Consider the following 72,089-nt stretch of genomic DNA (forward strand, 5'->3'; position numbering starts at 1 on the left):
CTTATACCGAAAATAAACTACCAGAAACCCTAGCAGAAGCAACAATAACACTTATACCAAAAAAAGATAAAGATTTAGATGAACCGGGTTCTTATAGAGCTATTTCACTACTAAATACGGATCAGAAAATTTTAGCAAAGATTCTAGCTAGAAGGCTAAATATTTATATTAACAATTTAATAAATACGGATCAAACGGGATTTATACCCAAAAGACAATCATTTAATAATTTGAGAAGGCTTTTCAATATAATGTACTCTCATAATGAGGACAATGAAGATATTTCAGTTATCACGCTGGATGCAGAGAAGGCATTTGATCAAGTAGAATGGCAGTATTTATACAAGGTACTCCAAAAATTCAATATGGGAGAGAATTTTATTAGATGGGTTAAACTACTTTACGATAGACCTACGGCAAGAATATAAACTAACAATACGCTATCTCCAAAATTTTACTTATCAAGGGGTAATAGGCAAGGGTGTGCCTTATCACCATTGCTATTTGCCCTTATGATAGAACCGCTGGCCGAAAGGATTAGAAATCACCCGAATATTCACGGATATAACACTAAGGATTCAAAGAATAAAATTTCACTATATGCTGATGATATTCTTTTATATATTACTAATACACAAACGAGTATACCCACCTTATTAACACTAATTGAGGAATTCGGCTCTTTTTCAGGATATAGAATAAATTGGGATAAAAGCGAAATTATGTCTTTAAAACCACAGGATTCGAGACACTTACTAAAATTCCCCTTCAAAATTGCAACAGAAAAATTCAAGTATCTGGGTATTCAAATTACGAGAAGACACAAATCATTATTTAGTGCCAATTTTATACCACTATTAAATAAACTGAATGATATGATTAAATTTTGGAAAACACTTCCGCTCTCATTGATAGGTAGAATTAACGCTATAAAAATGACTTTTTTACCACAATTAATATATTTGTTTCAAGCAATCCCAATATATATTCCAAAATATTTTTTCAAAAAACTAGATTCCACTATCACTAATTTTATATGGGATTACAGAACACATAGAATTCAACGAAAGCATTTGTGTAAATCTAAAGAAGTTGGGGGTTTATCATTACCTAACTTTATGTATAACTACTGGGCAGTGCATATTAAGAACATAATGTACTGGCTGGATATTTCCACTCAGCAGTTGGAGTGGATAAGAATGGAGAAAGAGGAGTGCTATCCGCACGATATAGGAACGATCCTGCTCTCACCGATAAAATTGAATAGTATAATATATAAGAAGAACCCAATTATTCACAATATAATAAGAATTTGGAAACAATAAAAGTATCCTTGAAATTAAATAATTTATCAGTACTAACCCCACTATTGAACAACCCCGCATTCAAACCTTCTCTCATCGACAACACATATCAACAATGGGATAGACTGGGGATTAGGAAAGTAGGGGATATGTATGAATTGGGTAAACTGTTATCATTTCAACAATTAAAATTTAAATTTAAATTGAAGGATAATCAATATTTTAAATATATACAGGTATGTGACTTTATGAAGAAATATATACATAGATTTCAAACTATATTTTTAGACCCTTTAGAAGAAGCAATGAATATTAAGGCTGATGCACAAAAATTAATATCATACTTTTATAATAATATATTATATAGAGAATCACCCTCAACAGAAGCACTAAGGGAAGATTGGGAACATGCGCTAATGATAAAGATCTCGAAGGATAGATGGGAAAAGTATTTGATGAATACACATAACTGTTCTATTAATACAAGACATAATTTAATTCAATTCAAATTATTACATAGACTATATTATTCAAAAACGAGGTTGAATAAATTTTATCCAAACGTCTCTCCCAGATGCGATAAATGTTTGTTTCAAAACGCTAATTTAACACATTCATTTGTAGGATGTACAAAGTTGAATAAATTTTGGAGTGATATATTTGATATATTTACAAAGCTCTTCAAGTCAAGAATAGAACCCAAAATGGAATGGATTATATTTGGAATAATAGGAGAAGATACCAATTTAAATAAAGACCAAAATGTTTTTTTTAAATTATGGGTTAATAATTGGAAAGAAATTGATACTTAAATTTTGGAAAAATACAACCATACCAACTGTTAAAATGTGGATTAGGAATATGATGGACATAGCACGCCTTGAAGAAATGAGACTCCGACTAATAGATAAATATGACCAATTCTTAAGGAGTTGGTCTCCTTTCATCGACTTTTTGGAATCATGTGATGCAGCGGTACCATAAGGATTGGTGATTTCAGTTCATGACGTGGATAGATCTACATCTCCGAATATAGATTTGAAAAATTCTCTTTTAAGGGGCCTTTTCTTTTTCTTCTATTTCTACTTTCCACCTTTTCTTTTTTATTTTATTTTTTTATTTTTATTTTTTATATCCACACTTCACATTTTTCTACTCTCTACCATCTATTTTTCTACTCTTTCCCCTTTCTATTGTTTTCTTTTTCTTGTCTTGCTTCCTTCCTTCTCATAACATAAAACTAGAAGGTTGTACATAGAATGGATTACGGTATGACATAGTATTGTTTTGTATTGTATTAACTTCTAATAAAATAAACAAAAACAAAAAAAAAGAAGAATAGTATAAACAAACAAACTACATAAATACATACATGTAGTCCTCGCTCAGAGGACGTCACGAAAGGCTCGGGAGTACAGATAAGTTTTTAGTCTGGACTTAAAGGAGTCAATGGAGGGGGCAGCTCTAATGGGAAGAGGGATGCTGTTCCACAGTCTAGGAGCTGCAACCACAAAGGCGCGGTCGCCCCTGAGCTTATGCCTGGACCGCGGGATGTTCAGTAACCTCAAGTCGGCCGATCTGAGGGACCTGGAGGTGGTGTGGTGGGTGAGCTGACGTTTAATGTAGGTGGGGGCAAGCCGATTGAGGGTTTTGTAGACATAGAGGAGAAGGGCGAAAGGGAAGAAGTTGCAGACGTGAAGAGTCACCGTCTATCTGGAACGCGGGGACGCAAGAAGAATCGCTGCTTTCATTTCTTTAGGATTGGTGGCAACAATGGGACCTGCCAGACAGGTCATTTAATTGATCCTGGTCTCCTGGTCCTTTCTCACCCCCAGGACTACTTACATGGAGACAGACAGTCTGAATGCGGACCTGGGGGGAAATGCAGCTCTGCTTATAGCCCCGGCTCCAACGTCCCCCTCCCTCCCACTACCCACTTGCCAGATACAAAGGGGGTGCGGGAAGAAGAAAGGAGGAGGCGGAGACAGTGGGCGGAGGGAGAGCTGGGATGGGGAGGAGAAAGCAGGGACTACCTAAAATTGGAGGTCAATGTTTATACCGCTGGGGTGCAAACTGCCCAAGCGGAATATGAGGTGCTGCTCCTCCAATTTACGGTGGGCTCTGACCATGGAGGTTGGATGAGGTGCAGGTGAACCTCTGCCCCACCTAAAAATACTGCTTCGGTCCTTGAATGGACTCGAGGGGGGAGGTAAAGCGACAGTTGTAGCATTTGTCGCTTTACCAATGGCAGGCAATGCTACACTTGTCGCTTTACCTCCCCCTTTGACTCCATCCAAGGACCCAAGCAGTTGTTCCAGGTGCGGCAGATGTTTACCTGCACCTCCTCCAACCTCATCTATTGCATCCGCTGCTCTAGGTGTCAGCTGCTCTACATCGGTGAGACCAAGCGCAGGCTCGGCGATCGTTTCGCTGAACACCTCCGCTCGGATCACAATAACCAACCTGATCTCCCGGTGGCTGAGCACTTCAACTCCCCCTCCCATTCCCAATCCGACCTTTCTGTCCTGGGCCTCCTCCATGGTCAGAGTGAGGCCCACCGTAAATTAGAGGAGCAGCACCTCATATTTCGATTGGGTAGTTTACACCCCAGCGGTATGAACATTGACTTCTCCAATTTCAGGTAGTCCCTGCTTTCTCCTCCCCTTCTCACCTCTCCCTCAGCCCACTGTCTCCGCCTCTTCCTTTCTTCTTCCCGCACCCCGCACCCTCACATCAGTCTGAAGAAGGGTCTCGACCCGAAACGTCACCTGTTCCTTCGCTCCATAGATGCTGCCTCACCCGCTGAGTTTCTCCAGTATTTTTGTCTACCTTCGATTTTCCAGCATCTGCAGTTCCTTCTTAAACATGTTCTCCAGAGATGTTGCTAAACCCATTGAGTTATTTTAGTATTTTGTGTCAATTTACAGGGAAAGGAAGCCCTTTTTCGGAGAAGGTTTTTTTTTGGTGTAATTGTAAATATTACTGAACAAGATAACGAAACTTGTCCATTTGTCGATATGGTCATTTGCTAAATCCAATTCCGATTCTTCTCTTCCCTTTAAGTCTTTTCACCCATTCATTAAGTAGAATGTTGACCCAACGAAACCATAGTGTTGCAAGGTTACGTAGAGTAGCAACAATTGTGAAAGATAAAATATGAGCCTTGACTATAGTCCACGGAGGGAGCAGGGCTAAAGTACAAATGTGTAAGAAAGAACTGCAGATGCTGGTTTAAATCGAAGGTAGACACTAAATGCTGGAGTAACTCAGCGGGTGAGGCAGCATCTCTGGAGAGAAGGAATGGGCGATGTTTCGCGTTGAGACCCTTCTTCAGACTGATGTCAGAGGAGGGGGCGGGACAAAGATAGAATGTAGTCGGAGACAGTAAGACTGGTGGGAGAACTGGGAAGGGGAAGGGGATGGAGAGAGAAAGCAAGGTTTCGCTTGGGTAGTTTATACCCCAGCGGTATGAACATTGAATTCTCTAACTTCTGATAGCCCTTGCTTTCTCTCTCCATCCCATTCCCCTTCTCCCACTAGACTTACTGTCTCCGCCTACATTCTAGCTTGGGTGCTGTCTGTACGGGGTTTGCACGTTCTCCCCGTAACGTGCGTGGGTTTTCGCCGAGATCTTCGGTTTCCTCCCACACTCCAAAGACGTACAGGTTAATTAGTTTTGGTAAATGCAAAAATTGTCCCTAGTGGGTGTAGGATAGTATTAATGTGCGGGGATCGCTGGTCCTGCTGGGCCGAAGGGCCTGTTTCCGGGCTGTATCTCCAAACTGAACTAAACGTACAAACTCCGTACAGACAGCACCCGGCTCTCTGGCGCTATAAGCACCGTAAGGCAGCAATTATACCGCTGGTCTTTATAAAAGCTGCAACTACCACCATTTATTAATTATTAATTAAGGCATTTACATGATAGAAAGGATTTAATTTCAATCATTCATTTAAGGTGCAATGGAGACACTTGAATTTGCGTCTCTGGATGTGCCTCTGGATTCCTCGTTCAGTAACATCATCTCTGCCTCGCCACCGCACCTGTTGGTGCCACAGATAGGCCCCTGACCCGCTACGTTCGTCCAGCAGTTTGCATCTGCAGTCCCGTGTGTCTTAACTCGCAGCCGTCTCTCATTGAATACCAATTCTGCCCACCGCCGCCCTAATTCCCCTGTTCCTTATCCTATCACTTTTCCCCTGCACCTACTCCCACATCACCCATCCCCCCCCCCCCCCCCCCCCCTCCCTCCCCTCCTCCACCTCCCCCCCCCCTCCCCTCAATCACCCGCCCCTATTTCGGTTGAGGGGAGACTTGATGGAAGTCTATCGAATTATGAGAGGGGTGGGCAGGTTACACAATCAGAACCTTTTACTGAGAGGGAAATATTTAATAGTAGAGCATAGCGATAGGGTGAGAGGGCAAAGTTTAAAGGGGATGTGTGAGGCAGGTTTTCTACCCCAATGATGGTGAGTTTCTGGAACGCGCTGCCAGGGATGGTGGTGGAGGCTGATACGAGACAGGCGGTGAAGAGATGTTTGGATAGGCACGTGAGTATGCAGGTAATTGAAGGATATAGATTATGTTCAAGCAGGTAAGAGTTGGTCTTGACATCATATTCAGCACAGACACTGTGGGCCGAAGGGCTGCCCCTATGCGTACTGTTCTTTGTTCCATACGGATTGTGTCTTCGCATTGTGGATATTCCGGGATATAACCTGATACTTGAAGAAACCTCCACATCAGCGCTGTAGAATGTATCCTGACTGTTCGCATCATGGCCTGGTGCGGCATTTCCAACGCACACGAGTTGCACTACCGCCTGCACTGGCCATGGATGTGTTTATATTAAATTGTGTTTTGTATTAATGCCTTGTCTTTGGAGCAGTATTTAATTTAGTTTTTACTAACTTGCAGGATTTATGTGTAATGTGGTTGTAATTTGCGTTTAATTAATATTGTGTGAAGCACTGAGTATGTGTGCGTGTGATGCTGCTGAAACGGCGATGTGGTTTTCATCGCAGTTGTTCATCGCAGTACTTGTACAGATGACAATAAATCCGACTTGACTTCACTCTAACTTTATATTTAACCATCGTTTTACACCCCAGTTAGTTTCTTTTTTCTGTCCTGCTCTAAACTGTCCCATTACATTCCCTGCGTTGTATTTATATACCGATCAGTTTAACATCTCACTAAACCCTCCATGGGTATTTGAGGTCAGGACACGTTCACCCTGAAAACCTACAGCAAACCTGGAGACGGCAGCGTGCGCGGCAACGTGCGCGGTACAGAGGGATCACAAGGGATCAGCAACTCCCAATCAGTGAAAGCAGTTTCAAACCAGGAAGTGGCGGGAGTTAAAATGGCTTCTAAAGAGCAGGTCGTGAATTTAACCGAGGAGGCAATATGTCCCGTCTGCCTGGATTTCTTCACCGATCCTGTTATCCTGGAGTGTGGTCACAACTTCTGCCGCTCCTGTATCACACAGAGTTGGGACAGGGAGGAGAGAAACTCCTGCCCGGAATGTAGAGAGGTGTTTACACACCGCACCCTCAAAGTTAATCGGGCCTTGGCGAGAATGTCTGAGAAAGTTCGAACACTGAGCCTGAATACGGAAGAGAAGGAAAGTAAACTTCACTGCGAGGAACATCAGGAAGAACTGAAGCTGTTTTGTGAAACTGACAAGAAACTGATCTGCTTGGTTTGTCGAGATGCGCGGGAACACAAGTATCACAGTTTCATACCGATTAAAGAAGCTGTTGAAACCTACAAGGTAAAAGCAAACCGACTACGATCACTTGCTTGAATGTATAGTTGAATGTTTATTGTCTAACCCCCTTTCTCTCTGATTCCCAGGATCAGGTTAAATCATCCATACAATCTCTGACAACAAATAAATCAGCCATCCAGGAAATGGAAGAGCAACAGAAGCAGAAGATTTCCCAAGTCCGGGTGAGGCCTTGCTGTGTGGCATTTCTGATCGTGTTGTGTAGTTTTGTATTTTGGTTAATGCACTACAGCGTAGCGTGGCAGCAGTTAGTTGCGCTGTTTCACTGCTCCGGTGAATTCGGTTCGACCCTGACTTCTGGTATTGTCTACGTGACGCTTCCATGTCCCCTTCCCCCCGCTCTCTACCCCTCCCCCAGTACAACACTCCCCTTACCCCTCCCCCCTCCCCACACACACACTCCCTCCCCTGGTTCAAATCTCCCCCCTCGGTACAACTCTGACCAGGGTGGGTTCCGCCCACATCCCCCGGACATGTTGGTTTAATTGGTTGCTGTAATGAAGCTGCTGAAGGCGGGTGATCTGTGAGTCGGTGGGAGTTAATGTGGACGTGAGGGCCATTGTGTTTCAGGGAAACGGGAGGAAATTAGATTAATGGGATTATTCTCAGGAACAGCATAGATATCGATGTGCCAAATGGTCACCTTCTACTTCACAACGAAATAGAATACAGAAATATATTCGATCAATCTTCACCTTTCATTTGACAGGAGCAGTCACAAAGCCTCAAGTCTCACGTCACATCTCAGTTTGCTGAACTGCACCAGATTCTCGTGAAGAAAGAGCAGCGCATTCTCGGAGAGATCAAGGAGGATGAGGAGAAGATTCTAAGTCCAATGGAGAAAAATCTTCAAGACATTCAAGAGAATTTAAACTCTATTGAGGAGGAACTCTCAAAGCTGCAGGGGCGAATGGAACAAACAGACATCGTGTCATTTCTGAAGGTCAGGGGTTATGTTTCAATCTCGTTCAATGAAACTGCAGTCACAACATTCGGAGCGATATATTTGTGCAAATGCAACTTTTATCAATTCCTATATTTATCCAACGTGCCTCATACAAACAAGCTCTGCTATCTCATAATTCATAGTAGACGAATTAGACCATTCGGCCCATCAAGTCTACTCCGCCATTCAATCATGGCTGATCTTGCTCACATTTTCAACTCCATTCTCCTGCCTTCTCCCCAGTGCCTGATGGTCTGCATCTCAGGGTACTTTAAGACGTGGCTCTAGAAATCGTGGACGCATTGGTGATAATTTTCCAATGTTCTATAGTTTCAGCATCAGTTGCTGTAGATAGGAGGGTAGTTCATGTTATCCCACTTTTTAAGAAAGGAGGGAGAGAGAAAACAGGGAATTATAGAGCAGTTAGCCTGACATCAGTTGTGGGAAAGATGCTGGAGTCAATTATAAAAGATGAAATAGCGGCACGTTTAGATAGCAGTAACAGGATCTGTCCGAGTCAGCATGGATATTTACGAAGGGGAAATCATGCCTGACTAATCTTCTGGAATTCTTTGAGGATGTAACTAGGAAAATGGAGATGGGAGAGCCAGTGGATTGAGTGTACCTGCACTTTCAGAACGCCTTTAAGGTCCCACATGGGAGATTAGTGGGCAACATTAGAGCACATGGTAGTGGGAATAGTGTACTGACATGGACAGTGAATGTGAGTGGAGGGAGAATGAGTGGGAATTAATGGGCATGTGAAATAGAATAGGGTACAAGGAATTGGATTATGGGAATAGAATGGAGGGTAATGCAGATTACTTTCACAACATTCCAGTAGCTTTCAGACAAGCCCTGAATTGCCAGGATAATGAAAGCTACGGATTAAATGCAAGCAAATGGGAGCGGTGTAGGTAGGTACAGTGGCAAGCATGGGCATTGTGGGCCGAAGGGCCTTTGTCTACACTCCATGTCTCGAGATTGGGTTGCCTATGCGACCTTCCATTTCATGAATATATGCAGGAGAATGACATAATATATTGATCTTCACCTTTCATCTGACAGGATCAGTCACACAACAACTTTCAGTCACAGATCACAACCCAGTTTGCTGAACTGCACCAGATTCTCACTAAGAAAGAGCAGCGTTTACTCGTTCCTTCTCTCCAGAGATGCTGCCTAACCCGCTGATTTACTCCAGCATTTTGTGTCTACCTTTGATTTAAACCAGCATCTGCAGTTCTTTCCCCCACACTTATTCTCTCTCTAGTTGTCCCTTTGACCTCAGAGGGAACCATTCTCTCCCGAGTTATTCTTTAGCTATTAATATACTTGTTGTATCTCTGGGGATTCTCTTGTTTGTCGTGACACGTGACTCTGTTTTGTTCTGCTGATTTTCTTTTAATTTACTCCTGCAAGATTTTATACTGCAAAACAAATTGCTTGATGACAACAACCTGTACCCGACCAGTGCCTCACACCCTTTGTGGTTCCCTCATCCTGATACGTGATCTTATGTTACATTACCATCTGCATCGACCAGACCTGTGACCACAAATTCCACATTCTGATCACTGAATTTCTGACAGGATTTGCTCCAGGCCACTTTGAATTTTACATTTGTGTTTTGGTATCTGCAGAACCGGTGATACATTCTCCATCCACACCCAATCTAATCCATCGTTAATCTTAAATCCCTCCAACCAATCATGATTAACAGCTTATTGTTGGGTAACATATGATAAGCATTTTTCGACACTGGGCCTGTACTCGCTGGAGTTTAGAGAAATGAGCGGGGACATCATTGAAACTGACTGAAGAGTGAAAGGCTTGGATAGAGTGGATGTGGAGAGGATGTTTCCACTAGTTGGAGAGTCTAGGACAAGAGGTCATTGCCTCAGAATTAAAGGACATTCCTCGAAGAAGATAAGGAGGAATTTTAGTCAGAGGGTGGTGAATCTGTGGAATTCTTTGCAACAGATGGCTATGGAGGCCAAGTCAGTGGATATTTTTAAGGCAGATATATTTCGATTCTTGAATACTACGCGTGTCAGAGGTTAAGGGGACACGACAGGAGAATGGGGATAGGAGGAGAGAGAGAGATGGGCCAGCCATGATTGAATAGTGGAGTAGTCTTGATGGGCCGAATGGTATAATACTGTTCCTATCACTTATGACCTCATGACATTATTCAGCAGAAAATTCACAACACGTCCAGACTTTCCTGCACATTGCCTCCTCTGAGTTATAGCATAAATGTCACAAAGATTCATCATACCTCCTGCATTGGTTCCATCAGTGTAATGTCCTCTGTGTGACAACGTGAGCGCGAGTCAGAAAATGGTAATTTTCAACTATGTGAAATAACTTGCGTGAAGTTGCTGTTCCCTCAGTCAATTTCTGCTTTATTTATTTCAGGAGGAAGCTGGTCGCAAGAGGAGGTAGGACATGTTCTTCAGTTAAACTCTGCACGGATCTGTAAAGTCACATAAACATGTCGACGCGCAGGTTATAACCGGTTATTTAATATTTGCAGAATTAGTGATGAATTCCAGACATTGTCACTGAGAGATGGTGCCATACTGGATGAAAGATTCGATCACCCCTACTGGTTGAACGCAGTGTTGAAAGATATCGTTGTTGCCAATCACCAAGGTAAAACATATGGATTCCTTACTTCTTATGTGGGTGACATATTTAAGTTGTAAATAGATGCAAAGATTGACCGTAATGATGAACTGAAGGGGAACTAAAGTTTTATACCAGCACCAATCTCACCTGTTGGGAAGCTTCACAGTCAAGTGGTCAGCTGGAGATGTCAGAACCCTGAACACATCCAACACAGGAGCACAATACAACCAAGACACAGACTGCTAGATGAAATAAAACATCTTAACCCCATCCGCAGAAACATGCCACGATACGAGTTTGAATTCTACCAGGTAGCCAGCAAAGTAAACGTGACTTAATTAAATCAGAGATTTTGAAAACTTGTAGGAATTTGATGACCAAGATTGTCATAAAAACTGCGGGTTCCATCAGAGAAGGATATATGTGTCACTGGTCCTGCTTGTCCTGTCAGTGACTACTGACTTTGGTTAACTCAGGTCTGCCCCCTGCTGGAGTTACGGACTTCATTGTTATGAACTCTCCACTACATTGAGGCATTGTATGAATGAGTCGCGTCAGACAAACTAGTATTGACCTCAGCCAGGGATTTCGTCTCGGATGAAAACACCCAGTTACATGTTCAGTTTATATAAAATGGATTTAACTAAATCTAGTTAACATTTGTCCCAAAATGTTAATCTTCAAGTGGAATTGGTAGTAAAGAAAGCAAAGTCAAGAGGGCTTGTATACAAAACGGGGATGTAATGCTGAGACTCTATGAGGCGCTGGTAAGGCCACATTTGGAATATTGTGTGCAATTGCAGACACCATAACTGAGGAAGGATGTGCTGGCTCTGGAGAAGGGCCTGAGGAGGTTTACAAGAATGATCCCAGGAATGAGTAGGCTAACCTATGATGAGCTTTTGTCGGCACTGGGCCTGTTCTCGCAGGAGTTTAGAAGAATAAGGGGGGGACTGCATTGAAACATACAGCATAGTAAAAGGCTTGGATAGAGTGGATGTGGAGAGGACGTTTCCACTAGTGGGAGAGTTTAGGACTAGAGGTCACAGCCTCAGAATTAAAGAACTTTCTTTTAGGAAGGAGATGAGGATACATTTTTTAGTAAAAATATCCACTGACGTAGGCTCCACAGCCTTCTCTGACAAAGAATTTCACAGATTCACCACCATTTCAGTGGATATTTTTAAGGCAGAGATAGATAGATAGATAGATAGATAGATAGATAGATAGATAGATAGATAGATAGATAGATAGATAGATAGATAGATAGATAGATAGATAGATAGATAGATAGATAGATAGATAGATAGATAGATAGATAGATAGATAGATAGATAGATTTTTGATTAGTACAGGTGTAAGAAGTTTGGAGGAGAAGTTTGGAGAATGGATTTAGGAGGGAGAGGTTGATCAGCCATTATTGAATGGCGGAGTTCTTGATGGGCCGAATGGCCTAATTCTACTCCTATCACATGATATTATGACCTTATAAGTATTGAAATGTGGTATGAATGTGCTGACCAGGATTGTTACCAACATTTATGGGCGATCTTCAGAGGGAGATTTGTGCCATAACTCTGTCTGATTTGTCAGTGACTGAAGTTTCTGGTGATTCAGTGTTGCCGCATGTTGGAATCGTGAGGTTCACTGTTATTAACTGTCTATCATGTTGAGGCATTGCTTGAATTAGACTTGTCAGGGAAACTAGCATTCACCTTAGTCTAGGCTTTTTCTCCAGACATTTGTTTGTCCAGACAAAGATCCTCTTGCTCACATACACCTGGAAATTGAGATGTTGTGACGAATGTCCCCCTGTAACGAAAGTCCACCAACACAAGCAACATCCCGATGAATCTTTGTAGGAAGGAAGTGCAGGTGCTGGTTTTAATCGAAGATAGACACAAAATGCTGGAGTAACTCAGCGTGTCGGGCAGCATCTCTGGGGAGGAGGAATGGGTGACGTTTCGGGTCGAGATCCTACTTCATGAATCAATGAATCAGACTCAGACCCGATGAATCTCCTCTGTTCCCTCTCCAGCACAAACACATCCTTCCTTGAGCATGTCGACCTGCACACAATACACCAAGTGAGGCTGACCAGCCTTGATAGCCTTCCACGTGACCCAGAGCACCAACAATTTCCACGTCAGTACAAATGTACATCACATGCCTACGGCACGGAAAGTGGTTGTTAATATATATCATAACCAGCAACAATCCCAGGACAGATCCCTGCTGAAGACCACTGCGTACAGATAGCCACTACCATTCCACATCTTTCATTCACAAAACTATCCTGATGCCAATACCCTCTGCCTCCTTAAACCAAGTCAATCTTGGATCCAATTATCCAGCTCATATCGGATATCATATGCCTTCTCTTTCACCACTCGCCCACCATGAGGGAACATGTCCAATGCCCCATGAAAGCCCATATATTGGTTTAGCCTGAGTTGAATGAATTCTGGGTTACAGGTCCAGGATCATTTCCACCGATGAATCTCCTCTCCTTCAGCGACCCTACAATCGCGAGCCTCCACACATTCTGTGTTGCACAAGGGACATTCAATCCCGACATTTTTCAGTGGTGGAAGCCGCCCCTCCTTCAGTCTCGCCCTCTGCTGCAGAGAACATGAGCAGAAGCATCACAACTGGCATCTGAAATCGCCTCTATTCTGTGTGATGATGACGACTCTGCCCCAGGCCTCAACTCCTCCTGTGTGCCAGTTCCACACTGGCCCCAATTCTCCAATATTACATCCGATATCCTGCCTGCCTTTATAAATACTTCCTGTTACACTTATTTCAATCCGCTACTTGATAATCTGATTCCCTCTCCACCACCTAACAGCGAGATCTCACAAAACCCTGCCCAACCGCTCCAAATGCCCACCCGCAATCTCTCCATCGTCCTCTCTCTCTCTCTCTCTCTATGTACACACACAATCCCAACTCTGCTGTCCGACCCGCTCCTGCAATCCACGAGCACCCCCCCCCCCCCCCCCCTCCTTTCCTCTGAGTAAAACGCGGAGAAACGTTTGTGCTGTTGTGTTGTCCATCTCACGTAATTGGGTGATACCCCGGGCAAGGTTTCCGTTGTCCGCCCGCCTGTGCCCGAGTCTCCCCCCCGACCCCCGGGGGCTCTCTGATTCTCTGCTTCTCCCCCCAGTCTCCGTCACCCTGGATGTGGAAACAGCACATGCGCGGCTCGAGGTGTCTGAGGATCGGAAGAGGGTGAGACGGACCGAGACCCGGAGGAGTCTCCCTGACACCGGGAAGAGGTTTACAATGTATGCGTGTGTGCTGGGATCGGATGGATTCACATCGGGGAGACATTACTGGGAGGTGGAGGTGGCGGGGAGTCGGTACTGGAGTCTGGGAGTCGCCGCTGAGTCTGTGGAGAGGAAGGGAAAGGAACAGCAGTTCACGGAGACTGGAGTCTGGAGCATCGGGCGGCAGGTTGACGTGTTTAATGCACTCACCTCCCCTCAATTCCCTCTCGCCGCCCGTCCCATCCCCGGCAGGGTGGGAGTTTATCTCAGTTACGAGTCCGGGACAGTTTCATTTTACGACGCGGACACCAAGTCCCATCTCCACACCTTCACTGGGAATAAATTCACGGAGAAACTTTATCCTTTCTTTGGGCCTTGGGATGAAGACCAGTGGCTGAGAATCAGCTCCGGTTCCGCTCCGGGTGTTTAAAGGGTCGGGTCCCGGGACCGGCGTCAGGAGCGGGGCTCAGGGGCTGTGGGGCAGAAACCCGGTGGACAACAGGTCGGCGCTGAACGAAGGGCTCCCATTTAATCCCCAAATTCCGCGTCGCGAAACAAACCCCAGTGAGCGCGGAAATAAAACCAGGGGGAATGTAAATGTGGGAAGAGTGAAATAAACAGCAACTGAAATCAGAGTTGTCTGTCTATCGATCCGTTCATTTTAACGCGTTAACCGGGTCCGACAACGGAACAGAAATTACTTTTGTGAAAATATAAAAAGCCGTCTGGCAAATGAAAAAACCCCCGGTAAAAGTGACAATGTGGTGGTGCAGAAAAAGAGGGGCGGATGATTTGGAAATTACTAAAGGAGGGGTAAGCTGAATGCAGAGAACGCGAGGCAGGAGGTTCGTTAATATTGAATTTATCGTTGAGTCTTGAAGCCGTGGGGAGCCGTGTGAAGATGTAACACATTTCTATGTTCACGAACTTCACTGACCAGCAGCGCAACACACGATATTGATCGAGTACTAAAGGAACTAAAGCAACCCTGAAACTGACTGACGGTAGACACAAAATGCTGGAGTAACTCTTAGAAGGGTCTCGACCCGAAACGTCACCCATTCCTTCTCTCCAGAGATGCTGCCTGACCCGCTGAGTTACTCCAGCGTTTTGTGTCTATCTTTGGTTTAAATCAGCATCTGCACTCCCTTCCTACACATCTTCATTGTTCATTCACATAAAGCCCAGCGGTATGAATATTGATTTCTGTAATTACAAGTAACCCTTGCATTCCCTCTCTCTCCATTCCTCCTCCACCATAGACGTGTTGCTAGTTTCGCTGTTTGTATCCCTTCATTATCACCTCTTTCACGGCCAATTATGGACCATTGTGGGCTCCACCTTTCTTGACTCATCGGTGCCGGCTGTGATTTGTTCTGTACGTCTAGTTTCCCTCAACCGACTCTCATTCTGAAGAAATCCCAGTCTAATTCCACTTGTGGGCCCAGTCCAGAACAAGGGAGACCTGATCATATGTTGGAGCCTTCCACGCTGTAACTATATACTTAAGTACTCTGGTCCTGAAGTACAGGACCAGAGTACTTAACTACATAGTTACAGCGTGTTACCTAGTACTAAATATCACTGATTACAGGGGTGAAGCCAGCGAGCTTTGTCAAACAAAGGATGTGGAAATCAGAACCGCTTTCACTGGAAGGTGAAACCCTTTCCACCCTGTGTGTGAGGTGTACATTCCAGGTCTGGTTTTCTGCTGGAAAATTGCTGTAAAACGCAATGTTCTCCCCCCCGTGTAATAGAAATACAGAGCGGAAACAGGCCATTCGTCCCGCCGCACATTAACACTATCCTACACACAACACACGAGGGACAATTTTTTACATCAAACGTGTACGTCTTTGGAGTGTGGGAGGAGACCGAAGATCTCGGAGAAAACCCACGCAGGTCACGGGGAGAACATACAAACTCCGTAGTCGGGATCGAACCCGGGTCTCCGGTACAGCATTTACTGTACGGCAGCAAAGCTACCGCTGCGCTACCGTGACAGTCAGCTGCTCTCGTTATTCGTGTTTCTATCATAATCCGTTACATGAGTGGCACGGGTGGGGGACATTTTCGTGGAATGTAAAACATGTATAAACTGTATTGAAAAATGTGTATAGCCTCCGAAAATGTCGGATGAATTTATCGCACGGTTCACACGTTGTATATATTTATTACTTGGACAGGGGCCACATGAGTGGCACGGGTGGGGGACCGTTTTGGTGGAATTTGAGGAAAATTTGAAAAAATTGTATTCAGCGATTTGTATAGTGACCGAAAATGTCGGATGAAGCTTTCGCACGGTTCATGAATTGTTTATATTTATCAATTGAATAAAGTCTATTTTGAATTTTTTTTTTTTAAGTTCTCCCAGGACGAGGCTATCCCATTGCACTTCGGGTGTGCTGATGCCTGCGATGTCCCCAAATGCGGGATACTCGACTGCAAAATGTTGTGGTAGCGGGGGACTGCGTTCGCGTTCTCCCCTGATTTCCAAATAAAAAATATAATTAATACATGCGAACAATACATATGCTGGACGATCAATGAGTTTTGAGGTGGAGTTGCTCCCTTACAGACTCGTATTCCATTCCGACTACGTTGAGAATTATGTGAATTGTTCTCTTCAACTCCTACATGTGTGCATTAGAGATCATGTTGACTGGTTGCATCATGGGCTGGTTCGGCAACTTGAAATGCCCAGGAGCGAAGAAGACTACTCAATGTTGTGAACACTGCCCAGTCCATCGCGGGTTCTGACCTCCCCACCATCGAAGGGATTTTCCGTGTTCGCTCCCTCAAAAAGGCAGCCAGCATCATCAAAGATCCACACCACCCTGGTCACCCTCTCGTTTCACCCCTGCCATCGGGAAGAAGGTACAGAAGCCTGAAAACGGTAACGTCCAGGTTCAGGAACATCTTCTTTTATAGCCAAATGGCTGTTTAACAGCCATTATGCTATTAAACACTACAACCTCAAATGGGTATAAAGAGACTATTATGGTTATTATTGCACTATTATTGCTTATTTGTTTTTCTGTGTACCTGTGTGTGTGCCCACACTGAACTTTTCCCCCATTTATTATGTTGTTTAGAGTGTACTGTGTTTACTTATTCTGTTGTGCTGCTGCAAGTAAGAATTTCATTGTTCTACCTGGGACATATGACAATAAAACTCTCTTGACTATATTTCCATTCTGAATAAAGTTTATTTTGGAGGGGAAATATCTGCTGACAGACAGGCGGCTGTGTCCCTTTCTCTCCCGTCTCCTTCTCCCCTGACACTAGTCTGAAGAAGGGTCTCGACCCGAAACGTCACCCTTTCCTTCTCTCCAGAGATGCTGCCTGTCCCCGCTGAGTTTCTCCAGGAATTTGTGACTAATCTCACACACGCCATTCCTTCACTAATGATGATCCATTGAACAAATGCGCAAAGACACATACCCACACTGATATTTATACTAGTCTATTCCGACGCGAAATTTGGGGATTAAATGAAACCGGTTCAACGCCAACCTGTTTTTCACACGGTTTCTGCCCCCACAGCCACTCAGCCCCACTCATGACGCCGGTCCCGGGACCCGACCCTTTTACTGATTCGAGCCGGGAATTAAGCATATCTTCAGCCATTAATTTTCATCCCAAGCACCAAAGAAGGGATACATTTTCCCCACGAATTTATTCCCGGTGAAGGTGTGGAGGTGGCACTTGGTGTCCGCATTATAAAATGAGACTGTCCCCGAATCGTAACTGAGGTAAACTCCCACCCTCCCGGGAACGGGACCCGCTGAGAGAGGGGTCTGGGAAGAATTGCTTGTGGAAACCTCCTCGCGATATCTCTCGATGGTCCAGAATCCTTCCTCTGGTTTCAGGTCGACACGTCTCTTCCTCTCCACAGACTCTGCGGCGACTCCCAGACTCCAGCGCCGACTCCCCGCCACCTCCACCTCCCAGTAATGTCTCCCCGATGTGAATCCCTCCGATCCCAGCGCACAGAGACATTCCATAAACCTCTTCCTGTTGTTGCGGAGGCTTCTCCTGACCCCGGTCAATCTCACATTCATCAGGCTGCCGGACACCTCGAGTTACGGATGCGCGCTATCCTCATCCAGGGTCACAGAGTCTGGGGGGAGAAGCAGATAATTAGAGGGTCTGTGGTATGTGAGGATTTGTAGATTAATATGATCACTCTAATAGAGAGATCCTGGTGCGTCGCTACGTTGAGAGACTGAAACTGGAATTCTTGACCATTGGTCCCAGGTACCTCCTTCTGCTGTTAACGAGAAGATCTGCAAATGACAACAGACAATAGGTGCAGGAGTAGGCCATTCGGCCCTTCGAGCCAACAACACAATTTAACGTGATCATGGCTGATCATCCACATTCAGTACCCTGTTATGCCTCCTCACCATATCCTCTGACTCCGCTATCTTTAAGAGCTCTATCTAACTCTCTTGGAAATATCCAGAGATTTAGCCTCCACTGCCTTCTGCGGCAGAGAAATCCACAAGAATGGCTGGCGATCCTTCTTAAAGATCTCCCCAAGTTGCTCCATAACAGTTCTCATACGTTCTAGGAGCAGAAATAAGACATTCTGCCCATCAAGTCTACTCTGCCATTCGTTCATGGCTGATCTATCTTTCCCTTTCAATCCCATTCTCCTCAGATTGTAGATGATCAGGCACGATCACATTGAATGGCTGTGCTGGTTTGAAAGACAGAATGGCATATGCCTGCACCTATCGTCTAATGTCTATTGTCTAACTCTTCTCTGTACCCTTTCCAGCTTGACAACATCTTTCCCATAACATGGTGCCCAGAACTGAACACAGTAAATCTATCCGGTACACTCCTGTGCCGCTCTAAGTTAGTAAAATACCACCTTGACTTTTAGAAATCAAATTGTGACGAAATACTTACCAGATTTAACAGTGTCAATATATTCTCTCCACACTGCAAACGTTAAAGTGCAGTTGAAATGTCCCATGAAGAGGCTGCCTCCAGTCACCGACACTTTCTGACCTGTTTCGTTGAGGCTGCAAAAAAGTAAAGTGTTATAAATTGAACATCATAAACACGTGTCCAATTGGAACAAAGTTTCAGAGAAGACATTGTCCTACCTGCTTTTCCGAGAGGTTTCCTCCTGAAATGAATAAAACAGAAAGATGCATTATGTAGGAAGGAACTGGAGAAGCTGGTTTGAACAGAATATAGACACAAACAAGCTGGAGTAACTCAGTGGGACAGGCAGCATCTCTGGAGAGAAGGAATGGGTGACGTTTCGGGTCTGAAGAAGGGTCTCGACCCGAAAGGTCACCCACTCCTTCTCCCCGGAGATGCTGCCTGTCCCACTGAGTTACTCCAGCTTTTTGTGTCTATCTAGTGTACTGTTCTATATTCTGTTTAGGAGGCGGAGCCTGTGCTTGGTGACGTAAAAGGGGACGTCCTATTCACAGCAAGTGTTACTCAAGATAAACAGAAAATGCTGATGTAACTCAGCGGGACAGGCAACATCCCTGGAGGGATGAGAAGACCCTTCTTCAGCCTGGGCATCAGGGGAGAGGGAAATACAGAGCTACGGCATAAAAGGGTTCAGAAAAAGATTTACGGGAATGTCGCCAGGACTAGAGGGTGTGAGGTATATTCCATGGAGCGTAGGAGGATGCGGGGAGATGTTATAGAGGTGTACAAGATCATGAGAGGAATAGATCGGGTAGATGCAGATAGTATTTTACCCAGGGTTGGGGAAACGAGGGCCAGTGGACCCTGGTTCAAGGTAAAGGGTAAAAGATTTAATAGGAATCCGAGGAGTAACATTTTCACACCGGATGGTGGGTGTATGGAACGAGCTGCCAGATGAGGTAGTTGAGGCTGGGACTATTCCATCTTTTCAGAAACTGTTGGACAGGAAAATGGATAGGGCAGGTTTGATGGGTTGTGGACCAAGCGCAGGCAAGTGGGACAAGGGTAGCTGGGATATTGTTGGCCGGTGTGGGCGAGGTGGGCCGAAGGGCCTGTTTCCACACTGTATCCATCGATGACTCTCAAGGAAAATGTTGCATAGACCATCGTTAGTTGGGAGAAGGTGAGAACAAAGCAGACAGGGAAACTATGTAATCAGAAGGGCAGTCAAACTGGTCGGTGAACTGGGAAGGGTCGGGAATGGAGGGAGAGGGGAAGCATGGGTTACCAACAGGAAGCGGAAGTCTAACCTAGATTACGACAACAAAATCAGAGCTGATTGAATTTGAACAATAAACCTTAATTTCCCCTCTCATCTCTTCTAAATTCCATAGTATGCAAGCCGAGCCGCTCCATTCTCTCAGCATATGACATTCCCGCCATCCCGGGAATTAACCTCGTGAACCTAAACTGCACTCCCTCAATGGCAAGAATGTCCTTCATCAAATTTGGAGACCAAAACTGCACACAATACTCCAGGTGTGATCTCACTAGGGCCCTGTGCAACTGCAGAAGGACTTCTTTGCTCCTATACTTAACTCCTCTTGTTATGAAGGCCAACATGCCATTCGCTTTCTTCACTGCCTGTTGTACCAACGAGTTGATAGAGGAGCTATCTGATAGAGGAGTGCATTTGGACACTCACCTTCAGGAAGATAGCTCCATCTTTCTGCTTCATCTGTTTTCCCACGTTTGCCAGCTTCCCTTGGATGGATATTAACTTATCTTGAATGTATTTAAGATGTCTTTCCATTATGCTCACGAATTTCACCTCTTCTTCCTTGAAGCCTTTGATTAAGCTGTGTTCTTTATCGGTGAGAACCTTGTGCACTTCAGGGAATTCTGAAGCCACGCGAGTCTGTAGGTAGCGTGATTGTTTCTTTTAAATGAAGAAGTAAGAGACACGTGAGTTGTATTGTCATCTATCCTGATACAGAACGACGTAATGCCTACTTGCAGCAGCACGACAGATATGTAAACATAATGCTCTGTAAACGCTATAATAAACAACAAAAAGTGAAATATATATATACACAAATAATAGTGCAGTGACAAAAAATAATGTCCGTAGTCTGTGTAGTTCGGAGCTGTATTATTTGAAAGTTGTAGCGTTTAATAGCCTGATGGTTGAGGGGAATAAGTTATTCCTGAACGTGGATGTTACAGTTTTCAGACTCTATTTAAATATTAATATTCAGCTGAGAAGGTTATTGGCTGCAACCTCCCGCCCAATGACGAACTGTACACTGCAAGGGCCAGGATGCGAGCGGGTAAGATCATCTCTGACCCCTCTCACCCTGGCCACAAACTCTTTGAATCACTTCCCTCTGGAAGGCGACTCCGGACTGTCAAAGCTGCCACAACCAGACGTAAAACCAGCTTTTTTTTTTCCACGAGTAGTAGCTCTACTCAATAACCAAAAATCTGTAGCCTCCTTTTGCTCTGGTATTTTAATTAATTCACATGTTTAATCGATAATGTTTTATTATTAATGTTTAATGTTTCCTGTGTTATTCCTAACTGTCACTGTATGTCATGTTGTCACTCGCGGGCGGAGCACCAAGACAAATTCCTTGTATGTGAAAACTTGGCCAATAAACTTATTCATTCATTCATTCATCATTCATTCATTCATTCATTCATTCATTCATTCATTCATTCATTCATTCAGTCAGTGTGACGAAAGAAGCAAAGATAATCGCGAGCCGAGGAAATCAACCAAAAGTGGTTTGTTTTACCTTAATCTTAATAATCGTCTGTTTCTGCTGCAGTTCCATTTCCTGGAATTCTGATATCTTCTTGGAGAGAGAGATGAAGGTGGATTTCATCTGATCCTGGTATTGGGTGGAAAAAGTTCTCATGAGCCATAGAGTCATACAGTGTGGAAACCGGCCCTTTGGCCCAACATGCCCACAACAACCAACACGTTCCATCTACACTAGCCCCACCTACGTGCGTTTGGCCCATTCCCATCTACGTCTGTCCTTTCCCCCATTCAAAAGAGTTAGAACATTCAAAAGAGAGTTAGATAGGGCTCTTAGGGCTAGCGGAATCAAGGGATATGGAGAGAAGGCAGGAACGGGGTACTGATTGGGGATGATCTGCCATGATCACATTGAATGGTGGTGCTGGCTCGAAAGGCCAAATGGCCTACTCCTGCACCTGTTGTCTATGTATATATGTATCTATGTATCTATCCATGTATCTGTCCAATTGCTTCTTAAACGTTGCGATAGTCCCTGCCTCAACGGCTTCCTCTGGCAGCTCGTTCCATGCACCAACCGCCCTTTGTGTGAAAAAGCTACGCCTCAGATTCCTATAAAATTAGTCCCCCTTCACGTCAATCCTCTGTCCTGTTCTCGACGCAAGAGACTCTGTGCGTCTATCCGATCTATTCCTCTAATGGGTTTGTACACCTCCAGAAGATCATCCTGTGCTCCAGGGAATAGAGTCCCAGCCTACTCATATTCTCCCTGTCGCTCAAAGCACTGGAGTCCTGAAGCCTTTACCTTGTAGATTTCGACAGCTTCCTTAATCGGTATACAGTTGTGAGACTTGTGTTCCCGCGCGTCCCGGCAAATCACACAGATCAGTTTCTTGTCTGTGTCACAAAACAGTTTCAGCTCTTCCTCGTGTTCCTCGCAGAGGAGTTTACTTTTCTTCTCCTTCTGGCTCTGCTTTAACTTTTGTGCTTTCTCGGCCAGACTCGCCAGGGCCCAGTTGATCGCGGAAGGGATACCCGGAAATTCGCGCCTGCACTCCGGGCAGCAATTCACACTCTTCGTTTCGCAGCACCAAGTGATGCAGTGGCGGCAGAAATTGTGCCCGCACTCCAGTGAAACCGAATTGGTGAAGAATTCAAGGCAGATGGAGCAAATTGTCTCATCCGACCAATTCTCACTCTGTGCCTTGGAAACCATTTCGGCAGCTTCCTGATTCACGGTAAAGATACTGGAGGAGCAAGAAAAACCACTCCTCCGAAATCCAATAGACTGACGTGTAGTACGTAACGGAACGTCACGGCCGCAATTTGTTTATGCAAAACGCGACCCGGTATGTAATCCTCCCGCTGTGTAATCCGCTCTGTCATCCTTGGTGTAATCAGTGTTGCAGGGAACAGTGTTTGATACAGCGCATCTATACACCTCACATATGTTAGTTAATTTTGTTGTAAATGTTTTCCCCCTGTTCCCCTATTCCCCTATTCCCCCCCTTTAAAGGTTCGCGATGAGCTGGTGCTCCGGGACGGCATTATCATCAAGGAACACAAGTTGGTCGTCCCTGCCTCGCTGTACGGTTTGTACTTCAACGCTGCCCCAATGGGGCATCCCACTTCTGACACCATGTAAAGGTTTGATACCTGACACACTGTAACCTTTACTAAGTGTTTATTAAAGCACATGGCACACACGTCCCAGCACTGACTGCATCCAGCTTCAGGCGTACCGGGACCAAGTGGGAGGAAACAAAGGGAGGATATCACAGTCATACTAATATGATGGGGCGTGGTTAATGGTGATGAGGTAGCTACATTATAGGTTGCATGCATAAACCATCTACACCTCCCATCTTTCCTCCCCAGCCCCCTCCTTTGCGTAGTTTCCCTTGTGCAGATTCCCTTCTATTGCTTTAACACACACTGTACACAAAATTAAATTTTACTTATATATATATTGATATGAATGTGTGTTTGTGTGTGCCTGTGTGTGAGAGGCATGTTAGAGATAAATAAGGTTCATTCTCATGGATCAGAAGCAACTTTGATTAAAGCATCACTATTACTTTCTTTGTCTTATATGTCAGACGATGTACATAAACCATAAAGGCAATTATATATATAATTATATACATAAATATATGCATATATATATAATCTTCAATTCTTGGAGCAGAATTTGGCCATTCGGCACATCAAGTCTACTCCGCCGTTCAATCATGGCTGATCGATCTTGCCCTCTCGACCCCATTCTCCTTCGAGTCTCCTCGCATGACCCATGACGCACGGAATTTAAAAACAATATTTAAAGTTTAAAATGTGTTTATTGAAATGTACAGCACAAAACACAAAACAGTGCGCGGGTTTCTTTAGATTCGTTTGGGTCGGACGGTCTATTCATTCACATTGCGATCAATTCTCAGCGGTAGAGTTGCTGCTTTTAGCGCCAGAGAGCCGGATTCAATCCTCACCACGAACGCTGTCTGTACCGAGTTTGTACGTTCTCCCTGCGATCCGGTGCTCCGGTTTCCTTCCACATGCTAAAGACGTTAAGGTTTGTAGGTTATTTGTCTTCCTGTAAATTATCCCGAGTGTGCAGGATAGAACTAGTGGTCGGGTGATCGCTGTTCGGCCTGGTCCGAAGTGTCTGTTTCTACACTGTGTCTCTAAACGAAACTATAGATGAGCACACTCATGATATCAAGTCAAGAGTCAAGTGTGTTATATTGTCATCTGTCCCGGACGGGACAATGAAATTCTTACTTGCTGCAGCACAACATAATATGGGAATATGGAAACATTGTACATAACGGGGGGAAAAAGAAAAAGTTCAATAAATTACAAATATTGTGCAAATAACAAATAATAATATAGTCTTTTGCAGTTCAGAGCTCAGAGCTTATTTGTCGTCGTCGTGTTTAATAGTCTGATGGCTGTGGGGAAGCAGCTGTTCCTGAACCTGGACGTTACAGTTTTCAGGCTCCTAAACCTTCTTCCTGATGGCAATGGTGAGATGAGTGTGTGGCCAGGATGGTGTGGGTCTTTGATGATGTTGGTATCCTTTTTGAGGCAGCGACTGCAATAGATCCCGTCGATGGTGGGGAGGTCAGAGCCGGTGATGGACTGGGCAGTGGTCACAACTTTTTGTAGTCTTTTCCGCTCCTGGACGTTCAAGTTGCCGAACCAGGCCACGATGCAACCGGTCAGCATGCTCTCTACTGTGCACCACGTAGACGTTTAGGAGAATCCACTTCGACATGCCGAATCTCCGTAATCTTCTCAGGAAGTAGAGTCGCTGATGTGCCTTCTTTCCAACTGCATCGGTGTGCTGGGTCCAGGAAAGATCTTCTGATATATGCACGTCCAGGAATTTGAAGTTATTGACCCTTTCCACCATCGTCCCGTTGATACAAACAGGATTGTGGGTCCTCATCCTTCCCCTACCAAAGTCCACAAACAGTTCCTTGGTCTTACTGATGTTGAGAGCCAGGTTGTTGTGCTGGCACCGTTTGGTCAGTCGGCCGATCTCACTCCTGCACTCTCACTTCTATCATCAGGTGTTCTGTACATTCTATATAAAAGCACCAATTCCATTCAGGGGCATCTTTGGATAATACACCCTTTATATTTAGTTTATTCAGTTTAGTTTATTGTCACCTGAACCGAGGTACAGTGAACGGCTTTAGCTTCGTGCTAACCAGTCAGGGGAAAGACCAATCATGATTACAATCGAACCGTCCATGATCAAGGGGATAAAGTTTAGTGCAAGATAAAGTCCAGTAACGTCCGATTGAATATGGTCAGCGTGTCTCGAATAAGGTAGGTGGCAGGTCAGGGCCACTCTCTAGTTGTTGATATGATGGTTCAGTTGCCTGATAACAGCCGGAAAGACACAGTCGCTGAACTGGATGTGTGCGTTTTCACACTTCTGTACCACTTGACAGACGAGAGGGGAGAAGAGGGAGTGACCCGGGTGAGACTCGTCCTTGATTATGTTGGTGGCCTTGCCAAGGCAGCGTGAGGTGTAAGTGAGTTGGGGTTGGACAGGCTAGATAATAATAATAATAATACATTTTATTTATGGGCGCATTTCAAGAGTCTCAAGGACACCTTACAAAAATTTAGCAGGTAGAGGAAAAACATGTAAGGGGAATGAAATAAATAGGAGAGACATGACTAGTACACAAAGTAAAGACAGAATTCAATACAAAACACAGTATGAGGCAATTAATGCACAGATGAAAAGGGACGGGGACATGGGGCTAAGGATAGGCAGAGGTGAAGAGATGGGTCTTGAGGCGGGACTAGAAGATGGTGAGGGACACGGAATTGCGGATCAGTTGGGGGAGGGAGATCCAGAGCCTGGGAGCTGCCCTGGAGAAGGCTCTGTCCCCAAAACTGCGGAGGTTGGACTTGTGACTACGGAGGTTGGACTAGATGCAGGAAGATTGTTCCCGATGTTGGGGAATCCAGGACAAGTGGTCACAGCTTAAGGATAAGGGGGAAATCCTTTAAGACCGAGATGAGAAAAACATTTTTCACACAGTGAATGGTGAATCTCTGGAACTCTCTGCCACAGAAGGTAGTTGAGGCCACAGTTCATTGACTATACTTAAGAGGGAGTTAGATGTGGCCCTTGTGGCCAAATGGATCAGGGGGTATGGAGAGAAGGCAGGTACGGGATACTGAGTTGGATGATCAGCCATGATCATATTGAATGGCGGTGCAGGCTCGAAGGGCCGAATGGCCTACCCCTGCACATATTTTCTATGTATCTATGTATCTATGTTAGCCGATGGAAGGGAGAGTGGTTTGTGTGATGGTCTGGGCTGCGTCCACAATTCTCTGCAATCAGATATTCGTTAAGCTGTTACATAGAACGCATCGAGGCAGAAACTCGAATGCAGCCCTTCTTAGCAAAGCTTTTGCATTCGCGACACTAAATTTCAATGCGTCCCTTAGCCAAGCATCCTTGTAACAATCTGAAGAAGGATCTTGACCCGAAATGTCACATGTTCCTTTTCTCCAGAGATGCTGTCTGACCCGCTGAGTCACTCCAGCCGTTTGTGTCTATCCTTGTAACAACAACCTGATTCTCATGGGACAGAGAGAGACACCTGAAACAGTAAATAAGCCTGGATAACAATGAATTGGGAACACGGAGTTAGACACAAAACAGATGGACCAGGAGACAAAGGAATCTCCCGGACACATGGAAGAGGTTTACTGTCTGCCCGTGTGCACTGGGATGGGTGGGGCTCGCTTCGGGGAGACATCATTGGGAGGTGGAGGTCGCAGATAATAGAAATTTGGGTCCGGAAGTCGCCGCAGAGTCGAAGGAGAGGAAGAGACGGGTCGACCTGACGTTAGTGAATGGATTCTGGACCAACCAAAGAGCTGGTGACAACTTCAATGTAAATACCTCCCAACCATCCCCCCTTTCCGCCGTTCCAATCCCCGGGAATGTGGGAGTCTACCTCAGCTACGACCCCGGGGCGGTTTCTTTTTACGGCGCGGACACCAATTTTCACCGCCACACTTTCACGGAGATTCTCACCCATTTTATTTGGAGTTTCGATGAAAAAACCCCGCTGAAAATCTGAAATAGCATCAAATGCTCAACAGGTCAGGCAGCATCTGTGATGAGAGACGAGAGAGGCTTTAGTCTACTTGCACTTCTGCTCCCTAGTTTATGTTCCAAGGACCAACTGTGCGTATAAGTGATGTTTTGGAACCAGATTTAAGCTCCCATTTAATCCTCGAATGGCACATTATTTTTGGGCGAAGTTCTGCCTCAGCCCTCCCTGTTCTTTTCCTTCCACAGACGCTGTCCAGCCGACTGAGTTCCTCCGGCACTTCGTTTTGGAAATCTCCATTGCACTTCATTAATGCGCTGGTTTCAACCAGGAGATGGCGACAGCAAGTAATGCAAAGACCTGCGCAGTTACACGGCAACTGCAGATGTTGGAAAAATCGAAGGTAGACAAAAATGCTGGAGAAACTCAGCGGGTGAGGCGGCATAGTAACATAGAAACATAGAAAATAGGGGCAGGAGTAGGCCATTCGGCCCTTCGAGCCTGCACCGCCATTCAATATGATCATGGCTGATCATCCAACTCAGTATCCTGTACCTGCCTGCTCTCCATACCCCCTGATCCCCTTAGCCACAAGGGCCACGTCTAATCCCCTCTTAAATATAGCCAATGAACTGGCCTCAACTACCTTCTGTGGCAGATAATTCCAGAGATTCACCACTCTCTGTGTGAAAAATGTTTTTCTCATCTCGGTCCTAAAGGATTTCCCCCTTATCCTTAAACTGTGGCCCCTTGTCCTGGAGCATCTATGGAGCGAAGGAATAGGTGACATTTAGGTGAAGAAGCGTCTCGACCCGAAACGTCACCCATTCCTTCGCTCCATAGATGCTGCCTCACCCGCTGATGTTTCTCCAGCATTTTTGTCTACCTTCGATTTTTCCAGCATCTGCAGTTCTTTATTAAACATAAATAATATGGGAGTAACCTTAATGGCTGGGTGGCTGTATTGAACGGAGAAGCACTCTTGTGGGACCTGTTTTGATTTCTTATTCTCACCTTCTCCATCATGGTCTGGTTTGGCTCAGCCACCAAGCACGACACCTGGAGGCTGCAGTAAATCGTCCGATCAGCTGAGAAGGTTATTGGCTGCAACCTTCCCTCCATTGATGAACTGTACACTGCAAGGGCCAGGAAGTGAGCGGGCAAGATCATCTCTGACCCCTCTCACCCTGGCCACAAACTCTTTGAATCACTTCCCTCTGGAAGGCGACTCCGGACTGTCAAAGCTGCCACAGCCAGACATAAAAACTGTTTTTATCCACGAGTAGTTGCTCTACTCAACAGCCAAAATATCTGTAGCCTCCCTTTGATCTGGTATTTTGTTGGTTCACATGCTTGATCAATGGTGTTTCATCATTAATGTTTTATTATTATTAATGTTTAGTGTTTTCTGAGTCATTCGTAACTGTCACTGTATGTCATGTTGTTACTTGTGGGCGGAGCACCAAGGCAAATTCCTTGTATGTGAATACTTGGCCAATAAACTTACTTACTTACTTATTTTTATATTATTGAATCACACCTGATTAACCAGTTTAGTTGCATTTTGGCATCATTTATTATTTGCTTCCACTCACACAGTATTTTATGCAACTCCATCATTTTTGACAATAGTTTGCGTACATATATGCATGAAAATGTTGAGTACATTGTGTTTCATAAAAGTTCTGTCATTATTTCGTATCGATTATAAATCGTATCAGAATTACAAAATCACAAAAATACTGACCATGAGTTGAATATCCTATACGGTGCTTTATATGCCTTAACCTACTGTCAATTATGGCTTCCGAATCATTGTATGATGATAACTACCAAAACAATGTGAATATTATTACATTCGTTTTATTTCTCGGCTGAAATATCATCACACCCCAAGCAAGAATTCTGAACTGCTGCTGAATAGACCTGGCTGTAAGCTGCTCACGTATTGGCAAGTGTACCTTGAGATTGTAGCGATACAGCGCGGAAACAGGCCATTTCCCCCACAGAATTTCTCGCCAACCAGCGATCACCCCATACACTAGCACTATCATAGACATAAGGAACCATTTACAATTTCACCGAAGCAAATTAAACTACAAACCTGAACGTCTTTGGATTGTGGGAGAAAACTCACGCGATCACGGATTAGAGCGTACAAACTCAGCACAGATATCACCCATCGTCAGGATGGAACCCGTGTCTCTAGCCCTGTGAGGCAGCAACTCTACCGCTGTGCCACCCCCACAGCTATCTGCAGTGAGGGTGGGGATTTCTCACCGTCACGAGCCACGGACCACATAACAAGAAGAGATTTTGTTTTCTGATTGCGAAGTGTGCTAAATAAAAAAAGCCGACACCCTTTGGTCGTTTATGAACGTGGGGGTAATTTCCATTAATATCCCAAGAAGGCTCCAGGAAGATCTCCACGTCCCAATCTGAACATGCCCACACTTCATATCCTCTTCAAATTTTTTCCGATAATTTTTTATTGTAGGGGCCTATGAAAATCGAAGAAATACTGCGGGTGTCACAAATCTGAAAGAAAAGCAATCGATGATACAAACACCTCTGCGGCCAGCCAGTATCTGTTAAAAGAGAAATACTCGGTTTGTACTCGCTAGAATTTAGAAGATTGAGGGGGGATCTTATAGAAACTTACAAACATTTTAAGGGGTTGGACAAGCTAGATGCAGGAAGTTTGTTCCCGATGTTGGGGAAGTCAAGAACAAGAGGTCACAGTTTAAGGATAAGGGGGAAATCTTTTAGGACCGAGATGAGGAAAAAAAATTCACACAGAGAGTGGTGAATCTGTGGAATTCTCTGCCACAGAAGGTAGTTGAGGCCAGTTAATTGGCTATATTTAAGAGGGAGTTAGATGTGGCCCTTGTGGCTAAAGGGATCAGGGGGTATGGAGAGAAGGCAGGTACATGATACTGAGTTGGATGATCAGTCATGATCATATTGAATGGCGGTGCAGGCTCGAAGGGCCGAATGGCCTACTCCTGCACCTATTTTCTATGTTTCCATGTTTCTAAATAGTTAACTCCAAGACCGAGTTGATCGAGGTGGTGGAGACACAGTTAAAAATGATTGCATTCACATCCCCAAAATCAATTACGTTTGCATGCCATTCTTTTGACCAGTTCTATTTCCAAGTTCTTTGTGGCTTTACAATTAATGATTTGGTTGTTAAATGTAAATTGTTTCGCGTCGGTCTGTTGTGAATGGGGTTTCTGCCCCATATTTGACCCCCCAAAAAATATCCATTGTTAAGGTGACAAGGAACCTTGAAATAGAAGTTGTTCCTGACTTTGGACCCGGGACCAAAGACATTTACAGATCTAGAGTGGACCCGGAACAGATTCTCAGACACTGGTTTTCATCCCAAGTCCAGAAGAAAGGGTACAGTTTCCCGGTGAACTTATTCCCACTGAAGGTGTGGAGATGGGACTTGGTGTCCGCGCTGTAAAATGAGACCGTCCCTGCCTCGTAACTGAGATAAACTCCCAGCCTCTCTGGGATGGGATCGGTGAGGAGACGGGATTTCGGCAAGGAGTTCACACGAAACTCGTCTCCAACTTGATCCACGGACCAGAGATCAGTCACCTGCCTCAGGCTGATCTCTCCCTCCCTGGCCAGAGACTCAGCGGCGACTCCCAGACACCAGCCCCAGTTCTCCTTCACCTCCACCTCCCAGTAATGTCTCCCCGAGGTGAATCCCTCCGATCCCAGCACACAAGGCCAGACTGTAAACCTCTTCACGTTGTCGGAGAGACTCCTCTGGGTCCCGGTCCACTTCACGCTCTTCCGATCCTCGGACACTTCGAGTTTCCAACACGCTGTTTCCAAGTCCAAGGTCACAGACTCTGCGGGTGAACGGAGAGAGACAGAGAATCTCAGTGGGTGGGGAGGGATGAAGGAGTGTATGAGACTGTGGCCGCACACACGCACACACACACACACACACACATACACACACACACACACACACACACACACACACACACACACACACACACAACACACACACACACACACACACACACACACACACACACACACACACACACACACACACACACACACACACACACACACACACACACACACACACACACACACACACACACACACACACACACACCACACACACACACACCACACACACACACACACACACACACACACACACACACACACACACACACACACACACACACACACACACACACACACACACACACACACACACACACACACACACACAAACACTATTTATGTATTGTAGATGGATGTAAAACCACGAGGCAAATGATAAAATAAATGCCGTAGAAGTTTCCCCAGGGAACGGGAATCAATGGCCGGAGGGCAATTAAGGTGAGAGAAGAAAGATTTAAATGAATCACAGGGGCAAGATCTTCACATAAAAGTGCATGGAACGGCAGACTGAAGAACTGCCCAACAGTCACCCATGCTTTTGCTCCAGAGATGCTGCTGACCTGCCGAGTTATTCCAGCACTTTGTGTGTCTACCTTTGGTATATGGGATCAGCCATTGGTTGAGGCAGGTATAATAACAATTTTTCAATTAAATTCAGACATTAGGCAGTAGACAAAAGGTGCAGGAGTAGGCCATTTGGCCCTTCGAGCCAGCACCGCCATTCAATGTGATCATGGGTGATCATCCCCAATCAGTACCCCGTTCCTGCCTTCTCCTCGAATTCCCTGACTCCATTGTCTTCAAGAGATCCATCTAGATCTCTGTTGAAAGTATCCAGAGAGCCGGCCTCCACCGCCCTCTGAGGCAGATAATTCCACAGATTTACCACTCTCTGTGTAAAAAATGATTTTCTCATCTCGGTCCTAAAAGACTTCCCTCTTATCCTTAAACTGTGAACCCTAGTTCTGGACTTCCCCAACATCGGGAATAATCTTCCTGCATCTAGCCTGTCCAACCCCTTAAGAATTTTTAAAGTTTCCATAAGATCCCCCTTCAATCTTCTGAATTCCAGCGTGTACAAGCCGATGTTTCCACTTGTGGGAGAGTCTCAGAAGCCTCAGAATTAATGGGCGTTTCTTTGGGAAGTAGATGAGGAGGAATATCTTTAGTTAGAGGGTGTTAAATCTGTGGACATTTTTACCACAGAAGGCACTAGAGGCCAAGTCAATGGACATTTTTTAAGGCAGAGATAGGGATTCCTTGATTAGGACGGATGTCAGGGGTTATGGGGAAAAGGCAGAAGAATGAGGGAGAGATAGATCAGCCATGGTGGAGTAGACCTGATGGGCCGAATGGCCTAATTCTGCTCCTATCCCCTACGACCTTATGAACTTTTGATACCCAGTGAATTAATTGATTGTGTTGAAGTTGCTTCACTGCTTCCCTGGGATTTGAATTCATGTGTCCGAATGTTTATGAATGTTTATGAAGTGTTTCATATGAAGAAAAACTGGATAGACTCGGTTTGTACTCGCTAGAATTGAGAAGATTGAGGGGGGATCTTAACGAAACTTACACAATTCTTAAGGGGTTGGACAGGCTAGATGCAGGAAGATTGTTCCCGATGTTGGGGAAGTCCAGAACAAGGGGTCACAGCTTAAGGATAAGGGGGAAATATTTTAGGACCGAGATGAGGAAAACATTTTTCACAGAGAGAGTGGTGAATCTCTGGAATTCTCTGCCACAGACGTTAGTTGAGGCGAGTTCATTGGCTATATTTAAGAGGGAGTTAGATGTGGCCCTTGTGGCTAAAGGGATCAGGGGGTATGGAGAGAAGGCAGGTACAGGATACTGAGTTGGATGATCAGCCATGATCATATTGAGTGGCGGTGCAGGCTCGAAGGGCCTAATGGCCTCTACTCCTGCACCTATTTTCTATGTTTCTCTGTTTCTATGTGAATGTGTGCAGGATGTGTGGTTCCCTCATGAAGTGAGTTTAGGTTTGTGGTGTATGCCCCTTTAAGAGATATCATACATCTATTGTAATACCGGTAGCCACAAAAGGGGGCTTGCTTAGTATAAAAGCCCTGGTGGTAGTGTGAGCACGCTCTCTCCCTTTCCCCCTCTGAAACCATGATTAAAGGCACGTTGGTTTTACCTGATGGTTTCTCGATGGTTATTTAAGTATCTGACTCCAGTACTTAACAGTGGCGACGAGATTAAAGAACCCTGATGTCTTACCGACCTCGGCATCCTGAAAGATCGAGTGGAGAACGCTCCCCGCACCCTCCCAAGGCAAAGAAGCTTGGTAGAGGCGGGTGTGTGGTTGAGGCTGGACTGGAGCTCCAAAGTTGTGAGTGTTGGGGCAAAGTGCAGTCAAGGGGGAGAAGTGACCTCGGAGAGTGGGCCCCAGGAACGCATTGGTAGTTGGGGTGAATACCGTCGGTAGGGCATAGTGTGCCGGTGGGGGTTTTCCAGTTTCAGCAGTTAAAGAGGCCTGTATACCCGATGGAGGCTGAAGAGACTGGTTGGAAACGGACCTAGAGGGTCCAGGAAAAAGAAACGCTGCGAGAGAAGGGCGCAGACAGGGCGGGAACCGCCATTTTTGGCACGCCTAAAAACCGGAAGAGAAGGGTGCAAAAGCGGGAACCGCCATTTTTGGCACGCCTAAAAACGGAAGAGAAGGGTGCCATTTTACAAGTTTTACAAATTTCATTGAAGCTAATTGATGAGCAACATGGCAATAAAAGGAAAATTTGGAATCTTCGAGAGCAACTTAGAGACTTGGGACACATATTTGGAAAGATTTGATGTTTTCTGTACTGTTAATGATATAGCAGATGATAAGAAAGCTGTGAATTTATTGAATTATATGGGTGCTAAGACTTATGGATTAGCAAAGGGGTTGTTACATCCTACAAAAGCTGCAAATGCAACATTTAAACAGATATCTGATAAATTAAAGGAACACTTGAATCCAGCACCATTGTTCTTATCTGAGCGTTTTGCATTTTATAAAAGGGACCAGCAGTTAGAAGAAACTGGCACAATTTCTGGCAGAGCTTAGAACATTAGCTGTATTTTGTAAATTTGATGATTTTTTAAATCAAGCATTACGGGATAGATTTATTTGTGGATTGAAAAGTGAGACTCTATTACAAAAACTGTTAGCTGAGGGTGATATAGATTTGTCCAAAGCATTTACAATGGCTATGTCATTTGAGAAAGCCCAAGAGGGCGCGGCGGCCATACAACAGAAGAGTCCAGAGTTTAAAACCATAAATTATTACCAAAGGCTGAGAGATGTGTCCGGTGTGGAAAAACCACTCACCATCAGAAAGATTGCTGGTTTAAAGATAAAATATGTAATGGATGTGGAAAAGTGGGTCACATTGTACGGGCTTGTAGGTCAAAGAAGCCTGGTAGAAGTGAACACTATAGAGCAAGGACATTGGGGGCTGAGGCCAAGTTAGTCCATGAAGTTAGGGAAAGTAGTGTAAGCAGCAGTTGTAGTGACTCAGACGTAGAAGCAAGAGAAGTAAGTTGCTTAAAGATTAAAGCAGTGCAGAATTCGACAGAACTGGATACAATGTGGGTAATGTTGACCATTTCAGGAGTTTCATTGAAACTAGAATTGGATACTGGTTCAGCGTTAACGGTGATAAATGAGAAGGATTATTATAGGTATTTTTCACAAGAACGGTTGCAGAAGACTAATATTGCTTTAAAAACGTATACGGGTCAAAAGGTTAGGCCAAAAGGAAGGATTGAGGTATCAGCCAAGTACAATGGTATGACAGTGAGGAATCTGTTTATATACGTGCTGAGGGAAGGCGGACGGCCATTACTGGGTAGAGAGTGGGCTAGGAGACTGAAATTTGATTGGTCAACTATTCACTCATTAAAGCACAGGGAGCTGGGGTTAACAGGGCCCTTGCAAAGTAAATTGGTTGAAGTAAAGCATAGGGAGCGGGGGTTAATAGGACCCTCAAAAAGTAAATTGGCTGAAGTGTTGGCAACAGCTCCAGAGGTGTTTCAATCAGGACTTGGCAAGTTGGTTGGTATTCAAGCTACTATATCAATTACTGAGGGGTCTGCCCCCAAGTTTTTTAAACCTCGACCAGTACCTTTTGCAATTAGACCAGCAGTGGAAGCTGAATTAGATAACTTAGAGCAACAAGGAGTGCTCTCAAGGATAGATTGGAGTGAATGGGCTACACCTACTGTGCCGGTTATGAAAAAGGCTTTGCCGGATGGCCCGGGATTAGCACAGAAAGTACGTATTTGTGGTGATTTTAAAGTTACAGTGAATCCAGTGTTAAAAGTAGTACAATATCCATTGCCAAAGATTGATGAGATTTTTGCCTCATTGGCAGGAGGGCAACATTTTTCTAAAATAGATCTGGCACAAGCATATTTGCAGATGGAGGTGGAGGAAGATTCCAGACATTACCTGACGATTAATACGCATAAAGGCTTGTATAGGTATAATAGGTTGGTTTTTGGGGTAGCTTCGGCGCCGGCTATGTGGCAGAGAGCCATGGAGCAGGTGCTGCAAGGTATTCCAGGTACCCAATGTTACTTGGATGATATTTTGATCACAGGTAGGACGGTGGAAGAACACCTCTCCAATTTGGAACGGGTGTTGGGCAGGTTAAAACGTTATGGCCTTAGGGCTAACAAGGCCAAGTGTGACTTCTTCAAGGAACAACTGGCGTATTGTGGACATTTGATTGATAGACATGGGTTGCATAAATCACCAGACAAAATTGCTGCGGTGGTAAATGCGCCAGCTCCGGTGAATGTGTCACAGTTACGCTAATTTCTGGGACTGATAAATTACTATCATAAATTTTTGCCAAACTTATCTGCTATCCTGTATCCATTAAATGGATTGTTAAAATCAGGGGTGAAATGGAATTGGTCGTTGGAATGTGTGAAGGCATTTGCTGATAGTAAGGCCTTGATTACATCAAGGAAGGTGCTTGCACATTTTGATCCAGCAATACCAATTAAGCTGGCTTGTGATGCATCTCCTTATGGTATAGGTGCAGTGCTTTCACATCAGTTTCCAGGGGGTCATGAACGACCAATTGCTTTTGCATCAAGGTCATTGTCCACGGCTGAAAAGAATTACGCCCAAATTGATAGGGAGGCTCTTAGCCTGGTATGGGGTGTTAAAAAATTTAATCATTACTTATATGGACAGAAATTTACATTGATTACGGATCATCAGCCGTTGGTTTCGATATTTAATCCAAAAAAGGGGGTGCCCTTGATGACGGCACAGCGCTTGCAGAGATGGGCCTTGTTTTTGGGTGCACATCGTTATGACATCCAGTATAGAGGCACAAAGTTGCATGGGAATGCAGATAGTTTGTCAAGATTGCCATTACCGATTGTAAGTGATGTACCAATGACTGATGTGGCAGAATTGTTTCATATGTCCATTTGTGAAGTGTTGCCAGTGGATAACAAACGTATAGAGCGTGAGACAAGGAATAATAGGACTCTTTCAGGGGTATATGATGTAACAGTACGAGGGTGGCCAGCGGAAGGAGATTCTCGTTTTCCTCAATATTCAGCAAGAAGAGAACAATTGTCTACGTGCAGGGGTACCGTGATGTGTGGTTCTAGAGTGGTGATCCCCCAAAAGTTACAGAAACAAAGCTTGGAGGAACTAAACGTTGGTCATCTAGGATGCACTAAGATGAAAAGTCTGGCTCGTGCATATGTATGGTGGCCAGGTATTGATGGCCAGATTGAGGAATTGGCCAAAAATTGTTCTGGCTGTCGGCTTGAGCAGAAGACACCTCCATTGGCCCCTATCCATCCATGGGAATGGCCGTCTGGTCCATGGAAACGGGTTCATATTGATTATGCAGGACCCTTTCAAGAGTCTATGTTCCTGGTGGTAGTAGATGCGCATTCGAAATGGCCAGAGGTTATAAAGATGTCCTCGACTACGTCTCAGAAGACGATTGCGACGTTACGAACAATTTTTGCAAGGTATGGTTTGCCTGAACAAATATGTTCGGATAACGGGCCTCAATTTGTATCGGAAGACTTTAAGAAGTTTCTGAAGACTAATGGCATTAAACACTATACGTCGGCACCTTATCCGGCAACAAATGGACTGGCGGAGCGTTTTGTACAGACCTTTAAGAAGGCGCTTAAAGCAATGAAACATGAGGATCTGCCTATGCAACATAAATTGGACAATTTTTTGTTCAACTATAGAAATGCGGTTCATGCTGTAACAGGTCAATCACCTGCGATGGTGTTTTTCAACAGACAGTTGGGTTCCAAATTGGACTTAGTTCGTCCTGATCTTAGAAGACAAGTGGAACAGAAAGTGTTCCATTGTGCACCTCAACGTCTTACCAGGAGTTTCCATGTTGGTGAAGCTGTACTTGCCCGCGATTATAGAAACCAGAAATGGCAGCCGGGAGTTGTTGCGGAGGTACAAGGACCTCTAATGTATGCAGTCAACACGGCCGATGGCCAGATTCGCCGGCATGTGGATCAAATCGTACAGTCTACTATTGCTCCTCATCTGGAACCTCGGTTAAGTGCTTCGGATCAGCCAGTATCAATGGGGGGCCAATGGTCCAATAAGGAATTGGAACCTATTGTGCCTATGTCTTGTTATCCTGTTCTAGCTGCCAAAGAAGCACCTATGCCTTCGTTGGATATTTCACCAGCTAAAGTAGCAGTACAGGTTCCTGACCAGGTGGTTGCAATACCAAAACAGGTGTTCCCTAGCTCGGAAGTGCGGTGTTCGCCTGTAGAATCTGGATTAAGACGCTCAACCAGAATATCAAGGCCGCCACAGAGGTTGATTGATGAACTTTGACATTGAATACGGGACTGACTAAGTGATGTTTCCTGTGTGTGTTGGGTTTTTTTTCCCTCACGTATTGGTGATGGTGTTATTATATTGTGCTTGCAAAATATAAGGTGAAGGTGATAATGTAATTTTGTCATCTATTATATGATCTGTTGTAGGTATGGTGTACTTTTCCCCTTAGTTTTTGTGTAAAACTAAGGGTTTTAAAGGGGGAGGATTGTGGTGTATGCCCCTTTAAGAGATATCATACACCTATTGTAATACCGGTAGCCACAAAAGGGGGCTTGCTTAGTATAAAAGCCCTGGTGGTAGTGTGAGCACGCTCTCTCCCTTTCCCCCTCTGAAACCATGATTAAAGGCACGTTGGTTTTACCTGATGGTTTCTCGATGGTTATTTAAGTATCTGACTCCAGTACTTAACAAGGTTGTGTTGTGTTCTTGTACTGCCTGTGTTCATGGACCTGACGTCGCCCGCTGACGGTTTGACAGTGATCTTTCCATGCAGGTTTGTTTGGGACTAGGATAAATATTTAATTTAATCGAACAAATAAAAAAAGCTTTTTACTGCGCACGTGAAAATAAAAAACTGATCTAAACTAATTCCACTTATCTCCATTATTTTTGTCTTTTTTGCAATTCACACTGATATCTAATACATAAACTGCAATGGATGAATTTGTGCCAATCTTACCTCGCTTAATGATGCCAAACATTTTTCTCAAAGGTACGTTCAACAAAAACGGGTGATCGAATTTTTCAACCGGCAGAGCTCCTTCTGCTACCGACAATGAATGCTCCCCACGTCCAACCCTGCGAATATTAGATAGTTAGTTTTAATATTAACGTAAACACCTTTGTGAATTATTCCACAAAATCGTGCAGGGGTTCAATAAAGAATACATCCTACCTTCGCTTCCGACCAGCTTCTTCCTGAAATAATGACAACACAAAATCTCAATTGATTGAGACAACCTTCCACATCCCCGCCCCCCCCCCCTCCCACCCCTCCCCCCCCCCCCCCCCCCCCACCCCTCAACCCCCTCCTCCCACCTTTTAGATTAGTTTCGTTTAGAGATACAGCGCGGAAACAGGCCCTTCGGCCCACCTGGTCCGCGCCGACCAGCGAGCACCACACACGTTCACACTATCCTACACCGACTAGGGACGATTTTCATATTTACCAAGCCAATTAACCTACAAACCTGTACGTCTATGGAGTGTGGGAGGAAACCGAAGATCTCGGAAAAAACCCACGCAGGTCACGGGGAGAACGTACAAACTCCGTACAAGGCAGCAAACGGTAGTCGGGATCGAACCCGGGTCTCCGGCGCTGCATTCGCTGTAAAGGCAGGAACTCTACCGCTGCGCCACCGTGATCGCCCTCTCCAAATCGTTCGACAGTCTGCCGAAAATCCCCAACTATTAGGGCGGTGGACACACTGATAGCAAGAAGAAAGTTCAGTGAAGATGTAGAACCACGGGAGAAAGAGCAACGTAGAAGAACACTGTGGTATATCTGAAAGGATGCAAGTAAAGGAGAATACTGCAAATACTGAACTCATTTACCGTATTAAATGAAATGCATGATTTGATGGTGGATCTTATGTTTTATGAAGCATATCTGAAAATCATATCTGTTTGTGACAAGACCAAAACTCACAGCCACAAATATACAATGGTCCTTAATAAATCTTAGAGGACCTTCAGTGGAGAGGACATGGAACGTTTTAGTAAACGGGCTGTGACTGTGCTTTATCATTGAACTAAAGTGATATGCGACCTCTCACCTGGAGTAATGTCACACCATTCACTTGATCCAGTTGTTTCGGTAAAATTGGGAGTTCCTGCTGCAGAAGATTCAAACGCACTTGAATCTCTTGAAGATTTTTCTCCATTGTATTTAGAATCATCTCCTTCTCATCGCCGAGATATTTAAGTAGGCGTTGTTCTTTATCGAAGAGAATCTGGTGCAGTTCAGCAAACAGGGACCTGATGTGGGACTGCAGAAACTGTGACTGATCCTGGCAAACGAAAGACAGGTATTATTACAATGCAATATGGATAATAGGTCTGCTCAAGATTTCAGCTTTGGAAGGAGGAGACAGTAGGCCATTCGGCCCTTCGATCCTGCACCACCATCAAATGTGATCATGGCTGATCATCCACAATCAGTACCCCATCCCTGCCTTCCCATATCCTCTGACTCTTTAAGAGCCCTATCTAGCTCTCTCTTGAAAGTATCTGAGGCAGAAAATTCCACAGATTCACAACTCTTTGTGTGAAAAGGTGTTTCCTCATCTCCATTCTAAATGACTTACCCCTTATTCTTAAACTGTGGCACCTGCTTCTGGGCTCCCCCAACATCGGAAACATGTTTCCTTCCTCTGGCGTGTCCAAACCCCTAACAATCTTAAGTGTTTCAATAAGATTCCCTCTCACTCTTCTAAACTCGAGTATACAAGCCCAGCCGCTCCATTCTCTCAGCATATGACAGTCCCGCCATCCCGGGAATTAACCTCGTGAACCTACGCTGCACTCCCTCAATAGCAAGAATGCCCTTCCTCAAATTAGGGGACCGAAACTGAACACAATACTCCAGGTGTGGTCCCACTAGGGCCCTGTACAACTGCAGAAGTACCTCTTAGCCCCTATACCTCACCAGAACTCCACAAATCTTCTGCTTCTGTTGCTGTTCCATTCGCTCCAACGCCAATTTATTTTGAGTGAGAGATTCCAAGGAAGATTTGATCTCAGCCTTAGATTGGAGTTGTGAAAAAAAACAAAATAATAGAATCAGATACAAACAATGTCATGAAACATGGAAGTGGTCACAATTCGATTTATTTTACCTTGTAGATTTCAACAGCTTCATCCACCGGCATGAAGCTGTGAGTCTTGTGTTCCCGCCCAGCTGCACAAATCACACAGATCAGTTTCTTGTCCGTTTCACAAAACAGTTTCAGTTCCTCCTGATGTTTCTCGCAGTTAAATTTACTTTCCTTCCCTTTGAGATTCAGGTTCAGTGTTCGAGCTTTCTCAGCCAGACTCGCCAAGGCCCGACTAACCCTGAGGGTGCGGTCTGTAAACACCTCTCTACATTCCGGGCAGGAGTTTCTATCTTCATGTTCCCATAACTGTGTGATACAGGAGCGGCAGAAGTTGTGGCCGCAGTCTGGTGACACCGGATCGGTGTATAAGTCTAAACAGATGGGACAAATTAGATCTTCCCTTAAACTCTCAAGCTGTTGTTTTGAAGCCATGTTGATTCGTGGCAGTTTCACTTCCGCATTGCTGCTGAACTCCTGCAGTATCGCAGGAAGTTTATTCCCGATGTTGGGGAAGTCCAGAACTAGGGGGTCACAGTTTAAGGATAAGAGGGAAGTCTTTTAGGACCGAGATGAGAAAATTATTTTTTACACAGAGAGTGGTGAATCTGTGGAATTCTCTGCCACAGAAGGTAGTTGAGGCCAGTTCATTGGCTATATTTAAGAGGGAGTTAGATGTGACCCTTGTGGCTAAATGGATCAGGGGGTATGGAGAGATGGGATACTGAGTTGGATGATCAGTCATAATCATATTGAATGGCGGTGCAGGCTCGAAGGGCTGAATGGCCTCCTCCTGCACCTATTTTCTATGTTAATTCTGTTTTTAATTTGTAAATCAGGGGAGAGCGCGAACGCAGTCCCCCACTACCACAAATTTTGCAGTCGAGTATCCCGCATTTGGGGACATCGCAGGCGTCAGCACACCCGAAGTGCAATGGGATAGCCTCGTCCTGGGAGAACCTTTTTATTTCAAAATAGACTTTATTCAATTGATAAATACATACAATTCCTGAACCATTCAAACAAACAAAATACATTTTCGGAGACTATACAAATTTTTCCAGTACATTATTTTTACGTTTGACAAATTTCACCAAACAGTCCCCCACCCGTGCCACTCTGTGGCCCCTGTCCAAGTAATAAATATATACAATGTGTACACAGTGCGGAAATTCCATCTGACATTTTCGTCGGCTATAGAGATTGTTCAATTCAATACCGTTTATGTCTTTTAAGTTCCATAAAAATGTCCCCCACCCGTGCCACTCATGTGGCCCTCTGGTGTGGGATACCTTCCCTTAATTTAATTTGAGGGGCGTCTCCACCATACTGTGCCCCCCATGTCCAGCAGCGGAAGGACCCTAGACTGTGGCCCTCCCCCACCGAGCCTTGGCGTTGGCTGCACCAAGCTTCAGCGAGTCCCTTAGCACGTACTCCTGCAGTCTGCAGTGGGCCAGTCGGCAACATTCCCTGACGGACATCTCGCTCTGCTGGGTGACGAGCAACGCCCGGGCAGACCAAAGAGCGTCTTTCACCGAGTTGATGACCCTCCAGCAGCACTCGATGTCAGTCTCTGAATGTGTCCCTGGGAACAGTCCGTAAATCACAGAGTCCTCTGTGACGGAGCTGTTCGGGATAAATCGTTCCAGGGACCCTTTCATACTTCTCCAGACTCTTTTTGCAAACCCACACTCTTCAAAGAGGTGGGCAACCGTCTCCTCTCCATAGCAACCGTCCCGGGGGCAGCGTGCGCTGGTAGTGAGGTTCCGACGGTGCAGGAAGGATCTAACTGAGAGGGCTCCCCTCACCGCCAGCCAAGCCAGGTCTTGGTGCTTGTTGGTGAGTTCTGGCGATGAGGCATTTTGCCAGACAAGCTGGGCAGTCTGCTCTGGGAACCACGCCACCGGATCCACCGAGTCCTTTCCCTGCAGTGCCTGCAGGACATTCCGTGCTGACCACTGCCCGATGGACTTGTGGTCAAAGGTGTTGGTCCGGAAGAACCTGTCAACAGACGTCAGATGGGGCGGCAATGTCCAGCTGACTGGCACATTGCGTGGCATCTGCGCCAGGCCCATCCTTCGCAACACCGGGGACAGGTAGAACCTCAGCAGGTAGTGGCACTTAGTGCCCACGTGCCTTGGCTCTACACTCCGCCTGATGCAGCCACACACAAAGGTGGCCACCAGGATGAGGGCGACGTTGGGCACGCTTTTACCCCCGTTGTCTGCCGACTTGTACATTGTGACCCGTCGCACCCGGTCCATCCTCGACCCCCAGATGAACTGGAAGACGGCCCGGGTGATCCCCGTGGCGTAGGAGGGAGAGACAGGCCACACTTGTGCCAAGTACAGCAGCACCGAGAGCACCTCACACCTGATGACCACATTTTTCCCGGTTATGGAGAGGGAGCGTTGCCTCCACAGCTCCAGCTTCTTCCCCACCTTGGCTATCCGCTCCAGCCAATTCTTGTTACTCGCCTCAGCCCCCCCGAACCAGATCCCCAGCATCTTCAAGAAGTCAGGCTTGATGGTGAAGGGGATGGAAGATCGGTCGGGCCAGTTGCCAAAGAGCATGGCCTCGCTCTTCCTGCGGTTCACCCTGGCTCCCGTGGCCGACTCAAACTGGTCACAGATGCTGATCAATCTGCGGACCGACCTTGGATCCGAGCAGAAGACGGCGACATCGTCCATGTACAGGGAGGTCTTGACCTGAATGCCCCCACTGCCTGGCAATGTCACACCTCTTATGCTCGCATCCTTCCTGATGGACTCGGCAAAAGGTTCAATACAGCAGACAAACAAGACAGGAGAGAGAGGGCAACCCTGCCTGACTCCAGACCTTACAGGGAAACTGTCTGATTCCCACCCATTGATTTGGACTGCACTACGGATGTTGGTGTAGAGCAGTTTGATCCAATTTCGGATTCCCTCCCCAAAACCCATTTTGGAGAGCACGTTCCTCATGTACGTGTGCGATATCCTGTCGAAGGCCTTCTCCTGGTCCAAGCTGACTAGGCAGGCATCCACCCGTCTGTCCTGCACGTAGGCGATGGTATCTCTCAGCAGCGCTAGGCTGTCTGAGATTTTCCTGCCAGGTACAGCACAGGTTTGGTCCGGGTGAATCACCCGTCCCAGAGCAGACTTGACCCGTTTGGCGATGGCCTTAGACAGGATCTTGTAATCTACATTCAACAATGTTATGTGTCTCCAATTCTTTATATCCTTCATCTCCCCCTTCTGCTTGTAGATTAGGGTGATGCTGCCCTTCCTCATGGAGTCTGACATGCTGCCGGCTAGAAGCATGTCGTTGTACACTTCCAGCAGGTCCGGGCCCACCCAGTCCCACAGAGCCGAATACAACTCGGCCGGTAAGCCATCGCTTCCGGGTGTTTTACTCGAGTCAAAGGAGCGGATGGAGCCAGTCAGCTCCTCTCGGGTCAGTGGTTGGTCCAGACTCTCCCGCTTGCTGTCCTTCAAGACCTCCGTGATAGAGGACAGGAAGTTCTGGGAGGCGGTGCTGTCTGTGGCCTTTCTGTCATACAAATCCGTGTAAAAGGATTTACAGACCCTCATCATGTCTGTCTGCGAGGATGCTACCGAGCCGTCCTCCTCCCTAAGGCTGTTGATCACAGAGCCCCCTCTGTGAACCTTATGGAAGAAGAAACGTGAGCACGTCTCATCCTGCTCCACATGGCGGACCCTGGATCGGAAGATGATCTTGGAGGATTCAGAGGTAAAGAGCCGTGCTTGCCGGTCCTTCACCTCTCTAAATACATCGCAAGGTAGGACAGGCCCTTTAAGCAAATAAAGATTCTTTGAAAAGAAGAGCTACCTTAAATTTTGTTGAGTCGGGTTAGGTAACTAGGGTGTTGGGGGGGTGAATTGCTGTACATATCTGTATTAGTAGCTGGTATCTCAAATTGGATCGAATGCCCTTGTCTGCTCCTAATAGGTCTGGTGTAGGTTTGGTATATCGAGCTGACCATTTAACATTTTGTAAAAACGGGTCAAACGGTGAGCTTTACTTTTGTCTTCGAGAGGGTTCCACCCCGACCAGTGAATTCATAAGTTTGGTAACACTCGCTTCTCTCTCATAGGTATTGGCAACAAATCGAACTGCCTGTGCATATTATTAGTAGAAACTAAGAACTGCAAATAAAATGTGTAAGAAGGAACTGCAGATGTTGGTTTACACCGAAGATAGACACAAAATGCTGGAGTAACTCAGCGGTTCAGGCAGCGTCTCTGGTGAAATGAAATAGGTGACATTTCAGGTCGAGACACTTCATCCGGCTGAGAGTCGGGGAAGGGGAAACTAGAGGTATGGGAAGGTGCTGAACAAGCAGAGACTGCGTCGATGATTCAGGATAGGTGGAGCCCATAGTGGACTGGGGACGCGGTGATATCCAAGAAATACAAATGGTGGAATTAGCAAGAGGGTTAGGGTGGAGACGGGGAGAGAGGGGATGCTCTATCATCTTAGGTTTGTACGGTACTCGAAAGGGGGTGGACAAATATATTTGCTGCCTTCAATTCCTTGCGAGTGGTGGCACTGAATGCGTACCTGGGGGTGACATGACCTCCACTTGCATGGAGACAGACAGTCTGAAGGCGGATCTGGGTGGAAATGCAGCTCTTGCTTACTGCCCCCCGCAACCCACTTGCCAGATACAAAACTCGAGGGTTTAGAGGAGGTCACTCGAAAGTCAAGTCAAGTCACATTTATTTATATAGCACATTTAAAAAACAACTCTCGTTGGCCAAAGTGCTTTACATTCGTTATAAGAATAGTATAAACAAACAAACTACATAAATACATACATGTAGTCCTCGCTCAGAGGGCGTCACGAAAGGCTCGGGAGTACAGATAAGTTTTTAGTCTGGACTTAAAGGAGACGATGGAGGGGGCAGTTCTGATGGGAAGAGGGATGCTGTTCCACAGTCTAGGAGCTGCAACCGCAAAGGCGCGGTCACCCCTGAGCTTATGCCTGGACCGCGGGATGTTCAGTAACCTCAAGTCGGACGATCTGAGGGACCTGGAGGCGGTGTGGTGGGTGAGCAGACGTTTAATGTAGGTGGGGACAAGCCGATTGAGGGTTTTGTAGACATAGAGAAGAAGGGAGAAAGGGAAGAAGTTGCAGACGTGAAGAGTCACCGTCTATCTGGAACGCGGGGGACGCAAGAAGAATCGCTGCTTTCATTTCGTTAGGATTGGTGGCAACAATGGGACCTGCCAGACAGGTCATTTAATTGATCCTGGTCTCCTGGTCTTATCTCACCCCCAGCTCTTCACCCCCCCCCCCCTCCCCACCACTACCACCCCACCCAAAGAAGGCATTGCTGGAATGAAAGGAATTGACAAACAAAAAACGAAGAAAGCCATAAAGAGCTTTTGATTTCCTTTCACACAGCGATTGTGAACACTAAGCACACTACAAAAAAGAGCTATTCGTATAGTAAACAATGTAGGATATCATGAACACACCAATATACTGTATTTAAAATTACACACCTTAAAGATTAAGGATCTGGTAGAATTTTAGACTGCACAAATAATTTATAAAGCAAAAAATAAACTGCTACCTGTAAACATACAAAAACTGTTCAAAGACAGAGAGGGGGGTTATAACTTTAGAGGGAAACTAAACTTGAAACAGCATTATGCTCGGACCAATTTAAAAAGTATGTGTACTTCCATTTGTGGGGTGGTTTTGTGGAATGGTCTTGACGAAACGATTAAACAAAGTATGAATATAATGCAATTTAAAAAAATGTACAAAAGATATATCTTTGAAAAGTACAGTAATGAGGAAGGAGAATGTAAATCTCACAGATGTTAATGGTGCTTGTTCTTTTTGTTCTTTTTTTTGTTCTTTTTTTCTTAATAGCTTGATTGGAGTAGTTTTATTTGAATTGTCTGTTTAGTTTATTTTATTGAATTTTGCATTTGTTAATGGTGAAGAATGGGGGTAGGACTTGACAAGCATAGGCTTCTTCCTATCCCTTTTCGAACGAGTCTAATGTGTATTATGTTGAAATTAGCTTTTGATTTTTTTAATTATGTATGTATATATATGTTATGTATATGTGTATGCGTTCCCGAAAGTGGGAAGTTTTGATTCTGCTGTGGAGGGACGTTTGTGTTGAACTCTATAATGTGTCCATTTTATTCATTTTTTAAAAACTTTTTCTATGGTTTGTATGGAAACTTATTATTTAATTTATGTAAAGCACTTTGGTGTCAATGCGAGTTGACTTAAAACGTGCTATATAAATAAAACTTACTTACTTACTTACTGTATATGTGTATATGTATGTATGTATATATGTACATGTATATGTATGTATGTGTGTATGTATTTATGTATATATATATGTATATATATAATTTTTCTTTTCGGGATCTCTACTTTAAAGTGAAAATAATGAATTTCCAGAGGGGGGTGGTTTGTACGGTACTCGAAAGGGGGTGGACAAATATAATCGCTGCCTTCAATTCCTTGCGAGTGGTCGCCCTGAATGTGGACCTGGGGGTGACATGACGTCTACTTACATGGAGACAGACAGTCTGAATGCGGACCTGGGGGGAAATGCAGCTCTGCTTACAGCCCCGGCTCCAACGTCCCCCTCCCTCCCACTACCCACTTGCCAGATACAAAGGGGGTGCGGCAAGAAGAAAGGAGGAGGCAGAGACAGTGGGCAGAGGGAGAGCTGGGATGGGGAGGAGAAAGCAGGGACTACCTAAAATTGGAGGTCAATGTTTATACCGCTGGGGTGCAAACTGCCCAAGCGGAATATGAGGTGCTGCTCCTCCAATTTACGGTGGGCTCTGACCATGGAGGTTGGAGGAGGTGCAGGTGAACCTCTGCCCCACCTGAAAATACTGCTTGGGTCCTTGAATGGACTCGAGGGGGGAGGTAAAGCGACAGTTGTAGCATTTGTCGCTTTACCAATGGCAGGAAATGCTACACTTGTCGCTTTACCTCCCCCTTTGACTCCATCCAAGGACCCAAGCAGTTGTTCCAGGTGCGGCAGATGTTTACTTGCACCTCCTCCAACCTCATCTATTGCATCCCCTGCACTACATCGGTGAGACCAAGCGCAGGCTCGGCGATCGCTTCGCCCAACACCCCCGCTCGGTTCACAATAACCAACCTGATCTCCCGGTGGCTCAGCACTTCAACTCCCCCTCCCATTCCCAATCCGACCTTTCTGTCCTGGGCCTCCTCCATGGTTAGAGTGAGGCCCACCGTAAATTAGAGGAGCAGCACCTCATATTTCGATTGGGTAGTTTACACCCCAGCGGTATGAACATTGACTTCTCCAATTTCAGGTAGTCCCTGCTTTCTCCTCCCCTTCTCACCTCTCCCACAGCCCACTGTCTCCGCCTCTTCCTTTCTTCTTCCCGCACCCCGCATCCTCACATCTGTCTGAAGAAGGGTCTCGACCCGAAACGTCACCTGTTCCTTCGCTCCATAGATGCTGCCTCACCCGCAGAGTTTCTCCAGTATTTTTGTCTACCTTCGATTTTCCAGCATCTGCAGTTCCTTCTTAAACATGTTCTCCAGAGATGTTGCTAAACCCATTGAGTTATTTTAGTATTTTGTGTCAATTTACAGGGAAAGGAAGCCCTTTCTCGGAGAAAGTTTTTTTTTTGGTGTAATTGTAAATATTACTGAACAAGATAACGAAACTTGTCCATTTGTCGATATGGTCATTTGCTAAATCCAATTCCGATTCTTCTCTTCCCTTTAAGTCTTTTCACCCATTCATTAAGTAGAATGTTGACCCAACGAAACCATAGTGTTGCACGGTTACGTAGAGTAGCAGCAATTGTGAAAGATAAAATATGAGCCTTGACTATAGTCCACGGAGGGAGCAGGGCTAAAGTACAAATGTGTAAGAAAGAACTGCAGATGCTGGTTTAAATCGAAGGTAGACACTAAATGCTGGAGTAACTCAGCGGGTGAGGCAGCATCTCTGGAGAGAAGGAATGGGCGATGTTTCGCGTTGAGACCCTTCTTCAGACTGATGTCAGAGGAGGGGGCGGGACAAAGATAGAATGTAGTCGGAGACAATAAGACTGGTGGGAGAAATGGGAAGGGGAAGGGGATGGAGAGAGAAAGCAAGGTTTCGCTTGGGTAGTTTATACCCCAGCGGTATGAACATTGAATTCTCTAACTTCTGATATCCCTTGCTTTCTCTCTCCATCCCATTCCCCTTCTCCCACTAGACTTACTGTCTCCGCCTACATTTTAGCTTGGGTGCTGTCTGTCCGGGGTTTGCACGTTCTCCCCGTAACGTGCGTGGGTTTTCGCCGAGATCTTCGGTTTCCTCCCACACTCCAAAGACGTACAGGTTAATTCGTTTTGGTAAATGCAAAAATTGTCCCTAGTGGGTGTAGGATAGTGTTAATGTGCGGGGATAGCTGGTCCTGCTGGGCCGAAGGGCCTGTTTCCGGGCTGTATCTCCAAACTGAACGAAACGTACAAACTCCGTACAGACAGCACCCGGCTCTCTGGCGCTATAAGCACCACAAGGCAGCAATTATACCGCTGGTCTTTATAAAAGCTGCAACTACCACCATTTATTAATTATTAATTAAGGCATTTCCATGATAGAAAGGATTTAATTTCAATCATTCATTTAAGGTGCAATGGAGACACTTGAATTTGCGTCTCTGGATGTGCCTCTGGATTCCTCGTTCAGTAACGTCATCTCTGCCTCGCCACCGCACCTGTTGGTGCCACAGATAGGCCCCTGACCCGCTACGTTCGTCCAGCAGTTTGCATCTGCAGTCCCGTGTGTCTCAACTCGCAGCCGTCTCTCATTGAATACCAACTCTGCCCACCGCCGCCCTAATTCCCCTGTTCCTTATCCTCTCACTCTTACCCTGCACCTACTCCCACATCACCCATTCCCCCCCCCCCTCCCCTCCCCTCATCACCCGCACCTATATCGGAGCACCCGGAATGTCGATGGTGATAGAGTCACTGGATGTGAAAGTGGATATGAAGTACTAGGCAACGATGCAGAGGAGGTTTACCAGAATTAGGATTTCATTACGAGAATGGAGAGGTCAGACCGACTATGGATAGTTTTCTCCGGACCGCCGGAGGTTGAGGGGAGACTTGATGGAAGTCTATCGAATTATGAGAGGGGTGGGCAGGTTACACAATCAGAACCTTTTACTGAGAGGGGAATATTTAATAGTAGAGAGCATAGCGATAGGGTGAGAGGGGCAAAGTTTAAAGGGGATGTGTGAGGCAGGTTTTCTACCCCAATGATGGTGAGTTTCTGGAACGCGCTGCCAGGGATGGTGGTGGAGGCTGATACGAGACAGGCGGTGAAGAGATGTTTGGATAGGCACGTGTGTATGCAGGTAATTGAAGGATATAGATTATTTCAAGCAGGTAAGAGTTGGTCTTGGCATCATATTCAGCACAGACTCTGTGGGCCGAAGGGCTGCTCCTATGCGTACTGTTCTTTGTTCCATACGGATTGTGTCTTCGCATTGTGGATATTCCGGGATATAACCTGATACTTGAAGAAACCTCCACATCAGCGCTGTAGAATGTATCCTGACTGTTCGCATCATGGCCTGGTGCGGCATTTCCAACGCACACGAGTTGCACTACCGCCTGCACTGGCCATGGATGTGTTTATATTAAATTGTGTTTTGTATTAATGCCTTGTCTTTGGAGCAATTTTTAATTTTGTTTTTACCAACTTGCAGGATTTATGTGTAATGTGGTTGTAATTTGTGTTTAATTTATATTGTGTGTAGCACTGAGTATGTGTGCGTGTGATGCTGCTGAAACGGCGATGTGATTTTCATCGCAGTTGTTCATCGCAGTAGAAAACATAGACTTAGAAAATAGGTGCAGGAGTAGGTCATTCGGCCCTTCGAGCCTACACCGCCATTCAATATGATCATGCCTGATCATCCAACTCAGTATCCTGTACCTGCCTTCTCTCCATAACCCCTGATCCCTTTAGCCACAAGGGCCACTTCTAACTCCCTCTTAAATATAGCCAATGAACTGGCCTCAACTACCTTCTGTTGCAGAGAATTCCACAGATTAGAAACATAGAAACATAGAAATTAGGTGCAGGAGTAGGCCATCCGGCCCTTCGAGCCTGCACCGCCATTCAATATGATCATGGCTGATCATCCAACTCAGTATCCCGTACCTGCCTTCTCTCCATACCCTCTGATCCCCTTAGCTACAAGGGCCACATCTAACTCCCTCTTAAATACAGCCAATGAACTGGCCTCAACTACCCTCTGTGGCAGAGAGTTCCTGAGATTCACAACTCTCTGTGTGAAAAAAGTTTTTCTCATCTCGGTTTTAAAGGATTTCCCCCTTATCCTTAAGCTGTGACCCCTTGTCCTGGGCTTCCCCAACATCGGGAACAATCTTCCTGCATCTAGCCTGTCCAACCCCTTAAGAATTTTGCACGTGTCTATAAGATCCCCTCTCAATCTCCTAAATTCTAGAGAGTATAAACCAAGTCTATCCAGTCTTTCTTCATAAGACAGTCCTGACATCCCAGGAATCAGTCTGGTGAACCTTCTCTGTACTCCCTCTATGGCAAGAATGTCCTACCTCGGATTTGAATACCAAAACTGTACGCAATACTCCAGGTGTGGTCTCACCAAGACCCCGTACAACTGCAGTAGAACCTCCCTGCACCTATACTCAAATGCTTTTGCTATGATGGCATACATATCATGTATTTTGTACAGATGACAATAAATCCGACTTGACTTCACTCTAAGTTGATATTTAACCATCGTCTTACACAAAGGTGTAGTCTACGTGATACGCAGGTATACGCCGTATACCCACTAAGAAAGCTCCAGCATTTCCGTATGCCCACTTAGAAATGCGCAATGACACGTATCAACTTCGATAGTGACAGAAGTTCTGTTTATTTTATGAATGAATGTATGACAGTTCTGTCAGAGAACTGTCATACTTTCATTCATGAATTCAACCTGTGCGCTGTGTCTCTGTCAGAGTCGCACTTTTCCTTGTCGGAAGTGGGAAAGTCCCGAGTTCCGAGTACAATGGAACGCAGCATTATAATAGCGATACAGAGGCTTCTGTCCATGGCCCGTGCCCGTGGTGACCGCCCGTGACCTAGACCTGACATCACGTCACCTAGACCACAGCGATATCAACTCAGTCGGCGCCGAAGTGATGTCCAGCGGCTCAACAGTAAATATGAAGCGGAAGCAACAAACTACCCTTAGCCATTAAAAAAAAACAAGCCTGCTGCTGCCTCGGACGAGGCTCCAGCAGTCACTAGGACGTTAGATGAAGAAGAGGGAACTACAGCGGGGCCTGATGCCAGCAGTGTATCGGGTAAGTGAAAGTCGTATACAAGTGAACTTTAGCAGATATTAGACTACTAGCTACTAGCTTATAAGAGATTTCCCAAACTGAATGAATACCACACATATATTCACTAAACGGCCTTGCTAGCTCAATCTTGTTGTAGTAAGTTAGTAAATAACGTAGTTATTACACATTTTACCGTGAGACTGTGAGTGTGTGTGTGCTGAATATCTCCTTGTTCCTTCTAGATGATAATTCCTGGCCAGCCCTATGGACTGAGAGTCAGGCTAAGGAGTTTAAAAGCAGGCATTCTTGGTTAGAATGGAAGGACAGAAAGTTAGGTAAATATCAGCCAACTTGTAAAGCTGGTATAAACACAAGTACAGCTGGTTTATTTTCATCTTAAAGATACATTAATTTCACTTTTATACAATTAAATTATAATGATATTGTCACAGTGAAGCTTATTTACAGTTCATTCAATTATTTTGAATAGATTCTTATCCAGTTCAGAAGGTGTTATTGCTAATATAGATTCAAAAAAGACTACTTGTATGATGTTAATTAGTCATGTTTTTGTTTACTTCCAGGTTGTGCTATTTGCAGCTCAACAAAATCTATTGGCGTCTTAACAGAGAAAATAATTTCCTTATCTGAGGAGTGGGCGATGTTTAAGATCCAGTCATCAGGCTCAAGCAGACCAACAGCCCTGGCCTCCTTGAGAAACAAGATCAGACGGCATGAGATGTCTAGGGCACACGAAATAGCTCAGGAGCTCACTGAAAAGGGTGGACAGGATTTACTTGGGAATCTTGTGAGAGCTGTCCTGAAGATTGGCAGAGTTTTAAACACCCGATGGGTTGCCAGCAGTTTCCGTTCTGTAAAGGCTGTGTGGAGGTCATACGAAGCACTTAACAGACACTTTGAGAATGCTGCAGGAGACCAAACAAGAAACGGCAAAGTGAGGCAAACCTACAGAGGCCTGGCACATCGTATGCAAAGCAAGGGATGTCTTTGTGACCTTGGACTCATGTATGATGCACTATCTGAACTTTCAAACCTGTCCCAGCAATTACAGGCACATTCAATCACACTTTTAGGACAGAACAGCCGCTGAAGCCCACCATCCGAGTGCTGGCATCATTTAAAGATTCTCCAGGAGAGAAATTGGAGGAAGCATTAAAACCACAGGCTTTGGGACAGTTTGGATCAGTGTCCCTGGAGTCAAATGCTAAGCTCATGCCGATCAATACAAAGCAGTTCCTACAAAGTCTGATCAACAACATGGAGAAGCGGCTCTCATTCAAGGATGAAATTCTTCATGATCTCAGCATTCTGGATTCAAGCACCTGGCCATCAACACCTGGCATACGGCACGGTGAGTCACAGGTAAAATGACTGTGCAGGCGATTCAATCTTTGTCAAGAACAAGCTGTCAATGGAATGAGAGATTTCATCGAGCACCCAGAGAGTGAACCTGAATGCCTCAAACCACTCATCCACTGCATGCAGACCATCCCTTGCAGCACTGCAGAGTGTGAAAGGGGCTTCAGTCTGATGAACATTGTGTACACAGACCAAATATCTAGAATGTTGTTGTCTAGTGTCAGCAATTTGATGATGATCAGCATCAATGGGCCCACTGTAAGCCTTTTTGAGCCAAGCAAATATGTATCAACATGGTTACGAAGCCATCGCTCTGCCACGCAAGCAAGAAGGCAGAGCACACCTCAGATGCCTGAGTACAAACAAATTTGGAAAGTTTTGTAAACTTGCAGGCTACTACATTTAAAGTGAAAAACAATTGTTGACAAAATCCCTTTTAGTGGAATACAAACACTTTTCCATACCTGCTACAGTAGCAAGTATGGAAAAGTATTTGTATTCCACTAAATATCCCTCGTGTAACTGTGTATTCACCTTCGTTTGTTACTTTTTTACAATGAAGGGATTGTGGTGTTTGTTTTATTTTGCATGGGTCATGCGCCCTCCGCTGGTCGTTTTTGCGGATGTACTGTTTTTCTTCTCTGTTAAACACTGAACAGATGTTATTTGCATAAGACTTACTGTGATTGAAAACGTGTATTTTGTGATGCTGTGTGATTGCTGTATTAAGTATGAGTGTGAGACGTCTTAGAACAGTTGCAGATATATTTTATTTATTTTAATTTATTATTTAAGTATTTTTGTATGGGAAACATAATTCTAAAGAACATGTTTTTATTTTGTATTTTTGCATTTATTGTTTCTTATATAGGGTATTTTATTTTATTGAGTTGTAATTGTTTCTGACAAATGACTAACTCTGTTTTTTCTTGTATCAAAACTCTAAACAGAGCATGCAGCAGCAGCAGCAGCAGCAATAAATGTCCTGTGCAAAAGACTCAAGTATCCCGTCGTCTCCTTAGCACATTAGTACTGAGGCCAGGCCGGTTACATATACAATAGTACAGTGTTTATATAGCAACAGTTATTTATTTATTGATGCTTTATAGTTTATTTGATGCTAGTGCCTAATGGTGATTTTAATTTCACTGTTTATTGTCCTAGAAACTGATGACAATATCGAGTGTTGAATAATCTCAATTACTTATGGTGGTTGTAGGCTACTGTATGCGACAGTGAGTGTGGCGGTGTTTATAGGACGGGTGTGGAAGAGGCTAGGAGGGAATCATCACAGTATACCCACTACAAAAAACTAGACTACACCACTGGGAAAGGGTGAGATGCAACGAGACCTGGGTGTCATGGTACACCAGTCATTAAAAGTAGGCATGCAGGTGCAACAGGCTGCGAAGAAGGCGAATTATATGTTAGCATTCATAGCAAAAGGATTTGAGAATAGGAGCAGGGGGGTTCTACTGCAGTTGTACAGGGTCTTGGTGAGACCACACCTGGAGTATTGCGTACAGTTTTGGTCTCCTAATCTGGGGAAAGACATTCTTGCCATAGAGGGAGTACAGAGAAAGTTTGCCAGACTGATTCCTGGGATGTCAGGATTTTCATTTGAAGAAATAATGGATAGACTCGGTTTGTACTCGCTAGAATTTAGAAGATTGGGGGGGGGGATCTTATAGAAACTTACAAAATTCTTAAGGGGTTGGACAGGCTAGATGCAGGAAGATTGTTTCCGATGTTGCGGATGTCCAGAACAAGGGGTCACAGTTTAAGGATAAGGGGGAAATATTTTAGGACCTAGATGAGGAAAACATTTTTCACACAGAGAGTGGTGAATCTCTGGAATTCTCTGCCACAGAAGGTAGTAGAGGCAAATTCATTGGCTATATTTAAGAGGGAGTTAGATGTGGCCCTTGTGGCTAAAGGGATCAGGGGGTATGGAGAGAAGGCAGGTACAGGATACTGAGTTGGATGATCAGCCATGATCATATTGAATGGCGGTGCAGTCTCGAAGGGCCGAATGGTCTACTCCTGCCCCTATTTTCTATGTTTCTATGTAAGACCAATCTGCTGATCTCACGATTTTTTTACATTCATAACGTTTTTATTATTTTACCGATCGGAAAAAACCTGGGGCGTTTGGAGGACAGAGGGGCGGTGAGTAACATGGCGAAAAAATCATCGCGATATAGGGTACCGTTTTTTCTTAAATGTATTTACAACGTAGGCAGGAAGTGGTCAGGATGAGACTTTGAGTAATTGTATAGATTGTCTGTTGTCCATTGTTTATTGTCTAACTCTCTCTTGAAAGCCTCCTGAGAATTCTGTGGCAGAGAATGCCTCCGATTCACAACGTGGTGGCTGGCGAGGTGGAGGGCCGCGGCGCCCTGGATGAGAGTATTTGATTGTCTCATGCACCAAATAGAACAAATAGAAGCAAAGAATAAAGAGCATGAGATCAGAAAACGTGACGACACGATTGAATGTGGAGACGCCGTCTACTTGGGTCCCCTTTGATCTCTTGTTTTCACACCTTAGCCTTCCAAACGTGTATGTCCCCCTCTTCCTTGACTCCCAATCTGAAGAAGGGTTCTGAGGAGATACATCGCGCTTTCCTTCCATCCAGAGATGCTGACTATTCCGCTGAGTTACTCCTGCATTTTGTGTCCATCAGATGGCGTCGTTGTTTGTGAATCGATTCTGAAATAAAACCAAAAGGAAGGTATATAGACACGAGAAACCGCAGGTGCTTGTTTACCAACAATCCACAAAGTGCTGGAGTAACTCAGCGGGCCAGGTAGCATCTCCGGAGAAGTTGGATCTCCAGAAGAGTTCATGTTCTCCATAGATTTTGCCTGATCCACAGAGTTACTTCAATATGTTATACGGTCATAAGGACATAAGTGGTAGGTGCAGAATTAAGCCATTCGACCCATCAATTCTACTTACATGGTTGATCTATCTTTCTCTCCTAACCTCATTCTCCTGCCTTCTCCCCATAACTTCTGACACCTTCTGATGCACAAAAAGCTCTTCAATTCCTCTGCCATTTCTTTATTCCCATTCTCACTTCTCCTGTGTCTTATTTTGTGTCTCATGAAGGAAAACGTTGCCTATTGAAAAATAACAAACTATTTACAGGAAAGGAAGCACATTTTTAATTATCGGAGATGGCTTTGTTTGCTGTAATCGTAAATATTCCTGAATAAGAAAACAATATTTATCATGTGTAAGAAAGAACTGCAGATGCTGGTAAAATCTAAAGTAGGCAGAAAATGCTGGAGTAACTCAGCGGGTGAGGCAGCATCTATGGAGAGAAGGAATGGGCGACGTTTCAGGTCGAGACCCTTGATCAAACTGATGTCAGGGGAAAGGCGGGACAAAGATAGAATGTAGGCAGAGACAATAAAAAGACTAGGTGTAGAACTGGGAAGGGGAGGGGAAGGAGAGACAAAGCAAGGTCGAACTGAAGTTGGAGAAGTCAATGTTCATACCGCTGGGGTGTAAACTGCCCAAGCGAAATATGACGTGCTGCTCCTCCAATTTGCGCTGGGCCTCACTCTGACAATGGAGGAGGCCGAGGACAGAAAGGTCAGATTGGGAATGGGAGGGGGAGTTGAAGTGCCGAGCCACCGGGAGATCAGGTAGTTTAAGATGGACTGAGCGGAGGTGTTCAGCAAAACGATCGCTGAGCCCGCGCCGATGTAGAGAAGTTGACACCTGGAACAGCAGATACAGTAGATGAGGTTGGAGGAGGTGCAAGTGAATCTCTGCCTCATCTGGAGGTAAAGGGACAGGTGTTGCATCTCCTGTGGTTGCAGGGGAATACACAGCATACAATCCAACATTTTCGCCACCTCCAACGGGATCCCACCACTGGCCACATCTTCCCATCTCCACCCATGTCTGCATTCTGTAGTGTCCGTTCCCTCCGAAACTCCCTGGTCAACTCGTCCCTTCCCACCCAAACCACCCCTTCCCCAGATATATTCCACTGCAACCGCAGGAGATGCAACACCTGTCCCTTTACCTCCCCCCCCCCTTCGACTCCATCCAATAACCTTATCAGTCTTTCCAGGTGAGGCAGAGGTTCAGCTGCACCACCTCCAACCTCATCAAATGCATCCGCTGTTCCAGGTGTCAACTTCTCTACATCGGTGAGACCAAGTGAAGGCTCGGCAATCGTTTCGCTGAACACCTCCGTCCAGTCCATCTTAACCTACCTGATATCCCGACGGCCCAGCTCTTCAACTCCCCCCCCCCCCCATTCCCAATCTGACTCTTCTGTCCTGAGCCTCCTCCGTTGTCAGGTGAGGCCCAGCGCAAATTGGAGGGTCAACGATTTTTTATCAATTTGTCGATATGGTCATTTGCAAAATCCAATACCGATTATTCTGGTCATTTTAAGTATTTTCACCAAACCTTTCGATAGAATATTGGCCCAAGGGCAGATAAGGTGGAACCATAATGTTGGAAGGTGAGGGGCGGAGTAGCAGCGACAGTGAAAGATAACATCTGAACCTCGGCCGGAGTCCACAGAGGATGCAGGGTTAAAGCGCAGTTGCCGATGAAATGATACGTACCGGTAGCCCAGCCTCTGGAATGGAGCCAAGAAATGGGAAACAAAAATACAAGGGAACATAGACAGGCCAGAAGCCAGCAGCAAGGATTACTGAATTTCAAATATATTGTGTCTATCTTTGGTATAAAGCAGTGTGTGCGGTTCATTTTTATCCGATTCCTTCTACAGTTTCGTGTAGCTATTTTTTCCCGCTGCAGTCACATTGAGGCACTCCTAACATCTTATCAACTGCTCCCACAAGTGGAATTTATTGCGAGATACATATAGTAAGGGGACTTTGATTCCCGCGTTTGGTGTTACTAAGAGAGAGCTAGACGGGACTCTTAATTATAGCGGAGTCAGGGGATATGGGGAGAAGGCTGGAACGGGGTACTGATTGGGGATGATCAGCCATGATCACATTTAATGGCGGTGCTGGCTCGAAGGTCCGAATTGCCCTCCTGCACATATTGTATACTAGAATAAGTGGGACCCGTTAGGTCCCATTTTCACACGGGAGGGCTGGTCCCCCAACGAAATATCCCACCTCCCACCAATTCCTTATATTGGTGGCCAGTGGGGGGGGGGGGGGGAGGTTCTGGAGCGCTTGTATGGCTCTTGTGGGCCGAAGGGACTGGTTTCCAGAGGGCTAGGATGGACAATGTGAACGGATTGGATTCTTGGGCTGGCAGCTGAGTCACTCGGGTCTGGTGGGCCGGCAGCTCAGTCACTCAGGCCTGGTGGGCTGGCAGATCAATCACTCAGGTCTGGTGGACTGGCAGCTCAGTCACTCAGGCCTGGTAGGCTGGCCGCCGACTCACACGGCTGATGGACTGGCAGCCGACTCACGGCTGGTGGGCTGGCTGTTGACTCACGGCTTGTGGGCTGTCAGTTGACTCACACGGCTGGTGGGCTGGCAGTTGACTCACTCACGGCTGGTGGGCTGGCAGATGTCTCACGGCTGGTCCGCTGGCAGTTGACTCACTCACGGCTGCTGGGCTCACACACAAACACACACCCTCCAGCACACACACCCTCCATCACACACACACACTCCATCTCACACACACACACACCCTCTATATCTCACACACACACACACACGCACACGCACACACACCGTCCATCTCACACATCCACGCCCTCCATCTCACACAAACACCCACCATCTCACACACACACCATCTCTCTCACACACACACTCACACCATCCATCACACACTCTCATACACTTACACACCCACACACAACATATATATGACAGTAAAACTCTCTTGAATCTATTCATGCGGTTGAGCGTGGCCTCTCCCCTGTGCAGGACTTCCGGAATGAGCGCGACATTCAGTTCAAGCAGCACAGTGCAGCCCAACCCTTCAATTCAGTTCAAGCAGCATAGTTAATGCCAACCCTTCAATTCAGTTCAAGCCGCACAGTGCAGACCAATCGTGCACTTCATGCAGAGTGCAGACTCACAGTTGAGTTCACTCACAGCGTAGACTCACAGTTCTGGACTCAACTCTAACTCAGTTTTCTGGGGTCACTGACTCACGTCCGGCCTCCGGGGCTTTATTCTTCTGCTCCCCCCCCCCCCCTCCGGAAGGGGCGTTACCTTCATCATGGTGACTGACAGGCGAGAAGACTGGGCACAAACGATGTCGGAAAGAAGGGGATGAATATTCTGCAGCGTGACTTTTGAGAGCTCGGAAAAATGCTGAAAAGCAGGACCTCCAGGGTTGTTATCTCCGGTTTGCTTCCAGTTCCTCGTGCTGGCTAGAGCAGGATCAGGGATATACGGGACCTGAACGTGTGGCTGAGGAACTGGTGCACGGGGCAGGGATTTAGATTCTTAGATCACTGTGATCTGTTTTGGGGTAAGGGGGAACTGTACAAAAGGGACGGATTGCATCTTAACAGGTGCGGGACCAGCATTCTGGCAGGCAGGTTTGCCACTGCTACACGGATGGTTTCGTGTCGAATGGGATACTTGAGGATGGAGTTAAAGGGAAAGGTTTTCTTAAATGTGTGAGCGTAGAGACAGAGGGGTGTAAAATGAAGGTAGAAGCAATAGGTAGCAAGGTGAAAAGTAAAGGTGGCAGGCAGACAAATCCAGGGCGAAAATCAAAAAGGGCCACTTTTCAACATAATAGTATAAGGGGTAAGCGTGTTGTAAAAACAAGCCTGAAGGCTTTGTGTCTCAATGCAAGGAGCATTCGTAATAAGGTGGACGAGTTGAATGTGCAGATAGCTATTAACGACTATGATATAGTTGGGATCACGGAGACATGGCTCCAGGGTGACCAAGTCTGGGAGCTGAACATCCAGGGATATTCAATATTCAGGAGGGTCAGACAGAAAGGGAAAGGAGGTGGGGTAGCGTTGCTGGTTAGAGAGCAGATTAACGCAATAGAAAGGAAGGACATTAGCTTGGACGATGTGGAATCGATATGGGTAGAGCTGCTAAACACTAAGGGGCAGAAAACTCTAGTGGGAATTGTGTACAGGCCACCTAACAGTAGTAGTGGAGTTCGGGATGGCATCAAACAGGAAATTAGGAATGCGTGCAACAAAGGTAAAACAGTTAAAATGGGTGAATTCAATCTACATATAGATTGGGTGAATCAAATTGGCATGGGTGCTGAAGAGGAGGATTTCTTGGAATGTATGCGGGATAGTTTTCTAAACCAACATGTAGAGGAACCAACGAGAGAGCAGGCTACTCTAGATTGGGTATTGAGTAATGAGGAAGGGTTAGTTAGCAGTCTTGTTGTGCGTGGCCCCTGGGGCAAGAGGGACCATAATATGGTTGAGTTCTTCATTAGGATGGAGAGTGACATTGTTAATTCAGAAACAAGGGTCCTGAACTGAAAGAAAGGTATCTTTGAGGGTATGAGACGTGAATTGGCCAAAATAGACTGGCAATTGATTCTTAATAGTTTGACGGTGGATATGCAATGGAAGGCATTTAAAGACTGCATGGATGAACTACAACAATTGTTCATCCTAGTTTGGCAAAAAAATAAATCGGGGAAGGTAGTGCATCCGTGGATAACAAGGGAAATCAGGGATAGTATCAAAACAAAAGATGAAGCGTACAAATTAGCCAGAAAAAGCAGCCTACCAGAGGACTGGGAGAAATTCAGAGACCAGCAGTGGAGGACAAAGGGCTTAATTAGAAAATAGATTATGAAAGAAAACTGGCAGGGAACATAAACACTGACTACAAAAGCTTTTATAGATATGTGAAGAGAAAAAGATTAGTTAAAGCAAATGTAGGTCCCTTGCAGTCAGAAGTAGGGGAATTGATCATGGGGAACAAGGACATGGCAGACGAATTGAATAGCTACTTTGGTTCTGTCTTCACTAAGGAAGACATAAATAATCTGCCGGAAATAGCAGGGGACCGGGGGTCAAATGAGATGGAGGAACTGACTGAAATCCAGATTAGCCGGGAAGTGGTGTTAGGTAAATTGAATGGATTAAAGGCCGATAAACCCCAGGGCCAGGTAGGCTGCATCCCAGAGTACTTAAGGAAGTAGCCCCAGAAATAGTGGATGCATTAGTGATACTTTTTCTAAACTCTTTAGATTCTGGAGTAGTTCCTGAGGATTGGAGGGTAGCTAATGTAACCCCACTTTTTAAAAAGGGAGAGAGAGAGAAAACGGGGAATTACAGACCAGTTAGTCTAACGTCGGTCGTGGGGAAACTGCCAGAATCAGTTATTAAAGATGGGATAGCAGCACTTTTGGAAAGTGGTGAAATCATTGGACAAAGTCAGCATGGATTTATGAAAGGTAAATCATGTCTGACAAATCTTATAGAATTGTTCGAGGATGTAACTAGTAGAGTGGATAAGGAAGAACCAGTGGATGTTTTATATCTGGACTTTCAGAAGGCTTTCGACAAGGTCACACATAAGAGATTAGTATACAAACTTAAAGCATACGGTATTGGGGGTTCAGTATTGATGTGGATAGAGAACTGGCTAACAGACAGGAAGCAAAGAGTAGGAGTAAACTGGTCCTTTTCACAATGGCAGGCAGTGACTAGTGGGGTACCGCAAGGCTCAGTGCTGGGACCCCAGCTATTTACGATATATATTAATGATTTGGACGAGGGAATTGAATGCAACATCTCCAGGTTTGCGGATAACACGAATCTGGGGGGACGGGGGGGGGGGGGGCAGTGTTAGCTGTGAGGAGGATACTAGGAGGCTGCAAGGTGACTTGGATAGGCTGGGTGAGTGGGCAAATGAATTACAGATGCAGTATAATGTGGATAAATGTGAGATTATCCATTTTGGTGGCAAAAACATGAAAGTAGACTGTTATCTGAATGGTGGCCGATTAGGAAAGGGGGAGATGCCACGAGACCTCGGTGTCATAGTACACCATTCATTAAAAGTAGGCATGCAGGTGCAACAGGCGGTGAAGAAGGCAAATGGTATGTTAGCATTCATAGCAAAAGGATTTGAGAATAGGAGCAGGGAGGTTCTACTGCAGTTGCACAGGGTCTTGGTGAGACCACACCTGGAGTATTGCGTACAGTTTTGGTCTCCTAATCTGAGGAAATATATTTTTGCCATAGAGGGAGTACAGAGAAGGTTCACCAGACTCATTGCTGGAATGTCAAGACTTTCATTTGAAGAAAGACTGGATAGACTCGGTTTGTACTCGCTAGAATTTAGAAGATTGAGGGGGGGATCATATAGAAACATACAAAATTCTTAAGGGGTTGGATAGGCTAGATGCAGGAAGATTGTTTCCGATGTTGCGGAAATCCAGAACAAGGGGTCACAGTTTAAGGATAAGGGGGAAATATTTTAGGACCGAGATGAGGAAATCATTTTTCACACAGAGAGTGGTGAATCTCTGGAATTCTCTGCCACAGAAGGTAGTTGAGGCCAATTAATTGGCTACATTTAAGAGGGAGTTAGATGCGGCACTTGTGGCTAAAGGGATCAGGGGGTATGGAGAGAAGGCAGGTACAGGATACTGAGTTGGATGATCAGGCATGATCATATTGAATGGCGGTGCAGGCTCGAAGGGCCGAATGATCTACTCCTGCACCTATTTTCTATGTGTCTATGTAAGACCAATCTGCTGATCTCACGATTTTTTAAACATTCATAACGTTTTTATTATTTTACCGATCGGAAAAAAACTGGGGCAATTGGAGGAGAGGGGGGCGGTGAGTAACATGCCGAGAAAATCATCGCGATATAGGCTACCGTTTTTTCTTAAATGTATTTACAACGTAGGCAGGAAGTGGTCAGGATGAGACTTTGAGTAATTGTATAGATTGTCTATTGTCCATTGTTTATTGTCTAACTCTCTCTTGAAAGCCTCCTGAGAATTCTGTGGCAGAGAATGGCACAGATTCACAACGTGGTGGCTGGCGAGGTGGAGGGCCGCGGCGCCCTGGATGAGAGTATTTGATTGTCTCATGCACCAAATAGAACAAATAGAAGCAAAGAATAAAGAGCATGAGATCAGAAAACGTGACGACACGATTGAATGTGGAGACGCCGTCTACTTGGGTCCCCTTTGATCTCTTGTTTTCACACCTTAGCCTTCCAAACGTGTATTTCCCCCTCTTCCTTGACTCCCAGTCTGAAGAAGGGTTCTGACGAGATACGTCGCGCTCTCCTACAATCCAGAGATGCTGACTATTCCGCTGAGTTACTCCTGCATTTTGTATCCATCAGACGGCGTCGTTGTTTGTGAATCGATTCTAAAATAAAACCAAAAGGAAGGTATATAGACACGAGAAACCTCAGGTGCTTGTTTACCAACAACCCATAAAGTGCTGGAGTAACTCAGCGGGTCAGGCAGCATCTCCGGAGAAGATGGATCTCCAGAAGTGTTCATGTTCTCCATAGAATTTGCCTGACCCACAGAGTTACTTCAATTTGTTATAAGGTTATAAGGACATAAGTGGCAGGTGCAGAATTAAGCTATTAGACCTATCAATTCTACTTCGCCAATCAACCATGGTTGATCTATCTTTCTCTCCTAACCTCATTCCCCTGCCTTCTCCCCATAACTTCTGACACCTTCTGATGCACAAAAAGCTCTTCAATTACTCTGCCATTTCTTTATTCCCATTCTCACTTCTCCTGTGTCTTATTTTGTGTCTCATGAAGGAAAACGTTGCCTATTGAAAAATAACAAACTATTTACAGGAAAGGAAGCTCGTTTTTAATTATCGGAGATGGCTTTGTTTGCTGTAATCGTAAATATTCCTGAATAAGAAAACGATATTTATCATGTGTAAGAAAGAACTGCAGATGCTGGTAAAATCGAAAGTAGGCAGAAAATGCTGGAGTAACTCAGCGGGTGAGGCAGCATCTATGGAGAGAAGGAATGGGCGACGTTTCAGGTCGAGACTCTTCATCAAACTGATGTCAGGGGAAAGGCGGGACAAAGATAGAATGTAGGCAGACAATAAAAAGACTAGTTGTAGAACTGGGAAGGGGAGGGGAAGGAGAGACAAAGCAAGGTCGAACTGAAGTTAGAGATGTCAATGTTCATACCGCTGGGGTGTAAACTGCCCAAGCGAAATATGAGGTGCTGATCCTCCAATTTGCGCTGGGCCTCACTCTGTCAATGGAGGAGGCCCAGGACAGAAAGGTCAGATTGGGAATGGGAGGGGAAGTTGAAGTGCTGAGCCACCGGGAGATCGGGTAGATGAGGATGGAGGAGGTACAAGCGAACCTCTGCTTCATCTGGAAAGACCGATGAGGTTCTTGGATGGAGTTGAGGGGGGGAGGTAAAGGGACAGTTGTTGCATCTCATGTGGTTGCATGGGAATACACAGCATACAATCCAACACTTTCGTCACCTCCAACGGGATCCCACTACTGGCCACATCTTCCCATCTCCACCATGTCTGCTTTCCGCAGTGACCGTTCCCTCCGAAACTCCCTGGTCAACTCGACCCTTCCCACCCAAACCACCCCTTCCCCAGATATTTTCCACTGCAACCACAGGAGATGCAACACCTGTCCCTTTACCCCCCCCCCCCCCCTCGACTCCATCCAAGAACCTTATCAATCTTTCCAGGTGAGGCAAAGATTCACCTGCACCTCCTCCAACCTCATCTACTGCATCCGATGTTCCAGGTGTCAACTTCTCTACATCGGTGAGACCAAGCGCAGCCTCGGCGATCGTTTCGCTGAACACCTCCGCTCAGTCCATCTTAACCTACCTGATATCCTGACGGCCCAGCACTTCAACTCCCCCTCCCATTCCCAATCTGACTCTTGTGTCCTGAGCCTCCTCCGTTGTCAGGGTGAGGCCCAGCGCAAATTGGGGGATCAACGATTTTTATCAATTTGTCGATATGGTCATTTGCAAAATCCAATTCCGGTTATTCTGGTCATTTTAAGTATTTTCACCAAATCTTTAGATAGAGTATTGGCCCAAGGGCAGATAAGGGTGGAACCATAATGTTGGAAGGTGAGGGGCGGAGTAGCAGCGACTGTGAAAGATAACATCTGAGCCTCGGCCGGAGTCCACAGAGGAAGCAGGGTTGAAGCGCAGTTGCCGATGCAATGATACGTACCGGTCGCCCAGCCTCTGGAATGGTGCCAAGAAATGGGAAACAAAACACAAGGGAACATAGACAGGCCAGAACCCAGCAGCAAGGATTACTGAATTTCAAATATATTGTGTCTATCTTTGGTATAAAGCAGTGTGTGCGGTTCATATTTATCCGATTCCTTCTACTGTTTCGTGTAGCTATTTTTCCCCGCTGCAGTCATATTCAGGCACTCCTAATATCTTATCAACTGCTCCCACAAGTGGAATTTATTGCCAGATACAAATAGTAAGGGGACTTTGATCCTCGCGTTTGGTGTTACTAAGAGAGAGCTAGACGGGACTCTAATTATAGCGGAGTCAGGAGATATAGGGAGAAGGCTGGAACGGAGTACTGATTGGGGATGATCAGCCATGATCACATTTAATGGCGGTGCTGGCTCGAAGGGCCGAATGGCCCTCCTGCACCTATTGTCTACTAGACTAAGTGGGACCCGTTGGGACCCATTTTCACACGGGAGGGCTGGTCCCCCAACTCATATCCCACCTCCCACCAATTCCTTATATTGGTGGCCAGTGGGGGGGGGGGGGTGTTTCCAGAGGGCTAGTATGGACAATGTGAACGGATTGGATTCTTGGGCTGGCAGCTGATTCACTCGGGTCTGGTGGGCCGGCAGCTCAGTCACTCAGGCCTGGTGGGCTGGCAGATCAATCACTCAGGTCTGGTGGACTGGCAGCTCAGTCACTCAGGCCTGGTAGGCTGGCAGCCGACTCACACGGCTGATGGACTGGCAGCCGACTCACGGCTGGTGGGCTGGCTGTTGACTCACGGCTTGTGGGCGTCAGTTGACTCACACGGCTGGTGGGCTGGCAGTTGACTCACTCACGGCTGGTGGACTGGCAGATGACTCACTCACGGCTGCTGGGCTCACACACAAACACACACCCTCTAGCACACACACCCTCCATCACGCACAGACACACTCCACCTCACACAAACACAGACATACACATTCTATCTTACACACACACACACCCTCCATATCTCTCACACACACTCACACACATACACACCCTCCATCACGCACACCCACTCCCTCCATCTCACACATACACCCACCATCTCACACACACACCATCTCTCTCACACACACACTCACACCTGCCATCGCACACTCTCACACACTTACACACCCACACACAACAAATATATGACAGTAAAACTCTCTAGAATCCATTCATGCGGTTGAGCGTGGCCTCTCCCCTGTGCAGGACTTCCGGAATGAGCGCGACATTCAGTTCAAGCAGCACAGTGCAGCGCAACCCTTCAATTCAGTTCAAGCAGCATAGTGCGGGCCAACCCTTCAATTCAGTTCAAGCAGCACAGTGCAGACCAACCATGCACTTCATGCAGAGTGTAGACTCACAGTTGAGTTCACCCACAGCGTAGACTCACAGTTCTGGACTCAACTCTAACTCAGGTTTCTGCGGTGACTGACTCACGCCCGGCTTCCGGGGCTTTATTCTTCTGCCCCCACCCCGGAAGGGGCGTTACCTTCATCACGGTGACTGACAGGCGAGAAGACCAATCTGCTGATCTCACGATTTTTTAAACATTCATAACTTTTTTACTATTTTACCGATCGGAAAAAACATTGGGGCGGTTGGAGGAGAGTGGAGCGGTGAGTAACATGGCGAAAAAACCATCGCGATACAGGGTACCGTTTGTTCTCAAATGTATTCATAACGTAGGCAGGAAGTGGTCAGGATGAGACATTAAGTAAATGTATAGATTGTCTATTGTCCATAGTTGATTATCTAACTCTCTCTTGAAAGCCTCCTGAGAATTCTGTGTCAGAGAATGGCCTTTATAAATCAGGGCTTTGAGTATAGAAGTTGGGATGTAATGTTAAAATTGTACAAGGCATTGGTGGGGCCAATTCTGGTGTATGGTGTACAATTTTGGTCGCCTAATTACAGGAAGGGTGTCAACAAAATAGAGAGAGTACAGAGGAGATTTACTAGAATGTTGCCTGGGTTTCAGCAACTAAGTTACAGAGCAAGGTTGAACAAGTTAGGGCTTTATTCTTTGGAGCGCAGAAGGTTAAAGGGGGACTTGATAGAGGAATTTAAAATGATGAGAGGGATAGACAGAGTTGACGTGGATAAGCTTTTCCCATTGAGAGTAGGGAAGTTTCAAACAAGGGGACATGACTTGAGAATTAAGGGACAGAGGTTTAGGGGTAACATGAGGGCGAACTTCTTTACTCAGAGAGTGGTGGCTGTGTGGAATGAGCTTCCAGTGAAGGTGGTGGAGGCAGGTTTGTTTTTATCATTTAAAAATAAACTGGATAGTTATATGGACGGGAAAGGAATGGAGGTTATGGTCTGAGCGCAGGTATATGGGACTAGGGGAGAATACGTGTTCGGCACGGACTAAAAAGGTCGAGATGGCCTGTTTCCGTGCTGTAATTGTTATATGGATATATGGTTATTCACAACGTGGTGGCTGGCGAGGTGGAGGGCCTTGGCGCCTTGGATGAGAGTCTTTGATTGTCTCATGCACCAAATAGAACAAATAGAAGCAAAGAATAAAGATCATGAGATCAGAAAACGTGACGACACGTTGAATGTGGAGACGCCGTCTACTTGGGTCCCCTTTGATCTCTTGTTTTCACACCTTAGCCTACCAAACGTGTATGTCCCCCTCTATCTTGACTCCCAGTCTGAAGAAGGGTTCTGACGAGATACGTCGCGCTTTCCTTCCATCCAGAGATGCTGACTGTTCCGCTGAGTTACTCCTGCATTTCCTGTGAAATGATTATGAAATAAAACCAAAAGGAAGGTATATAGACACGAGAAACCACAGGTGCTTGTTTACCAACAATCCACAAAGTGCTGGAGTAACTCAGCGGGTCAGGCAGCATCTCCGGAGAAGATGGATCTCCAGAAGTGTTCATGTTCTCCGTAGAATTTGCCTGACCCACAGAGTTACTTCAATATGTTATAAGGTCATAATGACATAAGTGGTAGGAGCAGAATTAAGCCATTCGACCCATCAATTCTACTTCGCCAATCAATCATGGTTGATCTATCTTTCTCACCTACCCTCATTCTCCTGCCTTCTCCCCATAACTTCTGACACCTTCTGATGCACAAAAAGCTCTTCAATTCCTCTGCCATTTCTTTATTCCCATTCTCACTTCTCCTGTGTCTTATTTTGTGTCTCATGAAGGAAAACGTTGCATATTGAAAAATAACAAACTATTTACAGGAAAGGAAGCTCATTTTTAATTATCGGAGATGGCTTTGTTTGCTGTAATCGTAAATATTCCTGAATAAGAAAACGATATTTATCATGTGTAAGAAAGAACTGCAGATGCTGGTAAAATCGAAAGTAGGCAGAACATGCTGGAGTAACTCAGCGGGTGAGGCAGCATCTATGGATAGAAGGAATGGGCGACGTTTCAGGTCGAGACCCTTCATCAAACTGATGTCAGGGGAAAGGCGGGACAAAGATAGAATGTAGGCAGAGACAATAAAAAGACTAGTTGTAGAACTGGGAAGGGGAGGTGAAGGAGAGACAAAGCAAGGTCGAACTGAAGTTGGAGAAGTCAATGTTCATACCGCTGGGGTGTAAACTGCCCAAGCGAAATATGAGGTGCTTTTCCTCCAATTTGCGCTGGGACTCACTCTGACAATGGAGGAGGCCGAGCACAGAAAGGTGAGATTGGGAATGGGAGGGGGAGGGGGAGTTGAAGTGCTGAGCCCCCGGGAGATCAGGTAGTTTAAGATGGACTGAGCGGAGGAGTTCGGCGAAACGATCGCCGAGCCTGCGCTTGGTCTCGCCGATGTAGAGAAGTTGACACCTGGAACATCGGATGCAGTAGATGAGGATGGAGGAGGTACAAGCGAACCTCTGCTTCATCTGGAAAGACCGATGAGGTTCTTGGACGGAGTCGAGGGGGGGGGAGGTAATGGGACAGGTTTTGCATCTCCTGTGGTTGCAGGGGAATACACAGCATACAATCCAACATTTTCGCCACCGCCAACGGGATCCCACCACTGGCCACATCTTCCCATCTCCACCCATGTCTGCATTCCGCAGTGACCGTTCCCTCCGAAACTCCCTGGTCAACTAGTCCCTTCCCACCCAACCCTTCCCCAGATATATTCCACTGCAATCGTAGGAGATGCAACACCTGTCCCCCCCCCCCCCCCCCCCTCGACTCCATCCAAGAACCTTATCAGTCTTTCCAGGTGAGGCAGAGGTTCACCTGCACCACCTCCAACCTCATCAACTGCATCCGATGTTCCAGGTGTCAAGTTCTCTACATCGGCGAGACCAAGCGAAGGCTCGGCGATCGTTTCGCTGAACACCTCCGCTCAGTCCATCTTAACCTACCTGATATCCCGGCGGCCCAGCACTTCAACTCCCCCTCCCATTCCCAATCTGACTCTTCTGTCCTGAGCCTCCTCCGTTGTCAGGGTGAGGCCCAGCGTAAGTTGGAGGATCAACGATATTTATCAATTTGTCGATATGGTCATTTGCAAAATCCAATTCCGATTATTCTGGTCATTTTAAGTATTTTCACCAAATCTTTGGATAGAATATTGGCCCAAGGGCAGATAAGGGTGGAACCATAATGTTGGAAGGTGAGGGGCGGAGTAGCAGCGACTGTGAAAGATAACATCTGAGCCTCGGCCGGAGTCCACGGAGGAAGCAGGGTTAAAGCGCAGTTGCGGATGCAATGATACGTACCGGTCGCCCAGCCTCTGGAATGGTGCCAAGAAATGGGAAACAAAAATACAAGGGAACATAGACAGGCCAGAAGCCAACAGCAAGGATTACTGAATTTCAAATATATTGTGTCTATCTTTGGTATAAAGCAGTGTGTGCGGTTTATTTTTATCCGATTCCTTCTACTGTTTCGTGTAGCTAATTTTTCCCGCTGCAGTCATATTCAGGCACTCCTAACATTTTATCAACTGCTCCCACAAGTGGAATTTATTGCGAGATACAAATAGTAAAGGGACTTTGATCCTCGCGTTTGATGTTACTAAGAGAGAGCTAGACGGGACTCTTAATTATAGCGGAGTCAGGGGATTTGGGGAGAAGGCTGGAACGGGGTACTGATTGGGGATGATCAGCCATGATCACATTTAATGGCGGTGCTGGCTCGAAGGTCCGAATGGCCCTCCTGCACCTATTGTCTACTAGACTAAGTGGGACCCGTTGGGTCCCATTTTCACACGGGAAGGCTGGTCCCCCAACGCATATCCCACCTCCCACCAATTCCTTATATTGGTGGCCGGTAGGGGGGGGGAGGGTTCTGGAGCGCTTGTTTGGCTGCTGTGGGCCGAAGGGACTGGTTTCCAGAGGGCTAGTATGGACAATGTGAACGGATTGGATTATTGGGCTGGCAGCTGAGTCACTCGGGTCTGGTGGGCCGGCAGCTCAGTCACTCAGGCCTGGTGGACTGGCAGATCAATCACTCAGGTCTGGTGGACTGGCAGCTCAGTCACTCAGGCCTAGTGGGCTGGCAGCCGACTCACACGGCTGATGGACTGGCAGCCGACTTACGGCTGGTGGGCTGGCTGTTGACTCACGGCTTCTGGGCTGTCAGTTGACTCACACGGCTGGTGGGCTGGCAGTTGACTCACCCACGGCTGGTGGGCTGGCAGATGACTCACGGCTGGTCCGCTGGCAGTTGACTCACTCACGGCTGCTGGGCTCACACACAAACACACACCCTCCAGCACACACACCCTCCATCACACACACACACTCCATCTCACACACACACACACCCTCTATATCTCTCACACACACACACGCACACACACACACACCGTCCATCTCACACATCCACGCCCTCCATCTCACACAAACACCCACCATCTCACACACACACCATCTCTCTCACACACCATCTCTCTCACACACACACTCACACCATCCATCACACACTCTCATACACTTACACACCCACACACAACATATATATGACAGTAAAACATATATATGACAGTGGCAGGCAGAATAATCCAGGGCAAAAATCAAAAAGGGCCACTTTTCAACATAATAGTATAAGGGTTAAGAGTTTTGTAAAAACAAGCCTGAAGGCTTTGTGTCTCAATGCAAGGAGCATTCGTAATAAGGTGGATGAGTTGAATGTGCAGATAGCTATTAATCACTATGATATAGTAGGGATCACGGAGACATGGCTCCAGGGTGACCAAGGCTGGGAGCTGAACATCCAGGGATATTCAATATTCAGGAGGGTCAGACAGAAAGGGAAATGAGGCGGGGGTAGCGTTGCTGGTTAGAGAGCAGATTAACGCAATAGAAAGGAAGGACATTAGCTTGGACAATGTGGAATCGATATGGGTAGAGCTGCGAAACACTAAGGGGCAGAAAACTCTAGT

General features: G+C 45.7%; 1 protein-coding gene, 1 long non-coding RNA gene and 2 other non-coding genes across 4 annotated transcripts; 1 reads left to right on the top strand and 3 right to left on the bottom strand.

The window, feature by feature from the left end:
- The first annotated feature begins 16,266 nt into the window (after window positions 1-16,266).
- LOC116990252 lies at window positions 16,267-16,437 on the top strand. Its single transcript, XR_004416496.1, has one exon. It is a non-coding gene; the product is annotated as a U1 spliceosomal RNA (small nuclear RNA).
- Window positions 16,438-17,577: 1,140 nt separating this feature from the next.
- On the bottom strand, window positions 17,578-41,281 carry LOC116989915 (zinc-binding protein A33-like). Its single transcript, XM_033047469.1, has 7 exons — window positions 40,844-41,281; window positions 40,654-40,749; window positions 39,782-40,015; window positions 38,902-38,924; window positions 38,686-38,804; window positions 30,896-31,071; window positions 17,578-17,895 (listed from the first exon to the last, which is right to left on the bottom strand). The coding sequence occupies exons 1-7, from the start codon at window positions 41,252-41,254 to the stop codon at window positions 17,578-17,580; spliced, it is 1,377 nt and encodes a 458-aa protein (XP_032903360.1). The 5' UTR covers window positions 41,255-41,281.
- LOC116989836 lies at window positions 18,942-20,693 on the bottom strand. Its single transcript, XR_004416340.1, has 3 exons — window positions 20,556-20,693; window positions 19,069-19,091; window positions 18,942-18,984 (listed from the first exon to the last, which is right to left on the bottom strand). It is a non-coding gene; the product is annotated as an uncharacterized LOC116989836 (long non-coding RNA).
- A 374-nt stretch (window positions 41,282-41,655) lies between the features above and the next one.
- Window positions 41,656-41,819, bottom strand: LOC116990246. Its single transcript, XR_004416493.1, has one exon. It is a non-coding gene; the product is annotated as a U1 spliceosomal RNA (small nuclear RNA).
- Between the last annotated feature and the right edge of the window lie 30,270 nt (window positions 41,820-72,089).

The sequence above is a fragment of the Amblyraja radiata genome, chromosome 30, assembly GCF_010909765.2.
Source record: "Amblyraja radiata isolate CabotCenter1 chromosome 30, sAmbRad1.1.pri, whole genome shotgun sequence".
Lineage (NCBI taxonomy): Eukaryota > Metazoa > Chordata > Chondrichthyes > Rajiformes > Rajidae > Amblyraja > Amblyraja radiata.

Bases quoted from the DNA above. Each gene is read 5' to 3' on its own strand.
- LOC116989915 (XM_033047469.1), bottom strand. From the start codon at position 41,254: ATGGCTTCAAAACAACAGCTTGAGAGTTTAAGGGAAGATCTAATTTGT. The intron at 40,016-40,653 runs GTGAGGTATAGG...TTCGTTTGCCAG, and splicing joins AGAAGATTTGTGGAGTTCTG to GATCAGTCACAGTTTCTGCA. The intron at 38,925-39,781 runs GTGAGAGGTCGC...TCATTATTTCAG, and splicing joins ATGGTGTGACATTACTCCAG to GAAGAAGCTGGTCGGAAGCG.